At 47.8% G+C, this 57,500-nt stretch overlaps 3 protein-coding genes across 4 annotated transcripts in view; 2 read left to right on the forward strand and 1 right to left on the reverse strand.

The window, feature by feature from the left end:
* The first annotated feature begins 2,084 nt into the window (after positions 1–2,084).
* FAM20B (FAM20B glycosaminoglycan xylosylkinase) lies at positions 2,085–21,774 on the forward strand. Its single transcript, XM_075332392.1, has 7 exons — positions 2,085–2,100; positions 2,232–2,349; positions 2,475–2,584; positions 2,684–2,855; positions 4,399–4,590; positions 17,905–17,964; positions 18,228–21,774. The coding sequence occupies exons 1-7, from the start codon at positions 2,085–2,087 to the stop codon at positions 18,457–18,459; spliced, it is 900 nt and encodes a 299-aa protein (XP_075188507.1). The 3' UTR covers positions 18,460–21,774.
* Positions 21,775–31,175: 9,401 nt separating this feature from the next.
* On the forward strand, positions 31,176–41,597 carry TOR3A (torsin family 3 member A). The gene is made up of 6 exons (XM_075332395.1): positions 31,176–31,586; positions 31,913–32,011; positions 32,112–32,377; positions 32,709–32,872; positions 39,374–39,498; positions 40,534–41,597. The coding sequence occupies exons 1-6, from the start codon at positions 31,364–31,366 to the stop codon at positions 40,791–40,793; spliced, it is 1,137 nt and encodes a 378-aa protein (XP_075188510.1). The 5' UTR covers positions 31,176–31,363; the 3' UTR covers positions 40,794–41,597.
* Positions 41,598–48,732: 7,135 nt separating this feature from the next.
* ABL2 (ABL proto-oncogene 2, non-receptor tyrosine kinase) overlaps positions 48,733–57,500 on the reverse strand; it is a 13,606-nt gene continuing 4,838 nt past the window's right edge. For both annotated transcript variants that reach the window (XM_075332394.1, XM_075332393.1), the window contains exons 3-11: positions 57,453–57,500; positions 57,092–57,364; positions 55,889–55,973; positions 55,639–55,816; positions 55,357–55,541; positions 54,729–54,881; positions 53,736–53,825; positions 53,123–53,290; positions 48,733–53,030 (exon numbers count right to left, since the gene is read on the reverse strand). The exon at positions 57,453–57,500 is cut by the window's right edge and continues 248 nt beyond it. In XM_075332394.1, the coding sequence (XP_075188509.1) occupies positions 51,529–53,030; positions 53,123–53,290; positions 53,736–53,825; positions 54,729–54,881; positions 55,357–55,541; positions 55,639–55,816; positions 55,889–55,973; positions 57,092–57,364; positions 57,453–57,500 (2,682 nt within the window). In that variant the 3' untranslated portion in view covers positions 48,733–51,528. The remainder of the gene's footprint in view (positions 53,031–53,122; positions 53,291–53,735; positions 53,826–54,728; positions 54,882–55,356; positions 55,542–55,638; positions 55,817–55,888; positions 55,974–57,091; positions 57,365–57,452) is intronic.

The raw sequence follows: 57,500 nt of genomic DNA on the forward strand, positions 1-57,500 counted from the left end.
TTAAACCTTCTTTCCTCGAGACGTAGCGGATGCCCCCGTGTTCCAGTCGCAGGCCTAGGTGTAAAAAGATCTTTGGAAAGGTCTCTGTACTGTCCCCTCATATATTTATACATTGTGATTAGATCCCCCCTAAGCCTTCGTTTTTCCTGTCTTGGTGTTGCAGCCCCCCCATTCCTCTAATAATCTTGGTGGTCTTCTCTGCACCCTCTCCAGTTCAGCTATGTCCTTCTTATATATCGGTGACCAGAATTGTACACAGTATATAAGTGCGGTCGCACTAGTGACTTGTACAGAGGTAGAACTATATTTTTTTCATGAACACTTATACCTCTTTTAATACATCCCATTATTTTATTAGCCCTGGCAGCAGCTGCCTGACACTGTCCACTAAAGTGAAGTTTACCATCCACCCACACACCCAAGTCTTTTTCTGTGTCTGTTTTACCCAGTGTTCTACAATTAAGTACATAATCATAAATGTTATTTCCTCTACCCAAGTGCATGACCTTACATTTATCTACATTAAACTTCAATTGCCACTTCTCAGCCCAATCCTCCAATTTACATAAATCTCCCTGTAATATAAAATTATCCTCCTCTGTATTGATTACCCTGCAGAGTTTAGTATCATCTGCAAATATTGAAATTCTACTCCGCATGCCCCCAACAAGGTCATTTATAAATATGTTGAAAAGAAGCGGGCCCAATACTGACCCCTGTGGTACCCCACTATGAACTGGGTGGAGTGCGCCTCTCCTCCCTCCCAACCCCCCCCTGAACACAGCCGAGTGTAACGGAGGGAGGGACGGGGGGCGGGGATGTAAAAAAAAAAAAATTATATATTTTTTTTTTTTTGCTGCCAGAAAGTGCCGCCCCCCGCCACGTGCCGCCCTAGGCACGGGACCACGGGTGCCTGGTGGCAAATACGGCCCTGCATCTAGTAAAGAAGGGCCCAGTGAGGAGGAAAGAGCGTGATCCAATATGATAGGATTACCACTCCATAACTGCAGAAACTAATTCCTGCACCCAGTGAAGAGGAGGTAGATAACTCGCTAATGCAGGAAGACTACACGGCAGACAGTGATGATACGGGATCCGCTATAGAGGTCACTTGACACTTTAGTATTGACTGGAGACAATGGAAATTACATTTCTGTGGATCCATAGATACTTCCTACATGTGCAGCCAGCTAGATAGCATCCAAGGCTGAGCATAAAGCCTCTCACTTTAGAGAGCTGTCTGCCGACCTATGGCTCTGACCACTGTTCAGCCAGCAGTGATCTTTCCTGACTCCTTCATACACAGGAGCGGTCACTTTGCCGATCACTCCTGTGTTTTCTGCCAGAGAGCCGCTGGCAGACATCTCTAAAGGTGACTTTTCTCTAAAGAACAAAAGGATCGGCAGTCCGACATTGGACGCCCCAAATCTTTCTGTTTCCCAGCATCATCTTGCAGGGGCCCCCATACACTGTCCATATCATATGTATGCAGCTCCAAGCCCCACTCCTGTGTGTGTGTATGTATGTATGTATGTATGTATGTGTATGTATACGTGTATGTATATAAGATACAAAGATCTCCCTAAGGTCAACCATCCTTGCTTATATATATATATATATATATATATATATATATATATATATATATATATATATATATATATATATATATATATATATATATATATATATATATATATATATATATATATATATATATATATATATATATATATATATATATATATATATATATATATATATATATATATATATTAATTTAGTGTGTGTGATGGATATGGATCTTTTTTTTTTTTAATTTGTTGCTTAAGTGCTCGAGTGGTGCTTTAAATCTTAGGTGGCTTCCCCGATCTTGTACTCACCCTCCGGCATTTCCATCTTTTTTCACTGTCGCTCTGGTCCTGAGGCGCCATCTTGCGCCTGTAACATCTAACTCACATCTTACATCACAAGTGCTCAATGCAGGTCTATGAGAGCCACAACAAGGCTCTCATAGACGTTTGTTGAATTGTGACCTCTGTGCAGTGCCGTGTCGGCAGAGACTGGAGTCGCGGCGACAGAAGATGAAGCTGCCGGAAGGTGAGTATCAGACGGGGGACTTTGATTTAAAGCACCTCTCCAGCTGTAAAATAAAGACAAACGCCAGCGTGGTGCTTAGTGTCTGCCGTTATCTGGATAGTATGGCCTTTGTACTTTCATGGTGTGCACAGGCTCACACATGCTGCGGTGTTTGGGTTACAGATACAGCAGAGACTACGTGGTAGAGGGAGAGCCCTACGCTGGCTATGATCGGCACAACGCAGAAGTGGCCGCCTTCCACCTGGATCGGTAAGTGTGCGAGGATAGATCTGTTCCCTCTGGGATGAAGATGCACTAAGTGCAGATTTGTGACTTTACTCCACACTTTTTTTTTTTTTTTTTTGTCAATGACCGTCTGTGTTCACATTTTATAGGATTCTCGGCTTCAGACGGGCCCCGTTAGTCGTCGGCCGATACGTGAATCTTATCACGGAGATCAAACCTGTAGCTACTGAGCAGCTGCTGAGCACCTTTCTAAAGCAAGGTGAGTACGGACCACCACTCCCATCATTCCCACAAGTGTCTGCTGCTAGGGGCACTGAAGAATGTATCCCAATGGGTTTGTGATTTGTTTTTCCCACAGGGAACAACAGCTGCTTCTATGGAAAATGTTACTACTGCCGAGAAACCGAACCCGCCTGTGCCGAGAGGGAGGTGATGGAGGGTTCGGTTACTCTCTGGCTTCCTGATGTTTGGCCTCTCCAGAAGCACAGACACCCCTGGGGGAGAACGTATCGGGAAGGCAAATTGGCAAGGTAAGATATACCGTATTTTTCAGACTATAATACGCACTGGATCATAAGATGCACCTTTGTTTTAGAGGAGGAAAATAGGAAAATAAAATCTTAAGCAAAAAATGTGGTCATGACACGTGTGGAACCCCCCCCCCTTAATTTTGATAACCAGCCAAGATAAAGTCTCACAGCTGGGGGCTGGTATTCTCAGGCTGGCGAGACCCACATTATTGGGAGCCCCTCAAGCCTAAAAATATCAGCCAGCAGCCGCCCAGAATTGCCACATCCATTAGATGCAACAATCCTGGGACTTTTCCCGGCTCATCCTGATTGCCCTGATGTGGTGGCAATCGAGGTAATGAGTTAATGGCAGCAGCCCATAGCTGCCACTAAGGCCCGTTTCACACATCCGGCATTTTGCCAGATCCAGCACGCATGTAGTACAATACATTCATTTACAGTGGATGCGCGACACCATGCGGTTGTGTGCTTCATGCACAACCGCATTTGTCCGCATGGTGTCGCGCTTCCACTGTAAATGAATGTACAGTACTGTATGCGTGCCGGATCCGGCGAAATGCCGGATGTGTGAAACGGGCCCAAGTCCTTGCTTAGTTATGGCAGGCGTCTGAGACACCCCCTCATTACTAAGCTGTAAAAAAAAAAAGTAAATAAACACAATCTCCTAAAAAAAATCCTTTATTTGAAATAAAACACAAAAAAGCCTCCTTTTTCACTACTTTAACCCCTAAAACACCCCTCCAGGCTCTGCTACATCTGACAATCACAGAGAGCGGCTATAGAGCACGACCGCTCTCTGTGAGGGTCAGGCTACAAGTGAAATGAGCCGCGCGGGATCAGCGGTGACTCCTGCTGTCACCATCGCATTGGCTGCAGTCTGATATGCGGTCACAAGTGAAGGACTCCCGCTGTATACTCACTTTTCCTCACTCCATGCAGCATCGCTCGTCTTCCTGTCTGTGCCAGCAGCAGCGCCGCTGACCTGTGTGGAGCTGCGTGCACAGGCATGAAGTCATCGCTGTGTGCACCGCTCTCCACACACATCAGCGGGCCGGCAGAAAGGAGGACATCGCAATGCTGCAGGGATCGGTGGCCGGTGAGTATACTTATTCACTGCCCCCGTGCTAATGATGATACGCGGGGAGCAGTGAATATAGCCGCACTTGTTCACTACAGGCTGTAGGAGCCAGGGATGATCCCGTGGGCCGGCTGTTTACTATGCGCGCCCCCCGCCCATCATCCCGCCCACCTCTCAGCGCTGGCTTCAGGGATGTGGTGGATGTGAAAAAGAGATGATGAGCAGGTGCACGTGGTCACGGTAGGCGCTTTCTACAGCCTGCTTCTGATGATCCGCTCCACCACCGCCACACCCCTCTTCCCCGCAGCCATAGGACTAGAAGATGCACCCCCCCTCCCTTTCCCCAAAAATTTTGGGGGAAAAAAGTGCGTCTTATAGTCCGAAAAATACGGTAGATAAGATGGGAGTGATTCCTTTCCTTACATTTCTCCGGTCTTCTGTCACTGATGGATATATTTCTGGCAGGTGGGAATATGATGAAAGTTACTGCGATGCTGTGAAGAAGACTCCTCCCTATGACGCTGGGCCCAGACTCCTTGATATTATTGATACCGCCATTTTTGATTACTTGATTGGAAATGCAGATCGCCATCACTATGAGAGTTTCCAGGATGATGAGGGAGCCAGCATGCTTATATTGCTGGACAACGCCAAGAGGTGAGTGTGCACCAGCGTCCCCCGTCGTGTCAGGTACGCCCTTGTATCATCCTCATCGGAGCGAACTACGCCGGGCAGTTGTTCAGAGTATATAAATAGTGACACAAAAATCAGTGTGGTGCGGCTGCTTCTATATATGCAGTAGGGGACATCGTCCTACTCTTAGTTTTCCTAATTCCATACTGTAGAATCACATTACACTGGAGCCTTGGGTTACGAGCAGAATTGGTTCCGGGAGCTCTTAAACCAAGTTACTCTTATATCAAAGCAAATTTTCCCATAGGAAATAATTGAAACATAGACCATTCATTCCACAACCCAAAAAGATTTACTGTATTTATACAAACTTATTACAGTAATACAAAATAATGCACTGTATTCATATAAAAGTCACTGATACAAAATACCGTGCAGTAAAAACATAGAAAACTAATTCACCTGCACGTTGGCTTATAATAGAATTGTTGGTGTGCATGAGGTGCTATAGACAGAAAGCAATTATGTATAAATGACAATGTTTATTCTAGGACAATACAAAAAAAATACCCCCCAAATCTATTCTCCCCAAAATAAGGGCAGAACTAAGGCTGCTTTCACACTACGTCTTTTTAACATGCGTCCTGAACGTTTTTTTTTGCTGCAAAAGCGGATCCTGCTTTTACAGCAAAAAACGCATGCAAACGCATGTGTTACTTTGCAGGATCCTGTCACTGGATGTTTAGGGGCGGGCATTGGAGTCATGTGATCGGGAGTGAGGGGAACTAAACGTGCCAGACCGGGAGCCGGCATCTGACAGCTGCGAGGCTCGTAACCAAGGTAAACATCGGGTAACTAAGATAAGTGGTTACCCGATGTTTACCTTGTTACGATTGTCCGCAGCTCTCAGGTGGGGGGGGAGGGGGAGGGAGGGGGAGAGAGGGAGAGAGACAGAGGGAGGAGAGAGACTGATCACGGAGGCTGGCTTCTGGGCATGCTCAGTAGAGCAAGCAGGATCCTGCCTATCAGCACGCCAGCGTTCACCTGCGTTTGCGTGCTGTTTAGTCAGGATCCAGCGATTTGCAGTATTTGGACGCAGCTCAAAAACGCTACATGTAGCGTTTTTGAAAGATGTTAAACTGCAAGTCTCTGGATCCTCACTATAACGCACGCAAACGCAGGTGAACGCATGTTAACGCGAGTCCATTGCAAATGCATTGAAATGAAAACGCATTTGCACTGGATCCGTTTCTGCGTTAAAAAACCGTTCAGGACGCATGTTAAAAAGACGTAGTGTGAAAAGCCATATGTGGGTAGGAATACTGCGCAGGCAATTAGATTACAGTACAAGCAATGGGCTGTACTGGTTATCAGATGGAAAGTACAATACTGTATCCACAAATGCAAATTCATAGACATCCTATATAGTATATACTCTACTGTGCAATGGTATATAGTATACAGTACATATGTACAGAAAGTTACCTCCAGAGCGGGTCAGAGCGCAGTGAAAGGACAGAACCGGAACCATGCACGGCGAGTATTTGCTCTTATTGCAAAGCATTGCTCTTAAACCAAGTTACAATTTTTTAAAAAGCTTTGCTTGTTTTGCAAAACACTCTCAAACCAAGTTACTCTTAATCCAAGGTTCCACTGTACATCCTACACTGCCGACCCCATGCAGGATGCTGAGTCTCCTAATGGGTTCCTTCACATCTGGCATTTTTTTGTTTTTTTGCTTTCAAGAAAATGTCTTATTTTGCCTGCAAAGCAAATGAGCTTTCACAACTCCCATTCACACAATGCATATATATATTTATTTTTTTTTTTTAATTACAGCAGGTCATTTTTTCAGTGTTTTCCACCAAGTGAATGGGGTGGCGAACATTGCAAAAAAAAAAAAAGTGTACTATACTTAGCTGTCTTTCTGCCAATGCTCTGGTTATTGGTGCAGAAAATATCAGAAAAAACGCTGCGTGTGAACATCGGCAGAGTCTACATTTATAAATGTTTTTCCAGAATATCTGCAGACCTGATTGCAGTGTGACACAATGTAACAGCGTCAATGACCACAGTCTGAGGCCACTTATTCCTTCCCTTGGGAGAGAAATAGTGTCACAAGATCGGATTTATCTCATATTTTTAACCTTCTAATATTAATCTGTTACTATTGGACAGATTATCATCCGCTGAAGATGATGCGTCCCGTGCAGATTTCACTACATGTGGATGTGTAGGTATGAGAAGGGGAGGGATACAATCGCAAGGAATTCTGCACTTTCTTCTTCCATACAAAGGGACTATTGTCCATTATTGTCTCTTGGAGATACAGAAGTTTTGCTTGCTCAATAGCTGTGTCCTTATCTCCTATAGATAATAAGGCCTGAGCTCTGCTGCTCCTGGAAAGCTATAACATAGGGTTATTGTCAGGCATTGATCATGTGGCCGATGGCCGGGACCTCTCCATTGTCCTGCACATTCCCTTTGGAGTTGGAGAAGATAAACCGCCTCCAGATTCCTCTGCTATCACTGGGACGATGGCGAATTGGGGCAGACCAGAAACCAAAGGACATGAATTAGGGATGTGCCTAGACCACATTCTTAAACCTCAGGCTATGTGCGCACGTTGCGTAAATACATGCAGTTACGCTGCGCTTTGTAGCGCAGCGTAACTGCATGCGTCCTGCGTCCCCTGCACAGTCTATGGAGATTGTGCAGGGGCCGTGCGCACGTGGCGTTTTAGAGCGCAGCGCTTCGGCTACTGCCGAAGCGCTGCGCAAAAAGAAGTGACATGTCACTTCTTCCGTGCGCTTTGCCGGCAGCTCCTGCTCTGTCTATGGCAGGAGCTGCAGGCAGAGCGCATGGAATCGGCTTCACTACGGACATTTCTGCAGCGATTTAAAGCGCACATGTGCTCTTCAGATCGCTGCAGAAATTTCTGCAGTGACTGTACGCAACGTGCGCACATAGCCTCATAGTGATGCAGCTAATTCTTGTGTTTTTGTGGCTTTTTGTTTCTTCTTCCAAGACCCATACTATATATATTTATTTCTCGTATAAGTTTTATTTCTATAGCGCCAACATATTCCGCAGCGCTTTACAATTCAGAGGGGACATGTACAGAGAATGTGAGATGATACAAAATAACAAAATTAAGATACCAGGAGGAGTGAGGGCCGCGCTCATAAGCTACATATTTGTCCTTCCTCATTCTCGGGTCCTCTAGCAGAGGCCGGGGAGTTTGAGGGTTCTGCGCAGGAGCTTAGTTGCTCCCAGCACTGCGTATGTGTATATATATATATATATATATATATATATATATATATATATATATATATATATATATATATATATATATATATATATATATATATATATATATATATATATATATATATATATATATATATATATATATATATATATTACCTTCTCCCCCCCTGTGGGTGGTTATTTGTCCTTCCTCATTCTCGGGTCCTCTAGCAGAGGCCGGGGAGTTTGAGGGTCCTGCGCAGGATCTTCGTTGCTCCCAGCACTGCGTATGTATATATATATATATATATATTACCTTCTCCCCCCCCCCCCCCCCCCCTGTGGGTGGTTATTTGTCCTTCCTCATTCTCGGGTCCTCTAGCAGAGGCCGGGGAGTTTGAGGGTCCTGCGCAGGATCTTGGTTGCTCCCAGCACTGCGTATATGTGTATATATATATATATATATATATATATATATATATATATATATATTACCTTCTCCCCCCCTGTGGGTGGTTATTTGTCCTTCCTCATTCTCGGGTCCTCTAGCAGAGGCCGGGGAGTTTGAGGGTTCTGCGCAGGATCTTCGTTGTTCCTGCGCTTTTCTGGACAGAGCTCAATGTTGCTCCTGGAATCTGTTGCAGCCATTTTTCCAGTTTAGGGGTCACTGCTCCAAGGTCTCCTATCTCCACTGGAATCACTGTGGCCTTCACCTTCCACATCTTCTCCGGTTGTTCTTTAAGGCCCTGGTATTTTTCCTTCTTTCTGATGTTCCTGTCATTAGGCACGGCCACATCTATTATCATTGCCGTCTTCTGACCCTTGTCTACGATCACGATATCTGGTTGGTTAGCTACCACTTGCTTATCCGTCTGGATCTTGAAGTCCCACAGGATTTTAGCCCTTTCATTCATTCTCCACCACGTTTTCTGGGGTCTCCCACCTGGACGTAGGGGGACTTAGCCCATACTCTGTACAGATATTCCTGTGTACACTTCCCGCTACGTGGTTGTGGCGTTGGGTGTACGCTGTTCCTGCTTGCATTTTGCATCCTGCCACTATATGTTGGACTGTTTCCGTGGTTTCTTTACATAGTCTGCACCTTGGGTGTTGTGTGGTAGATCCCTGCTTCTATGGATCTGGTACTTCGCGCCTGCTCTTGTGCTGCTATGATTAGTGCCTCGATGTCCTGGAGTCCAGCTTTCTCCAGCCATTGCTAGGATTTCTTCATGTCAGCCACCTCCATTATCTGTCTATGGTGCATCCCATGCAGCGGCTTGTCTTGCCATGGCTCTTCATGTTCTTGTTCTTCCTTCTCGGACTGTTGTTGTTGCGGTCTTAGGCTCTCCTTCAGCGTCTCATCTTTTGGTGCCATTTTTCTGATGTATTCATACTTCTTGTTTCATCCATGATGGTGGCTTGGACACCTATCAAGCCTCGACCACCCTCCTTTCTGTTGGTGTGCAATCTTGGGGTGGAGACCACCATGCATTGTGAGGAGCTTCCGGGTCTTCTTGTGGCCAGCACACGATGCCAGCAGAGCGTATGTATGGATGGCGCGGATCTTATTCTTCCCATTCAGCTGCTCTTTAGGACCTGTCTTACCCTTTGATGGTATTTGGATGTTGCTGCTTTCCCACCTCCTCATCATGCACTTTTATATACAGTATATATAATATACTTTCAGATATGAGAACCTATATATAAAGATCTATATAAATGTTTTTATATATTTTTATATATAGGTTTTCATATGTAAAAGAACATTTTATTTATATAATATATTTATATATTATATAGGTTCATATACCGTATTTTTCGGACCATAAGACGCACTTTTTTTCCCCCAAATGTTGGGGGAAAGTTGGGGGTGCGTCTTATGGTCTGACTATAGGGCTGCGGCTGGGAATGAGGGTGCTGCGGGTCATCGGGGGCACGAGCAGGCAGCAGCAGCGCCTGCTCGTGACCACGTGGGCCCGCTCATTACATATGCACGCCCATCCTCCCGCCCATCTATCAGCGCTGAAGCCGGCACTGACAGGTGGGCGGGAGGACGAGCGGGGACGCGCGCATAGTAAAGAGCCGGCACGATCACCCCTGGCAATTACAGCCTGGAGTGATCATGTGCGGCTGTATTCACTGCCCCCCGCGCGTCATTACCAGCGCGGGGTGCAGTGAATCAGTGCACATTACTCACCCGTCCCCGTGTGTGGAGCTGTCCCACTGCAGCACGCGATGTCTTCCGGTCTGTGCCGGTCAGCTGATCGGCACAGACAGGAAGACATCGCGATGCAGCAGGGGGCCGGCTCCACACACACACACACACACACACACACACACACACACACACACACACACACACACACACACACACACACACACACACACACACACACGTCAGTGGCGCAGAGAGGAAGATGATCGGTGCTGCAGGGAGTGAGGAAAAGGTGAGTATAAACGTTTATTTTTTTCTCTGTGCTATAGGATACAGGCCATATACCAGGATGGTATATGAGCACGATGGGGGGGTATGTGAACAGGCTGGATGGGGGGGGTATGTGAACAGGCTGGATGGGGGGGCATGTGAACAGGCTGGATGGGGGGGCATGTGAACAGGCTGGATGGGGGGGCATGTGAACAGGCTGGATGGGGGGGGGCATGTGAACAGGCTGGATGGGGGGGCATGTGAACAGGCTGGATGGGGGGGGCATGTGAACAGGCTGGATGGGGGGGGCATGTGAACAGGCTGGATGGGGGGGGGGGTATGTGAACAGGCTGGATGGGGGTTTATAGCAGGATCATATACACGGCAGGAGGATCATTACCAGGATGGGGTACCTTAGTAGAGAATTTGGGGACATTACCCCCATAACAGTGTCAGCAGCAGATCCTCGCCCTATAACAGTGTGTCATGACCACATTTTTTGCTTAAAGTTTTTTTATTTTCCCATTTTCCTCCTCTAAAACCAGGGTGCGTCTTATAGTCCGGTGCGTCTTATAGTCCGAAAAATACGGTATATTGGCAGGATTTGGCACTATAAACTGAAGCCATGGCCATAATGATGCTGTGATGCGGCTATATATATATATATATATATATATATATATATATATATATATATATATATATATATATATATATATATATATATATATATATATATATATATATATATATATATATATATATATATTATATATATAATCTATCTCTGCAGTGAAGGCGTCTGATTTGTGGTTGTTGAATAATCTTCCTTCACACATATAATACATGTGGTGTCTGTTTTCACATGTACTGGAGACAAATTGAAATCATTGGGGATCTTCACACCTTCATGTTTTCACACAGCTATTTGGCAAAATTAATAAATAATGTAAGAAAAAAAATGACATGGGTTCCCCCCTAATTTTCATAACCATGACCGGTAAAGCATCGGCTGCAGGCTGCAACCCTCAGCTGTTTGGCTTTTTTTTTTAATCAAAAATAGAGGGGATCCAAGTTTTTTTATTTTTTAAATTATTTAGGCTATGTGCACACACTGCGTTTTTTTTTACGCTGCGGTTTTTAGCGCTAAAAAACGCACAAATGCCGCATCTTTAAAAATCACATGAAAAAACGCATGCGTTTTTACCGCATTTTGGTGCGTTTTTGGCTGCGTTTTGGTGCATCTTTGCTCACTGCGTTTTTCTGCGTTTTTTTTTATCAGTGAACATTGCCATTAAAGATTGTTTGAAAAAAAGAAAAAAAAGGTCTTAGGTCATTTCTTTCTTCCATATGTTCTTCATTCTCCCCTAGTGTATGCAGGAGAGCAGATAGCTGCAGAACTACAAGGCTCAGCATGCTCCATCCAGGACTGTATGCTGGAGGGAGAGTCAGAGGGAGCAGACCTACAAGGCTCCGCATATTCCATCCACTAGCAGGAGAGCAGACAGCAGCGGCAGAACTACAAGGCTCAGCATCCTCTATCCAATAGTGTATGCAGGAGAGTAGACAGCAGCTGTCGAACTACAAGGCTCAGCATCCTCCTTCCAGGACTGTATGCAGGATTTCTTTGCCCCCCCCAACAAAAAAAACAACGTGGGCTTCGCCATATTTTTGAATGCTAGCCGGGTACAGCAGGCAGGTATGGGCTGCCCGCAACCCCCCAGCTGCCTGTTTGTACCCGGCTGGGAACTAATAATATAGTGAAGCCCCCTTTTTTTTTTTTTTTTTTTTTTTTTTTTTCCATGAAATAATTAAAAAAAAATGATGTGGGCTTCACCTAATTTTTGTATCCAGCCAGGTACAACTAGGCAGCTGGGGATTGGAATCCGCAATGCAGGGTGCCCAAGCTTTCTGGGCACCCCCGCTGCAAATTGCAGTCCGCAGCCACCCCAGAAAATGGCGCTTTCATAGAAGCGCCATCTTCTGGTGCTGTATCCAACTCTTCCAGCTGCCCTGATGCCAGGTGGCTCGCTGGATAATAATGGGGTTAGGGCTAGCTGTATATTATCAGCTGGCCCTAAGCCCGAAATTCATGGTGTCACGCCAATATTAGACATGGCCACAATGAATTTCTAGTAAACATAAAAAAAAAACACATCACACAGAAAAATATATTTTAATTAGAAATAAAACACAACACAATTAGTGACTCCATCTTTATTGAAATAAAGAACCCCCCCCCCCCCCCCCCCCCTCCGCAGTAATCCTGGGTCAAGGGTCCCGCGCCGTCCAATCCGGATCCAATATCATCTGATCGGTTTGCTGGAAGGCAAAGCGATCAGATGATGTCAGGTTCAAGGCCTGAATCACATGACACAGCAGCTGATTGTATAAAAGCCGTTTATACAATCAGCTGGTGCATCAGTGCAAAAAAAAACCCCACAAACTACCCAGGTCTGTGCAGCGTCGGACCGGTAATGCCAGGCCTGGATTCAGGTACCTGCACTGCACTCCGGAGCTCTCACCTGAGCTCTGGCGTGCAGCCGAGACTGTACAGCGAGCGCCGAGTGACTGATTCCCTGCCACTTGCGGTTCAGTTCATGACAGCTGCAGACATCCCGGGCTAATCTCCGGTGCTCTCACCTGAACTCCGGAGATCACCCGGCCTGTCGGCAGCTGTCATTAACTGACTGCAAGCGCCGGGGAATCAGTCACTCGGCGGTAAAATCCGGCGTCGCCGCGAGACTTACGATCAGCTGATGCGTCAGATGACCGCCTCAGGTGATCACAGTCAGGTCCTCACGGCCAAGTCATGCAGCTATCGGACGTGCCTTGGAGCCGGCATACAGCCGGAGCGGGGGTGGCGGGACCGGGAGAGGAGCTGGGAGCGGACATGGCACCAGGAGTCTGCAGACAGGCGAGTATGAGATTTTTCTACTGTTCACTTTTGATTTAGCAGCCGCTTCCATCTCCCGCCCGTACATGGCGCCGCATGGGAGCTGACATGGCACCAGACGGGAAATGGAAGCAGCGGTGGCGGTACCGGGAGGATTCACGCTTCTGTGTTGACTGACAGAAGGAATCCTCTTCCTGTACATGTCGCTTTACTACCCACCCCTTGCGTTTATAGCTGCGTTTTTAGTAATAAAAACGCACTAAAACGCAGCTATATTTGCAATTTGCTGTTTTCATTGCGTTTTTGAACATCTCATTGAACTCAATGGGTGAAAAACGCAGTGAAAAACACAAAAATAATTGACATGCTGCGTTTTTGTGGACACCACAAAAACGCAGCTAAAAAAAAACCGCTGTGTGCAGATAGCAAAAATGAAAACTCATAGACTTTGCTGGGGAAGCAAAGTCATGCAGTTTTCTGAGCAAAAACGCACCCGAAAAATGCCGCGAAAAACGCACTGTGTGAACTTACCCTTAAGTAAATTTAAAAATTAAAAGGCGTGGGGTCGCTCCCATTTTTATTAACTAGCCAAGGTACAGTAGACAGCTGGTGACTGATATTATCAGGCTGGGAAGGCCTATGGTTATGTGACCCACTTCTGGGGCGGGCGCGAGCTGCTATGTTTAGGCTGGGAAGGGCCAAATAACCATGGACCTTCCCAGCCTGATAACACCAGCCCCAGCTGTAAGCTGTAAATTGGCTGGTCACCAAAAATGTGGGAGGGGAACCCACGTTTGTTTGTTTTAATTATTTAATAATATAATTTTTTTTAAAAAACTGCATGGGATGCCCTCTATTTTGACAACCAGCCAAGGTTTATCTGAGGTTTGCAACTTCTGCTTTACCTGTTCTGTTTATGAAAAATTGAAGGGGCCCCACATAATTTTTTTTACTTTAGATAGATACGGAGCTTCTACAGCTATTTAGCCAAATCAATCATTAATCTGTTTAATCTAGCTAGCATTTTGTAGCTTTGCACATATTTTACTATCGTGCATTTTTTTTCCCCTGGTACCAGTTACACGGATGTCACACACGGACGACACACAAAATAAACCGTACAACCTGTGCATTTTTTCCCATGGACATGTTAAGGGGGCACTCAAGCAGTGTTCCACCAACAGGGCATGTTTTTAGGACTTTCTTATAACACAGGTGATAATTTAATGTTTCCATCATCTTTGCTATTCTAAGAAAATCCTGAAAGCATGCGCTGTGGGTGGCTCTTGAGGGCGGACGTTGAGGAACATTGCTCTAAAGTTTCCATCCGATGACGTGTTTGATGCATCGAGGTGGGACTTGGAGGGGCAGAGAAGACCACTCCACCTGCTTCCTCTGTTTCTTCTACAGGTCACGGTGACCGGCCTCCTTGTTGAAATGCTGCGCCGCTGCCAGCCTCATTGCTGTGGTCAGCGCCATGTGATTCCGTGGCGTTCTGCAGGGCTTCAATGACATGCTGCCAGAGGCCGCTCGTGCACATTGAGATTTCAGCTGAACTGTGCATCCATCTTGTAACTATCCATTTCCTGGCAAGAAAGAAAGGTCTCTTTAAGAAAGATTTTGGTATGATGACTCCATATTTCCTCCTCCAGTCTCCGAAATAAACCTATTTTAGGATGTAATGCCGTTTTTCCAGAGCTTTTGTGCTATCAGTAATGTGGTAGCTCCGATATTTCCGTTAACGGATGTGTTTTTTTTTTTTTTTTTGTGGGTAGAGTTGAATGCTATTGTGGCTATTTAGACACGGAACATTTTGGATCAGTTCACATTTATCCTGTGCTTTATGCTGGGCACTTACATCAGGGTTTCCATCTACATCTCTGAAATACGTGATTCAGGTGACACCCGCGATAGATGCATTCACTGTGCGACAGCAGAGTTACTACAGATCCGGTGGGCGGCATGGTGGCTCAGTGGTTAGCACTGCAATCTTGTGGTGGCTCAGTGGTTAGCACTGCAGTCTTGCAGCGCTGGGGTCCTTGGTTCAAATCCCACCAAGGACAACATCTGCAAGGAGTTTGTATGTTCTCCCCGTGCTTGCGTGGGTTTCCTCCCACACTCCAAAGACATACAGATAGGGACCTTAGATTGTGAGCCCCAGTGGGGACAGTGTTCCTGATGTATGTAAAGCGCTGCGGAATATGTTAGCGCTATATAAAAATAAAGATTTATTTATTTATATTGGCCTCTGTTCAGCGGTATCTGTCTTTTCAAAGGTAAAAAAAAACTGTTGTTGGCCGCACTTTTGCATTGCCGTATTCTGAGAGCTGTAGCTTTTTTTTTTTTTTTTTTTTTTTTTTTTTTTTTGGGACAAGATGACATTTTTAGAGAAACCATTTTTATTTGTCACGTTTTATTTCACTTCTTTGTCAGTTGTATGATAAGATGTAGATTTTTGCTACGTTTCTTTCTTTTTCATGGTGTTCACTGAAGAAGTTAGTGTTTTTTTCCACTACTAATGTGACCTCTTTTCATTTGTCCTAACTCTTCCAAACTAAGGCAGGCTTTACACGCTGTGACATTGCTAGCAATTGCTACGGCAGCGTCACACGCACATACCTTGTAGGCGACGTCGCTGTGACCAGCAAACAATCCCTCCTTCAAGGGGGAGGTGCGTTCGGCGTCACAGCGATGTCACTATGTGGCCGGCCAATAGAAGCGGAGGGGCGGAGATGAGCGGGACGTAACATCCCGCCCACCTCCTTCCTTCCTCATTGCCGGTGGACACAGGTAAGGAGTTGTTCGTCGTTCCTGCGGTGTCATACACAGCGATGTGTGGTGCCGCAAGAACGACGAACAACATCGTACCTGCAGCAGCAGCGATATTATGAAAAGGAGCGACGTGTCAACAATCAACAATTTTTGTCGTTTTTGCAATCGGTGATCGTCGCTCCTTGGTGTCACACGCTGCGATGTCACTACCTGCGCCGGATGTGCGTCACTAACGACGTGACCCCGACGGCATATCGTTACCGATGTTGCAACATGTAAAGCCCGCCTAACCCTTTCCCAATACTTCGATCTACTCTGCTCCTGTAAGCTGATCTGTCTGCAGTGCTTATATTCCTATGTTGGTGTTTTAGCTTTGCTCCTTCTGTTCTGGAGACCGGAATCGGAGCAACTGAGGGTACATCACTGGTGGGGCTGCACGACACCGGCCGGCTTTACAGTGCGGTGCTTTCATGTGACGAGGGCTGCGATGTGCAGATCACAGGGTGCTACACTATCTAATGATGGCGTTCGGGATAGCAGGAGCTACACCACGTCACACAACTTTAATGCACCCTCGGGCCTGTTCACACCTGGGGGGTTTATTAATGCACCCTCAGGCCTGTTCACACCTGGGGGGTTTATTAATGCACCCTCGGGCCTGTTCACACCCGGGGTGTTTATTAATGCACCCTCGGGCCTGTTCACACCTGGGGGGTTTATTAATGCACCCTCAGGCCTGTTCACACCTGGGGGGTTTATTAATGCACCCTCGGGCCTGTTCACACCCGGGGTGTTTATTAATGCACCCTCGGGCCTGTTCACACCCGGGGTGTTTATTAATGCACCCTCGGGCCTGTTCACACCTGGGGGGTTTATTAATGCACCCTCGGGCCTGTTCACACCTGGGGGGGTTTATTAATGCACCCTCGGGCCTGTTCACACCTGGGGGGTTTATTAATGCACCCTCAGGCCTGTTCACACCTGGGGGGTTTATTAATGCACCCTCAGGCCTGTTCACACCTGGGGGGTTTATTAATGCACCCTCAGGCCTGTTCACACCTGGGGGGTTTATTAATGCACCCTCAGGCCTGTTCACACCTGGGGGGTTTATTAATGCACCCTCAGGCCTGTTCACACCTGGGGGGTTTATTAATGCACCCTCGGGCCTGTTCACACCTGGGGGGTTTATTAATGCACCCTCAGGCCTGTTCACACCTGGGGGGGTTTATTAATGCACCCTCAGGCCTGTTCACACCTGGGGGGTTTATTAATGCACCCTCAGGCCTGGTCACACCTGGGGGGGTTTATTAATGCACCCTCGGGCCTGTTCACACCTGGGGGGTTTATTAATGCACCCTCGGGCCTGTTCACACCTGGGGGGTTTATTAATGCACCCTCAGGCCTGTTCACACCTGGGGGGGTTTATTAATGCACCCTCAGGCCTGTTCACACCTGGGGGGTTTCTTGTAGTGGTTCATAGGCTGAATGATGCTAGTACCAGATCGTAGCCTTCAGGTGATCCGCAGGACCCAGTAGCCGCAGCTGTCGGCTTTCTCATTGTACCAGGCTGATCTGAGCCCAGCCTAAATGGACAATACAATTCCAGCTCGGGCAGATTTATGGGGTTTTTTCTTTCCGCTTTTGCAATAATCCTGACTTTCCCTGGAATCTTTTTACAACTTCGAGATAGTGTGAGGCCCTGACCGAGGCTCTGCGCCATTCACTTCCCATTATGTGTAGTTGTCAGGGACGTAGTCATCCGAGCGTCTGATCCTAGGTAATTGCCGTTCATGACCCAAGTCCATGGGGTGAGGTTCATGAAGGAACGTGTGAGTAAGGGTAACGAGGGTTCATGCAGCAGGATGATTAATCTGCTGCAGCGTGATGTCACCAGTCATACAATGGAGAGGTGATGGCTGGTCACTAATAGCAGTCACTGAGCGATGCTTCATGTCTATGTTGTGATTGAACCAGGTATTATTTTGTCTTTCAGTTTTGGCAACCCATCGATGGATGAGCGCAGCATCCTGGCCCCGCTGTATCAGTGCTGCATGTAAGGCAATCAGCTCTGCTTAGTCCCCTATGTGGATGGAGTGGTAGTGAGCTTGTGCGGACATTGCTCCATTGCCTGCGGTCGCACATGCTCATTATCGCTCCCATCTCACTGGTGATTTTTGGGCCGCCCAGTCTCCAGACAGGTGGGGTTCTCGGCAGGCACACCCGAAAGATCATACTTTTATAATCTATTGAAGTTGAGAATACAAACTTTGCAGAACCGCTATCTACGTTCCTTCTAACACTGTTTTCTGGTTGCAGCATTCGGGTTTCCACCTGGAATCGCCTCTCCCACCTGAAACATGGCACCCTGCGCTCCGCTCTGCACACGGCCACGAGTCACGACCCAATCTACCCCTTCCTGTCTGACGCTCATTTAGAAGCCTTGGAGCGCCGCCTGCAGGGCATAGTAGGGACCGTCCAGCAGTGTATAGATCAGTTTGGCACGGACGTAGTGATGGTGGAGGACCGGATGACTCTTTCTCATGTGTAGCGGTGGCACTACCACAGACTGTATTACTACAAACTCGTCCACATGGTGTGAATATTATTATTTTTACCATACACCTACAACGCTGGTGTAAAACAGCACAGACGGCCTCTCGCGTCAGCGGAGGGGCTCCGGCCTCTCGCGTCCATGGCTCCGGCCTCTCGCGTCAGCGGAGGGGCTCCGGCCTCTCGCGTCAGCGGAGGGGCTCCGGCCTCTCGCGTCAGCGGAGGGGCTCCGGCCTCTCGCGTCAGCGGAGGGGCTCCGGCCTCTCGCGTCAGCGGAGGGGCTCCGGCCTCTCGCGTCAGCGGAGGGGCTCCGGCCTCTCGCGTCAGCGGAGGGGCTCCGGCCTCTCGCGTCAGCGGAGGGGCTCCGGCCTCTCGCGTCAGCGGAGGGGCTCCGGCCTCTCGCGTCAGCGGAGGGGCTCCGGCCTCTCGCGTCAGCGGAGGGGCTCCGGCCTCTCGCGTCAGCGGAGGGGCTCCAGTTACTTGTGAATCTACGGATAATGACTTCCTAAAGCTCACGGAGCTGAATTTGCGTCGGAGGAAAATTTATTTTCTGACTCTAATTTATTCATTTGCAAATTTTGTCTTTATTCTCTTGGCGGTTATTTGCGTTTTTATAATCTGTTTTTGGAGGGTGGGCGTGGCTTCATGACTACAGGCTGCACAGTGTCCACATGGTGGCGCTGCTACATCGTACAGGAACCGAGTGGTGCAGATTCTCTACAGAAGGTCGCCCGTGTATTGCCGAACGCCTGCTAACTCCGCCATGATTACACGACTGGCGATATCCATCCTCCCCGGACATTGCTTTACCACCAGGCTCTTCTTTCCAAATGGCAGCTGCAGCAATGATTAACTCTCTCCTTACATTAGTGTATGCCAACATGTTGATTTACTGTATCCAAATTAACCTTCTCCTGTCTGGTCAGTTCACAGCAATTGCACAAATTCCTGTAAATGATCTTTTGCTTCTGTACTCTGCTCAGATTGTTCTTCCCTTTTCCATATAGGACACAGAGCAATATGTTCAGGGTAGTCTTCTACCTTGTCCCCCAGGTTTAGGTTTTTGGCCATTAGATGGGAGAAGAATGACACCCATGATACTAAAACCAAACCTCCGGTGCTGACCTGAGGCCAGAGATGCAGACGAGGCCATGTCTGTGCTGGCGGTTCCTGCAGAATCCCGGTGTTTTCTACAGACTAATCGGCCGGGTGCATGGTTCTCGCCCTTCTCATGCAAGATGGCACAGGGTGGTTATGAGTCCTATGTACTGTATAATTCCTGGGTTATACATGGAAACGGCATGAATTAGATAAAACCGGACTTTACTAGAAAAAGAAATCTGCAGAACATCGAATGATAATGGAGGAGGATCCCGGAGAAGAGGGAAGGCGAGGTGACCATTTACATGTGTGGAAAAGGAGACATCTTAGTAAATGGAGATTGAGACTTTATATTTAGTCTTTTTTATTAAGGTAAACGGCCTCCTGGTAATATGAGCTGTATATACCGCCTGATGTGGCTGCATAGACGCCTGCGTGCAGCACCCTCTGCATTGTCTTATTCCATCAGATATGGCCGGAGTGTGGCATCTTCTGCTACGTGAATGGAAGGCAGAAACCCACAGTTTACCGACAAAATAGCTCCAGTTTCCATACGGTATATAAAGGGTGGCTGCAGAACTGGCGCCTGTCCCGGGTGATAACCGGTCACACCGGTCCCTAGTGCAGAATACTTCTCGCGGGCGGAGCACGACAGCAATCCGGCTTTTGTTTTGCCATGTTTTCCTTTGCTGATGGTGTGTGCCTCTACCTTCCCAAAACCTGTCTAAATAAGGAGAATATTTCATCAAATCTGTCCCACATCCTTTGTTATAAATCCAGAAAAAAGTTGTTTTGTAGTGTTGATTTTTAAAGTCTCTTCACCCTTTATACTTAAAGAAGGGGTTCACCCATATTTATTATTTTCTACGTCACTATTATGCTGAGAAACTGCTTCTCTCAAATACCTTGTGTTGCTAATAGTGCCTGTGAGAGGCGCTAATTAGGTCCGCTCTTCCTCATCGCCTGACCCCCGGGCTCTGTGACCTTGGGGATCCGGTGATGTCAAGTTCCTGATCACGTGACCTCACCGCGGCCGGCCACAGCCTCCGTGCGTGACTGCGCTGTGGGTGGAGTTTGATCGCTAATCACAGCCCAGCGTGTTTCCTGCTTACAGCGCTCTGCTGTGAGGGAGGATGGAGCTGATTGGCTGTCACACTGGGCTGTGCTGAGCGGTGAAACACTGCCCACAGCCAATCACTCACAGAGACCGCGGCCGGCCGCGGTGATGTCAGGTCAGCAGGAAGTTGGCGTAACATCACTGGATCCCTGAGGTCACAGAGCCCGGCGGTCAGGCGATGGGAAACAGCGGTCTGCAATAGCTCACAGGCAGCTCACAGGCAGTATTGCCAGCATGAGGTATTGAGAGAAACATTTGCTAAATCAATATTATGTTGAGAACCAATAATAAATAAGGGTGAACCACCCCTCTAAGGTACTTAGTCTAGTTCATTACCTACTCATCTCAAAATGTGTGTGTTTTTTACACTAATATATATATATATATATATATTTATATTAGTACACGCGAGTGCACACACAATACATAAATGATACATATTTTTGCACTCCATTGTGATTAGTGCCTGGTAAGAAATCCATCTTGCATGTTCAATGACTGTATGGATCCAAAAAGAGGGGAAGTTGAGGAGAGACTGAAACTTCTGGGGTATTTTTTTTGTTTTATTTCTTGTATCCAACAGGTGGTTTCATTGCTTGTTTCATTGTTTCATTGTTTCATTGCATTTCATAGCACATGGCTACTTTACTATACCTAGACACCACTTCTATGCCTATAGCTGCCGCCAGTCTCAAGTTAATGGCAGTGGACAGGATATAGGTGGACACGCTGTATATTTGGCTCAACAGCTGTATCAAAAGGTAATTGTGTGATCACTTGTTTTTCTGGAACAGCTCCCCTGTTGCCCCCAGGCAGTATGTGGTATTGCAGCTCAGTCGTCCACATCCGGACTGACCTGTCCAGTTTTTATCGGGTGTATTCATTGCACTATTGCTCTCCAGCCTTGTGCCACTTCTGCCATATTGCTCTGTGTCCTCTCGTGTGCAGGCGTTTACATGTCACGACTCGGTAACGGTTCTATTATTGTGAAGAAAACAAAAAAAAGCTGCTACGTTCTTACAAAGTTGAATATAAGAGGATTTCTATGACTTGTTCTCTGGACGGACTTTAAAATAAAATGTTATCTACATGATCCTGTTATTTGCTGCACGTAATGTTTTATTTTATTCAGTAGTGAAGGAACAGACGTAAATTTATCCTAAAGGAGGGGGGGACAGGGGGACGGAGGGGGGGGGACCGGGGGGGGGTGTCAGAACGGCATTTTGTGAAGTTCTAGATACAATTGTGCAGCTCACATTGCTGCAGTCTATGCCCCCCCCCCCCGCCCCCTCTTCTCGCCTCTTTCTTGGCTTGGGCTGAGATGTGCAATGTAAATTCAGTTTCCCTTCCAATTATTGAGTTTTGGGTGCAGAATAGAAACTACTGACACGCACGCCCACACCACGCGCACACACACACACACACACCCACACCACGCGCACACACACACACACCACGCATGCGCACACGGCCGGAGCTTCCTCTGGGGAAATCCAAACGTCTGTGTCCTAAATAAAGCACATTGATTTTTCCATCATGGATGTATGTGTAATTCAGGGCTTGTTAGAATACGCCAGCCTGATAGACATACAGTCCTGTGCCCTCGAGTCCATCACATGAGCACAACAGGGTTTTAATTACTGGAAGATACAATTTAAAGGGGTTATTCTCAAGTTCTTTAATGGATAAAATTGCAAAGCGCTTAAAAAAAAAACCCAAACCTGCACCTTCTGCATTTTACCTTTACTTAAAAACCCTCTTCGTTCTCAAGAACGGAAGGACTTTGTGTTTACGGTTTGTCGCCTAGATTACCAGCAACCTCTGATCTGTCGATCAGCTTTGGGAAGGAGAGCAGCGCTTACAAGCTCTATTGGAAAAGATCTTGCAAGTGCTGCTCCTCAGTCGCATCCCTAGATCCAGACATCTTCAGTCCCCAGATCTTCTCCAACCCTGCAGAGGCAAAGCTATCTCCACAGGCAGCAAAAGACAAAAGAGAGTTGTCCATTCGTGCTCAATGTGCAACCATTCACTGGTCTGTACTGTCAATCAAAAGCATTCTGCAAATTAGGAAGCTGGGAGGCAGAGGAACGGTGTGCTCCTGAAGCCTGAACATGAGACTACTCCCTTAAGGGTCCCATTTAATAACTGCAAAAAGAGTCTTGAAAAACAAAGATGTTAGGAATTGATAAAGTGATATTTTACAAAATACTAACTTTAATACACACTACAGTTCAAAAGTTTGGGTCACTTAGATATTTCCTTTTTTTTTTTTCTTTCTTTCTTTCAATGAAGCTCACATTACATTACACAGAAATCCCCTCTATACATTGTTATGTGGTAAATGACTATTCTCGCTGCAGACGTCTGGTTTTAATCCAATATCTACATAGGTGTATAGAGGCCCATTTCCAACAACCATCACTCCAGTGTTCTAATGGTACATTGTGTTTGCTGTGTTAGAAGGCTAATTGATGTTTAGAAATCATTTGAAAACCCTTGTACAAGTATGTTATCACAGCTGAAAACAGTTTTGCTGATTAGAGAAGCTATAAAACTGACCTTCCTTTGAGCTAGTTGAGAATCTGGAGCTTTACATTTGTTGTTTCCATTAAACTCTCAAAATGGCCAGAAAAAGAGAACTTTCATGTGAAACTCGACAGTCTAGTCTTGTTCTTAGAAATTAAGGATATTCCATGCAAAAAATTGCCAAGAAACTGAAGATTTCCTACAATGGTGTGTACTACGCCCTTCAGAGGAGAGCACAAACAGGCTGTAACCAGAGTAGAGGGAAGTGGAGGCCGCGCTGCACAACTGAGCAACAAGACAAGCACATTACAGGCTCTAGTGTGAGAAATCCACGCCTCACAGGTCCTCAACTGGCAGCTTCATTACATAGTAGCCACAAAACACCAGTGTCACCGTCTACAGTGAAGAGGAGACTCCGGGATGCCGGCCTTCAGGGCAGAGGGGCAAAGAAAAAGCCATATCTGAGACTGGCTAATAAAAGGAAAAGATTAATATGGGCAAAAGAACACAGACATTGCACAGAGGAAGATTGGAAAAAAGTGTTATGGACAGACGAATCCAAGTGGGAGGTGTTTGGATCACACAGAAGAACATTTGTGAAGCGCAGAACTGATAAGATGCTGGAAGACTGCCTGACGCCTTTTGTCAAGCATGGTGGAGGTAATGTGATGGTCTGGGGTTGCTTTGGTGCAGGTGAAGTGGGAGATTTGTACAAGGTAAAAGGGATTTTGAATAAAGAAGGCCATCACTCCATTTTACAACCCCACGCCATACCTTGTGGACAGCGCTTGATTGGAGCCAATTTCATCCTACAACAGGATGTGCAGGGTGATCCGGTCCTGCAGCCGCCTGCCATTACTATGTGCAGGGTGATCCGGTCCTGCAGCCGCCTGCCATTACTGAGTGCAGGGTGATCCGGTCCTGCAGCCGCCTGCCATTACTGAGTGCAGGGTGATCCGGTCCTGCAGCCGCCTGCCATTACTATGTGCAGGGTGATCCGGTCCTGCAGCCGCCTGCCATTACTGAGTGCAGGGTGATCCGGTCCTGCAGCCGCCTGCCATTACTGAGTGCAGGGTGATCCGGTCCTGCAGCCGCCTGCCATTACTGAGTGCAGGGTGATCCGGTCCTGCAGCCGCCTGCCATTACTGAGTGCAGGGTGATCCGGTCCTGCAGCCGCCTGCCATTACTATGTGCAGGGTGATCCGGTCCTGCAGCCGCCTGCCATTACTGAGTGCAGGGTGATCCGGTCCTGCAGCCGCCTGCCATTACTGAGTGCAGGGTGATCCGGTCCTGCAGCCGCCTGCAGGACCGGATCACCCTGCACACAGTAATGGCGGGCGGCTGCAGGACCGGATCACCCTGCACACAGTAATGGCAGGCGGCTGCAGGACCGGATCACCCTGCACACATTAATGGCAGCCGCCTGCAGGACCGGATCACCCTTCACTCAGTAATGGCGGGCCGCTGCAGGACCGGATCACCCCGGGACTTAATAGCTCCTGAATAATGTTAGTCTGATATTAGAATACTTTCTTCAGCAATTCTGAGACTTCGGTGCCTCCGGGGTAACAGAATGCACGTGTCGCCCGGACTGAGACTTGTGCCCATTGCTGCAGCCCTGATCTAACACTTACTACATTTAATCTGGTAAAACGTAGAGGGAGAATGCGGAGCGTGCGGCTGCACAATCAGACCGCGGTGATGAGTAGAGGCCCGCTAAGGAGTTGTATACAGATTGCTAGGGAAGTTTTAAAATCTGTCACCAGGTTTTTGACACCTACCGTAATCTGAGAGCAGCATAATGTAGAGGCAAAAACCATGTTTCAAGCGATTTGTCACTTTCTGGACTGCTTAAGGCCCAGTCACACTAAACAACTTACCAGCGATCCCAACAACGATCCAACCCGATAGGGATCGCTGGTAAGTTGCTAGGAGGTCGCTGGTGAGATGTCACACTGCGACGCTCCAGCGATCCCACCAGCAACCAGTGACCAGCCCCCAGCCAGCAGTCCCGCCTGGAACCGATGCTGTGCTTGGTAACTAAGGTAAATATCGGGTAACCAACCCGATATTTACCTTGGTTACCAGCGCACACTGCTTAGCGCTGGCTCCCTGCTCTCCTGGCTACAGTACACATGGGGTTAATTACCCGATGTGTGCTGCAGCTACATGTGCACAGAGCAGGAGCCGGCGCTGACAGTGAGAGCGGCGGAGGCTGGTAACAAAGGTAAATATCGGGTAACCAAGGACAGGGCTTCTTGGTTACCCGATGTTTACATTGGTTACCAGCCTCCGCAGAAGCCGGCTCCTGCTGCCTGCACATTTAGTTGTTGCTCTGTCGCTGTCACACACAGCGATCTGTGCTTCACAGCGGGACAGCAACAACTAAAAAATGGTCCAGGACATTCAGCAACGACCGGCGACCTCACAGCAGGGGCCAGGACATTCAGCAACGACCGGCGACCTCACAGCAGGGGCCAGGACATTCAGCAACGACCGGCGACCTCACAGCAGGGGCCAGGACATTCAGCAACGACCGGCGACCTCACAGCAGGGGCCAGGACATTCAGCAACGACCGGCGACCTCACAGCAGGGGCCAGGACATTCAGCAACGACCGGCGACCTCACAGCAGGGGCCAGGACATTCAGCAACGACCGGCGACCTCACAGCAGGGGCCAGGACATTCAGCAACGACCGGCGACCTCACAGCAGGGGCCAGGACATTCAGCAACGACCGGCGACCTCACAGCAGGGGCCAGGACATTCAGCAACGACCGGCGACCTCACAGCAGGGGCCAGGACATTCAGCAACGACCGGCGACCTCACAGCAGGGGCCAGGTTGTTGCTGGATGTCACACACAGACATCGCTAGCAAGATCGCTGCTACGTCACAAAAGTTGTTCCTTAGCAGCGATGTTGCTAGCGATGTTGTTTAGTGTGACTGGGCCTTTAGTGTAGTTTTGATATCAGTTTAATCAGCAGGAGATTGTCATTACAGGACTACTTGGCATGCTGCAGGTAGTCCAGCATATTCATGAGCTCTGTATAACTGCTAGATCTGCAGCAGAGAAAATAGTGATTTTATCAAAATGACAGCAAACAGCTCAGTAAGTGACACATCGCTGGAATCAGGGTCTCTGCCTCCACATTATGCTGCTCTCAGATGGGGGAGCAAACACCTGGTTCCAGATTGCCTTTAAGCCTAATTCCTAGTGATGTGTGGGCACTACCATGCTCAGAACTTGTTAAGAGCAGTTAATGCTCGGATGGGCACAACTCTAGTACCGAGCATAATGGAAGTCTATGGAGAACTCGAGTATTTTCCTGAAAAGCTGGAAAAATGCTCCCCATTGACTTGCATTATACTCTGTACGCGACTCGTGGCTATACGAGCATCCAGTTACTTGTTACCAGTACAGGGCACCCGAGCATGGTAGTGCCCGCTCATCACTAGTTACCAGTACAGAGCACCCGAGCATGGTAGTGCTCGCTCATCACTAGTTACCAGTACAGAGCACCCGAGCATGGTAGTGCTCGCTCATCACTAGTTACCAGTACTGAGCACCCGAGCATGGTAGTGCTCGCTCATCACTAGATACCAGTACAGAGCACCCGAGCATGGTAGTGCCCGCTCATCACTAGTTACCAGTACAGAGCACCCGAGCATGGTAGTGCCCGCTCATCACTAGTTACCAGTACAGAGCACCCGAGCATGGTAGTGTCCGCTCATCACTAGTTACCAGTACAGAGCACCCGAGCATGGTAGTGCTCGCTCATCACTAGTTACCAGTACAGAGCACCCGAGCATGGTAGTGCTCGCTCATCACTAGTTACCAGTACTGAGCACCCGAGCATGGTAGTGCTCGCTCATCACTAGATACCAGTACAGAGCACCCGAGCATGGTAGTGCCCACTCATCACTAGATACCAGTACAGAGCACCCGAGCATGGTAGTGTCTGATCATCACTAGTTACCAGTACTGAGCACCTGAGCATGGTAGTGCCCGCTCATCACTAGTTACCAGTACTGAGCACCCGAGCATGGTAGTGCCCGCTCATCACTAGATACCAGTACTGAGCACCCGAGCATGGTAGTGCCCGCTCATCACTAGTTACCAGTACTGAGCACCCGAGCATGGTAGTGTCTGATCATCACTAGTTACCAGTACTGAGCACCCGAGCATGGTAGTGTCTGATCATCACTAGTTACCAGTACTGAGCACCTGAGCATGGTAGTGCCCGCTCATCACTAGTTACCAGTACTGAGCACCCGAGCATGGTAGTGCCCGCTCATCACTAGTTACCAGTACTGAGCACCCGAGCATGGTAGTGACCGCTCATCACTAGTTACCAGTACTGAGTACCCGAGCATGGTAGTGCCCGCTCGTCACTAGTTACCAGTACTGAGCACCCAAGCATGGTAGTGCCCGCTCATCACTAGTTACCAGTACTGAGTACCCGAGCATGGTAGTGTCTGATCATCACTAGTTACCAGTACTGAGCACCTGAGCATGGTAGTGCCCGCTCATCACTAGTTACCAGTACTGAGCACCCGAGCATGGTAGTGCCCGCTCATCACTAGTTACCAGTACTGAGCACCTGAGCATGGTAGTGCCCGCTCATCACTAGTTACCAGTACTGAGCACCCGAGCATGGTAGTGCCCGCTCATCACTAGTTACCAGTACTGAGCACCTGAGCATGGTAGTGACCGCTCATCACTAGTTACCAGTACCGAGCACCCGAGCATGGTAGTGCCCGCTCATCACTAGTTACCAGTACTGAGCACCTGAGCATGGTAGTGACCGCTCATCACTAGTTACCAGTACTGAGTACCCGAGCATGGTAGTGCCCGCTCATCACTAGTTACCAGTACTGATCACCCGAGCATGGTAGTGCCCACTCATCACTAGTTACTAGTACTGAGCACCCGAGCATGGTAGTGCTCACTCATCACTAGTTACCAGTACAGTGCACCTGAGCATGGTAGTGCCCGCTCATCCCTAGTTACCAGTACAGAGCATCCAAGCATGGTAGTGCCCGCTCATCACTAGTTACCAGTACAGAGCACCTGAGCATGGTAGTGCTCACTCATCACTAGTTACCAGTACTGAGCACCTGAGCATGGTAGTGCCCACTCATCACTAGTTACCAGTACTGAGCACCCGAGCATGGTAGTGCCCACTCATCACTAGTTACCAGTACTAAGCACCTGAGCATGGTAGTGCCCGCTCATCAATAGTTACCAGTACTGAGCACCCGAGCATGGTAGTGCCCGCTCATCACTAGTTACCAGTACAGAGCACCTGAGCATGGTAGTGCTCACTCATCACTAGTTACCAGTACAGTGCACCCGAGCATGGTAGTGCCCGCTCATCACTAGTTACCAGTACAGAGCACCCGAGCATGGTAGTGCTCGCTCATCACTAGTTACCAGTACCAATCACCTGAGCATGGTAGTGCTCGCTCATCACTACATATTATTTATTTTTTTCCGTTCAGATCCATTGGGAAAAAAAACGTTGACAAGGTCTACATATATGTAGAGATGAGCAGACCCAAACTTTTAAGTTCGGATGCTTTATGTATGCAAGCCATCACGGTGCTCGGGTACACTCGGTGCTCAGCCCAGTGCGAGCCGCTTGCAGTGTTTCAAACGACTCATACTGGGGGTTACAACAGCGTGATCGGATGTAGTGTGCAACCAAACTCCCGCCTACCCTCCCCCAGAAGGGATCGGTTTATGGCTGGCTGCATGTGGGCAGAGACCTGAACTGCCCAATTAGTGACTTCCATTGGGGTTCAGGTGAAGTCCGGGTCCCAAACCGAACTTTAGATAAAGTCCGGCTGTACCCGCTGAACCGAACTTCCACGGGTCCCCTCATCTCTACATTTGTGCACAACATGGACCTGTTAGGGGCCAATACTGCACTTCCATGTATCGCTGATTTCCATGGGGTTTTTTTTCCACCTTCTATAGCTTCTCATTGAGGGACCATATAGAGGGCTCAGTTGTGTAAAATGGTCCCTCAGCCATTGACACCACAGTCCAAGTGTAATCGCTTGTGCTCTTCATTACAGTGCATGAGCACTGCTATGTATAGCAAAAATCATAGTCTATGAATGACAGCTACAGGCTGGCTTTCACAGGAGACTAGTCATAAGTATGGGGGTCTCCAACAGCCCCCCAGCTGTCATGGCAACCCATCCGGAGTCAAGTCATGGGCCTGCCGACAGGTGCATAGAATGGTGTGCCACCCCTGCCAATGCCGCTGTCAGAGATTGACTTTTACCATGTTAACAGCTGTGGGCAGAGCTACACCCACGGCTGTTAGAGGCAGATGATGGCTGAATAATTCAGCCATCATCTGCCGGGAAAGATGTGGGCTTGTAACAAATGACGTTACTATATCATAGTCATGATCAGTACATGTAAAAATAATCAACTTTGTATAATAAATATACAAATATATTATATTTGTATATATTATTGATAAAAATAAACAATATATCTCAGTAAAGAGATCAGCTTCTTTCTCCTCCTGGATTGATCTTTCATTCCAAATTATTTAATAAAAATATGTAGTCAGTGAAGGCAGCTTTTCACAGTACTGCAATAAGAGATGCCAGTTGGTGCTCATGACGCTCTATGGAGAAGTGGAGGAGCAAAAGACCCAAACATTCTTCAACAACTTCCCCTGAAGCGTCAGTAAGGCTGAGACCGCACTTTGCATTCTCCTACTTGCAGTTCTAAACGCACATTTTGGGCTTAATTGATTTGACTAAAGTTGCCTTTTTCAGAACTTTAGCGCTGAAAAGCATGCGTATTTACCGCGTTTTAGATGCGTTTACAGCGCTTTTTACATGCTTTTTCACCTGCGTTTTGACAGATGCGTTTTGAACATCAAGACACTGCTAAATAAAGTTTAAACAGTCAAACAGAATGAAAAAAATAGAAAAAAAGGATGAAATCTATATTAATGGGAAAAATATATTTCATAAAATTCTAGTGGTAATATACATTTTATCTCTAAAATAGCAATAAATGCATATTTTTCTAAAATTTAATTGTGGGATTATGTGTGTGTGTAAAGGGACATATCAAATCATTATTTTGATGTCCAAAACGCATGTTTTCTGCATATAAAAAGCAGGTAAAACACAGGAATTTGAAGGAATCTTGGTTTTTGCCATTTCTCATTGATTTCAATGTTAGCAAAACGCACCCAAAATGGCAAAAACAATTGACATGCTGCTTCTTTGAACGCATGGTTTTTGCCACAAAATATGCAAATTAAACGCAGCGTTTAGAAACGTAAAGTGCGGTCTGGAAATCACCATTTTCCATTGACTTTGCTGGAAAATCAAAACGCATGCCTTTTGGCATGAAAACGCTGCAGTTCAAAACGGACCTAAAAAGCAGCTAAAACGCAGGTGGAAACTGAAAGTGCGGACACAGCCTTACAGTTCTCCATAGCACTTTATAAGCACCAACTGCCATCTCCTGTCTTAGTAATGGGAAAGTATCGACTGGACAGATTTTACCCATGACTTGAGAATTTTGAGAGTGATCACTTCTTGAGGAGAAAGTCAGATTTCTCTCATGAGATATATTACAAAGTTTCTTATTTTCACGTGTACTATTCATTTATGGGGAAAACCCCACTCTGGTTACTCGTTTACGTAAAGTCATTGATTAAGGGCATAGATGTATGTGGATTGTGGGAAATATCCCGTGACTATAAAGATAATGTTATGATGGAAATGTAACTTTACGAAGTCCGTTTTCCTTGATTTAGCTTTTACGCAATTCCTAAGCCTTTTCCTATGACGGCCGAGCTGTGATGATGAGTCCTTTCCACAGCAGCACTGGCACAAGCCGGCTCAGCCCCAGCCAGAAAAGGCAGGGAAAGGAGTGACAGCACGAAGGGGAGGAGAGCAACGCAAAGTGACGGGGGAATGTGACACACATAATAAGGGAGGAGTCCTGGGACCAGGACACTATATAACAGAGCCGGATCCCAGCCAGGATGCAGGACTATAGAAAGAGAGGTCCACAAAGACAGGCCATGGAATAGAAGTGCAGCACCGAGTAACCGTCCACAAATTCCCCCCAAATTCCAGTGGATCTTGCTAGTTCCAGATCAGACACTCGGGATGATCAGGGCTGCTCCATTCCTCCTACTTCTGCTGATGCACCCTACTGTAGTGCACGGTGCTGAGGAGGCGAGACCCGCAGGCGGAGGAGAGAAGAAAGATGGCCTTTGGCTCTCCGGTGCCCAAGAGATGCAAGACCTGGCACAACTTTCCTGGGAGTACATGCAGGACCTGCAGTGCTGGTTGTGGCCTGACAAGTGTGAAGATAAGCGGAGCCAGATGGGTGAGTGTGCCATGCGCCAGATCAGGTCTCAGGCGTTACATGTGTGGTGATGGGATCAATGCCAAGGGTTTTAGTTTTTAATACATGTGCCAGAATTTAAAAGACCATCAAAGCCATGGCTGGTAGAAGGTAAGGGTGCATAACTAGTTTGTGGACTATATTGTCAGAATGCAATCCTCCACACGTGGCGGGCCACGGGGTGAGCACAACCCTTAGCTGCCATGTTATTATGGTCCATAAGATGTGGAGTCAGGATAGTATTATTTTGCCGTGGACGAGCAGTTATTAGTCTTCGGCTGATGCCTTTCATACATTCTGTATTGCAGAATGGAGCTGGGACCCCCTACACCTCCTGACGGACTGGTATGCCAAAGTACTGGATGGCACAGATTTTGCACAGAAGTCAATTACTAACAATCTCACAGGTGAGAGCAAAAACCACAAGAGCATCTCATTGCCGAATTTAGCCGCAGGTGAAATCGGACATTTCTCCTATATTCAGCTTTTCCTCCTAACTTCCTCTAGGTCTCCAGTGGGACTTGGATCGGAGAGTCCATGGACAGCACCTGGCTACCAAGCAGATACTAAGCTCACTGGAAAGGTTTCTGCGGGAAGATGGCACCAAGAAGACATTGGCTCTGTCATTCCACGGTTGGACTGGTACCGGTAAGAATCTGGCTGCCCGGATAATTGCAGAGAATCTGTACCAGGACGGGCAGCGCAGCCGGTGTACCAGAGTGTTCATCCCACAGCTGCACTTCCCTCATCCGTCACACGTGGAAGCCTACAAGGTAACGTTATCCCACACTGCGTTGTTGCACACTTTCCGACTCTATTTATATGGAGCGGCCATTGCACCAGACGTAAAGCTCAAAGCCCTTGGGTTGAATCTGGATACATTGCCCATTTCCAACACCATCACTTTCCACCTACATTGACCACCACTTTGTGCATTTGCCATAATATATCAATGGTTACTGAAAGGACCTTTGCTGTATCTGGTTGTAAGAAGGCCCTAGCTATGATGGCCCCCCTTATTATACCGCACATGACTGCAGACAGCATAGATACAGAACATGGGAAGGTTTCCACTAAATGCTCATAGATTGGACTTCTTTCCAGGCCCAGGTGACAAAGCAGCTCCAGGCGGTGTCCTCGCACTGTGCGCAGCCCTTGCTTGTGTTTGATGAGATGGAGAAGCTGCCGGCAGATCTGCTCCAGTCCCTCTTCCCTCTCTTAAACCTGGAGGAGACGCAGACCACAAAGAGCATCTTTATATTTCTCAGGTAGGAAACTGTCGGTTATTCCATAGCGATGTCGTAAAGATACCTTGGTAAAAATCAGATAAAGCAGCCCTGCTGCAAACCTGGGATGGGTCACAGCAGCGGAGGCGCCATGTTCTCGGTGCGATCTCTGATGCTGTGTGGTTGGGTCACTGAAATGAGTTTTTGTAATTGATGTGATGCTGCAATATACGGTGGGTACGGAAAGTATTCAGACCGCTTTACATTTTTCACTCTGTTTCATTGCAGTCATTTGATAAATTCAAAAAAGTATTTTTTTTTCTCATTAATGTACACTCTTCCCCCCATCCCCCATCTTGACAGAAAAAAACACAAATGTAGAAATTTTTGCACATTTATTAAACAAGAAAACCTGAAATATCCCATAAGTATTCAGCCCCTTTGCTCAGTATTGCGTAGAAGCCCCCTTTTGAGCTAGTCTTCTTGGGAATGATGCAACAAGCTTTTCACACCTGGATTTGGGGATCCTCGGCCATTCTTCCTTGAAGATCCTCTCCAGTTCCATCAGGTTGGATGGTGAACGTTGGTGGACGCCATTTTCAGGTCTCTCCGGAGATGCTCAGTTGGGTTTAGGTCAGGGCTCTGGCTGGGCCAGTCAACAATGGTCTCAGAGTTGTTCCGAAGCCGTTCCTTTGTTATTTTAGCTGTGTGCTTAGGGTCATTATCTTGTTGGAAGGTAAACCTTCGGCCAAGTCTGAGGACCAGAGCATCTGGAAGAGGTTTTCGTCCAGGATATCTCTGACCTTGGCCGCATTCATATTTCCTTCAATTGCAACGTCGTCCTGTTCCTGCAGCTGAAAAACATCCCCATAGCATGATGCTGCCACCACCATGTCTCACTGTTGGGATTGTATTGTGCAGGTGATGAGCAGTGCCTGGTTTTCTCCACACATACCGCTTAGAATTATCACCAAAAAGTTCTATCTTCGTCTCACCAGACCAGAGAATCTTATTTCTCACAGTCTGAAGTCCTTCATGTGGTTTTTTTTGTAAACTCTATGTGGCTTTCATATGTCTTGCAGTGAGGAGAGGCTTCCGTCCGGCCACTCTGCCATACAGGCCCGACTGGTGGAGGCTGCAGTGATAGGTGACTTTGTGCAGCTTTCTCCCATCCCCCTCCTGCATCTCTGGATCTCAGCCGCAGTGATCTTGGGATTCTTCTTTACCTCTCACCAAGGCTCTTCTCCCACAATTGCTCAGTTTGGCTGGACGGCCGGGTCTAGGAAGAGTTCTGCTGGTCCCACACTTCTGCCATTTAAGGATTATGGAGGCCACTGTGCTCTTAGGAACCTTGAGTACAGTGGAACCTCGCTTAACGAGTAACCCAATTAACGAGAATTCGCTTAAGCAAAGCTTTCTGTAAATTTGTAACTCGGTTTACGAGAAAGCTTTTCTGTACGAGCAAACACTCACTGCACACACTTCCGGTTTTGTACATCCACTGTGCACTGACCCGCTCTTGCAGTCCACACAAACACACAAGTACGCACAAAACACACACAAACACACACGCACGCACACACATACAGTATTATGCTCACCTTACCTTCCGTTCCATCGCCGGTCTCATGGTTCTTGTAGTTCGCCGGCTCATCGCGACGAGGGAAAAATCCTCACGGCGAACTACAAGACCCAGGAGGCCGGCGATGGAACGGAAGGTAAGGCGAGCATAATATGTGTACCTTCAGTTCCATCACCGGCCTCCTGGGTCATGTAGTTCGCCGCTCTAGGATGTGTATTGGCATTCAGCAAGCATGGCGACGAGGCAGGAACTTCGGCTGTCAGACACTACTCAAAGGCAGCTCGCTGGCCAATCAGAGGCAAGCGGCTCCTGCCTTTGACGTCAGCGGAAGTTCCGCCCTCGTCGTGATGGTAACCCGATACACAGCCCGTACTGATGAACAGCAAGTCCCAGGAGACCGGCGATGGAATGGAGGGTAAGGAGAGCATGTAATATGTGTGTGTGCATGTGTTTGTGCATGTGTGGAATGATAGAATAGGGAACCAGGATAGGACATTTAACAAGTTGTGGAACAAATTGTCAGCATTGCAATGATTTCCTATGGGAAATCTTGCTTTGCTGAACAAGTAACTTGGTTAACAAGCACAGTCCCAGAACGGATTGTTTTCGTTAACCAAGGTTCCACTGTACTGCAGAAATTCTTTTGTAACCTTGGCCAGATCTGTGCCTTGCTAAAATTCTGTTTTTGAGCTTCTTGGGCAGTTCCTTTGACCTCATGATTCTCATTTGGTGTGACATGCAGTGTGAGCTGTGAGGTCTTATATAGACAGGACGTGATTTGGAAAGGCGCACACCCGTCAGTGTAATTACACACAGCTGGACTCCAATGAAGGAGCAGAACCATCTCAAGGAGGAGCACAAGGAAATGGACAGCATGTGACTTACATATGAGTGTCTGAGCAAAGGGGCTGAATACTTATGACTGTGTGTTATACTGAGTAAAGGGGCTGAATACTTATGACTGTGTGTTATACTGAGTAAAGGGGCTGAATACTTATGACCATGTGTTATACTGAGTAAAGGGTCTGAATACTTATGACTGTGTTATACTGAGTAAAGGGGCTGAATACTTATGACTGTGTTATACTGAGTAAAGGGTCTGAATACTTATGACTGTGTTATACTGAGTAAAGGGGCTGAATACTTATGACCGTGTGTTATACTGAGTAAAGGGGCTGAATACTTATGACCGTGTGTTATACTGAGTAAAGGGGCTGAATACTTATGACCGTGTGTTATACTGAGTAAATGGTCTGAATACTTATGACTGTGTTATACTGAGTAAAGGGGCTGAATACTTATGACTGTGTTATACTGAGTAAAGGGGCTGAATACTTATGACCGTGTGTTATACTGAGTATAGGGTCTGAATACTTATGACTGTGTTATACTGAGTAAAGGGGCTGAATACTTATGACCGTGTGTTATACTGAGTAAAGGGGCTGAATACTTATGACCGTGTGTTATACTGAGTAAAGGGGCTGAATACTTATGACCGTGTGTTATACTGAGTAAAGGGGGTGAATACTTATGACTGTGTGATATTTCAGTTTTTCTTGTTTAATAAATTTGAAAAAAATTTCTACATATTTTTTTTTCTGTCAAGATGGGGAATGGGGCACAGAGTGTACATTAATGAGAATTTACCAAATGGGTGCAATGAAACAAAGTGAAAAATTTAAAGGGGTCTGAATACTTATATACCCTATGGGAACAAACATGCTAGAAATAGGAGGAAACCCCTATGGCTAAATAGAGCTGTAAGGGAAGCAATAAAAGAAAAACAGAAAGCCTTAAAAGAATTAAAGAGGGTAGGTAGTGATGAGGCATTATATAATTATAGAAAATTAAATAAAATATGTAAAAAGCAAATTAAGTTAGCTAAGTTTGAGACAGAGAGACTCATTGCGAGAGAAAGTAAAAATAATCCTAAAATATTCTTTAACTACATAAACAGTAAAAAACTGAAAAGCGATAGTGTTGGCCCCCTTAAAAATAGTCTTGGTGAAATGGTGGAAGGGGATGAGGGTAAAGCCAACCTGCTGAATGACTTTTTTTCTACGGTTTTTATACAAGAAAATGCCATGGCAGATGACATGACCAGTGATACCATAAATTCACCCTTGAATATTACCTGCTTAACCCAGCAGGAAGTACGCCGCCGCCTCGAAATCACTAAGGTTGACAAATCTCCGGGCCCGGATGGCTACACCCCAGAGTACTACAGGAATTGAGTTCTGTGATAGATAGACCATTATTTTTAATCTTCTCAGATTCCTTAATAACAGGGTCGGTACCGCAGGACTGGCGCATAGCAAATGTGGTGCCAATATTCAAAAAGGGGACAAAAACTGAGCCGGGAAATTATAGGCCGGTAAGTTTAACCTCTACGGTTGGTAAAATCCTTGAGGGTTTCTTGAGAGATGCTATACTGGAGTATCTCAAGAAAAATAACCTTATGACAGAGTATCAACATGGGTTTATGAGGGATCGATCCTGTCAAACTGATCAGCTTCTATGAAGAGGTAAGTTCAAGCCTGGAGCAGGGAAATGCAGTGGATGTTGTGTATATGGACTTTTCAAAAGCTTTTGATACGGTGCCACACAAAAGGTTGGTACATAAAATGAGGATAATGGGGATAGGGGAAAATATGTGTAACTGGGTTAAAAACTGGCTCAGTGATAGGAAACAAAGGGTGGTTATTAATGGTACGTACTCGGACTGGGTCTCAGTTCATAGTGGGGTACCACAGGGGTCAGTATTGGGCCCGCTTCTTTTCAACATATTTATAAATGACCTTGTTGGGGGCATGCGGAGTGGAATTTCAATATTTGCAGATGATACTAAACTCTGCAGGGTAATCAATACAGAGGAGGATAATTTTATATTACAGGGAGATTTATGTAAATTGGAAGATTGGGCTGAGAAGTGGCAATTGAAGTTTAATGTAGATAAATGTAAGGTCATGCACTTGGGTAGAGGAAATAACATTTATGATTATGTACTTAATTGTAGAACACTGGGTAAAACAGACACAGAAAAGACTTGGGTGTATGGGTGGATGGTAAACTTCACTTTAGTGGCCAGTGTCAGGCAGCTGCTGCCAGGGCTAAGAAAATAATGGGATGTATTAAAAGAGGTAGAAGTGTTCATGAAAAAAATATAGTTCTACCTCTGTACAAGTCACTAGTGCGACCGCACTTATATACTGTGTACAATTCTGGCCACCGATATATAAGAAGGACATAGCTGAACTGGAGAGGGTGCAGAGAAGAGCCACCAAGATTATTAGAGGAATGGGGGGGCTGCAATACCAAGACTGGAAAAACGAAGGCTTAGGGGGGATCTAATCACAATGTATAAATATATGAGGGGACAGTACAGAGACCTTTCCAAAGATCTCTTTACACCTAGGCCTGCGACTGGAACACGGGGGCATCCGCTACGTCTCGAGGAAAGAAGGTTTAATCATAATCACAGACGAGGATTCTTTACTGTACGAGCAGTGAGACTATGGAACTCTCTGCCGCATGATGTTGTAATGAGTGATTCACTACTAACATTAAGCAGAGCCTGGATGCCTTTCCTGAAAAATGTAATATTACCAGTTATGTATATTAGATTTTATGACAGGGTATTGATCCAGGGAACTAGTCTGATTGCTGGATGTGGACGAAGGAAGGACATTTTTTCCCCATTGGAACTTGTTTGCCACATTGGGGTTTTTTTGCCTTCCTCTGGATCAACATGTTAGGCTACGGGTTGAACTAGATGGACTTAGAGTCTCCCTTCAACCTTAAAACTATGATACTATGATGATGATACTTTCCGTACACACCGTATATAACACATACCTATAGTCTGTGGAGGTATTTATGTTTGAGGGTCCGAATCATCGTGATTGTGCCAGATTTTTATCATAACCGCTTTAAAAAAAAAAAAAGACAATTTTTTTATAACTCCTTGTTGCACAAAAATGTTACAACTTTTTGCTTCTTCACAACCGTTTTGCCAAAATGGGCAAAATTGGGGCAGAATGGGGGAGTAAGGAGTAAGCGTTTTGGCGAGGCTCCACTTTTCAGATGCACCCGATTCACCTGCTCCTCTTCATGAATCAGGACCCTTTGGCTCAAACACTCCCCTCATCATGAACAGCGTGAAGAACGCCAGTCTTCTTGAATTGGAGGCCTAAGGCTATGTGTCCACGGTAGAATGTTGCTGCGGATTTTTCTGCATGAAAATCCGCGACTTTCGCGGCAAATCCGCACCTTTTTTTTGCTGTGGATTTACCGCGAATTTGCCGCGGATTTTGATGCGGATTTTTTTTTTTTCCCCATTCTATACCCAAAATCCGCAACAATAATTGACATGCTGCAGATTTTTCCGGATCAAAATCCACGGCAAATCCGCCGCGGAAAAATCTGCAGCATGGACACAGCATTTCCAAAATGCCATTGAAATGGCTTGGAAGTGCCGCTGCTGCAGATTTTCAGGAAATCCGCGGTAAATCCGCGATAAATCCGCGGCAAAATCCGCGAGAAATCCGCAGCGTGGGCACATAACCTAAATGTCTGTCAACCCCCCTTTCAAACAAGCATGAAAAAAAAACCCATACATTTTTGATCCAAGTTATGGTCAAACACCAATCCAGTTCCTCGGGCAGCACACTTTTGGCCTGATTGTTGGATTCTACTGATGTTCGTGTTTTGGGATGTTTTTTTTTTTCACTTTTTGCCAAGACAAATTCCAGAAGCCTCAGGTTTTTCTTGCCTACTAGGAAAACACTGATGATAAATTCAGATCTACTCATGAAGATCCGATCCCAAACACTGGTGAAGATCCGATCCCAAACACTGGTGAAGATCCGATCCCAAACACTGGTGAAGACCCGTCCTTTATTTGCATGTTTGAGAAATAAAATGTCCATGTGAATGAATGTCTCCTTTTTACCTTTTGTCAGTGGAGTTGGTGCCGGCACGATCAATGAAGTAGCACTCAACTTCTGGAGAGCCGGGCGTCATCGCGAGGAGATCACCATAGATGATTTAAATCGTCCATTGAGAGCGGCAATCCAGCAGAGCAAAGGTACAGATAAGGATCTGAATTATGGCTGATTGCAGGCAGGAGGTTACAGCCGGGCAGACACCGTTGTGACACGTTATGGTCACGTGTGCCGCAATCTCAGATGGCGTGATCTCCTGATCTGCTCAATGATCAGAAGTAGTTCATAGTTTTGGAAGATTCCACTGATGTATGGAGATTTCTGTAAAGTCAATTCTCAATGGGAATTAAGTATGCAAAGCAGCTCTCCTCCGGAAGGAAAGCTATCTAGTGGGTAGCGACCCTATAATTCAGCATCTGACCTGCTACACCAGACTCCCATGTGTAGAAACCAGGTTCAGGTGCTGGCCTCCTACCCGTAGGGAAAAGGGTACAGCTGGTTTTCTACCGGCAGATGGCATGCCCCTATGCAGTTTTGTTTATAGCTGGTTTGCATGCTGCTGATGTATAGAGCCTTCCAGACAATGCTTTATCTAGAAAGGTATGCAAAGTATTTCTCCTCTAGAAAGACGTGGCAGTAGTTTTCTGGAGGAGAGCTACTTAGATCGTCCCCCATAGTATGTATACAGTGGGACATGGTAGATGGGGCTCGGTTACAGAATTCTCTTTGGGGCCCATTGTTACATCTTTGGGTTCTCCATTGTGCCTTTTCAGTTTTTGAAAGCTACGCGATGAGGATCTCAACATTGGAGCTGCGATTCATTGTTACGATGCCTTTAGTGGACCAATGAGCGGCTCACGGCATAACTACTTGGGTGTCGGCACTGTTGATGCTTCTCTGTGCAGTTTGGGAGACTTTGAGGGCATGAAATACAAACGCAAATGCCAAATTACAACACATTGAGGAGCCTACATTTTTTTTTAAACTCCCGTGGCCCCAGTCTGGGTAACACAACCATACGGTCATGTTTCACACATACATAGGAAGCTTTCCCGGCATACATGCCAATGTGCATCATGTGAACAAGGTAGAACATATGGATCTCGTCACCTTACATTTCACCCGCAAATCTTCCTCTCTTATGTATATACATATCTCTTCACGTTTGCTCCTCACAGATCAGCTGTGGACACAAGATGTCATTGATGAGTTTGTGGCATTTCTGCCCTTGGAGCGGCGTCACGTGAAGCTGTGTGCTCGAGATGTCATCGAGGCCCGAGGCCTGGCCTACAACGAGAGCGACGTGGAATCTGTTATCCAAGAACTTCTGTTTGTGCCGAACGACGAGAAGATTTTCTCAGCGCAAGGATGCAAACAAGTGGTCCAAAGAATTGGGTTTAATTCAATGGCCAAAGACTCCAAAGCCGGCCACACATAACAGATGGCTGCCGTTCACCGATCTTGTCCACACCTTTACACATAGGAGCACACGTTTGGCCAAGTGCTCCTGTGTTTGCTATGAGAAAGCCAAAGATGCAGCAGCTTATCTCAAGGGGACAATACGAGCAGCAGTCCATCAGACATGTGCAATCAACATCTCCCCCGACCAGGAGTTGGCCGTCATCTCCATACTACCAGACAGATGACTGAACCCATCAATATTGGCGAGTACACCCAGTCATCTAATGTGTGTGGGGGCTTTAAAGGGAATCTGTCTCCAGGTTTTTGCTCCCCCAGCTGAGAGCAGTATAATGTAGAGCCAGAGACCCTGACTCCAGTGATGTCACTTACTGAGCTGTTTGCTTTAGTTTTGATAAAATCAATGTTTTCTCCGCTGCAGATCTAGCAGTTATACAGGGCTCATGAATATGCTGGACTACCTGCAGCACGCCAAGTAGTCCTGTAATGATAAACCAGCAGGAGATTATCAGCCATTTCAAAACTACACTAAACAGCCCAGTAAGTGACACATTGCTGGAATCAGGATCTCAGATTAGGTCATAAAAACCTGGTGACAGATTCCCTTTAAGGAGCATACCTAAACTAGATCAGATGGGAAGATCCCCAGGCGTAGAACTTCTGATGAAGGGTACTACAACGCTAAATAGTGTTAGACTGGTTTACAGGGTATACAACATATATGCCGGAACATGTTACATCTGTTTTTATAATAATTTGCTATTTATTATTACATTTGTGAAAACCTTTTTACTTGTAATATATAATTTATCTGATTCTCGTAGTCCTGAAATTCCTGGTGTCGTGTCTGCACATAAGTTCATTCAGTCCTTTGAGCCGTCACCGGGTTCACGTTCCAGTCATTTTCACAGACAAGGTCGTCCTGTAATTGGAGATATCTCTTTCATTATGTTCACAAGTGCTGATGATGCAAGAAGAGCCGAGGGTCTGGATTTAGTGCAAACACCTCAGTATTTGCGGTCTGTGCCCGGGCTGGCGGTCCAGGTCGTGTATGCATGAATGTATATACTCCGCAGAGCAGAGGTCGGTCATATTGACCCTGATTATACAAGAATTACAACATCAATTGCATTTTTTCTGTTCCAAATTCTACACCAGTGATTGGAGACCCCTCATCGCTGGCCCCGTACGTGCAGACGGAGGTACCCTCTGGAATAGTGGAGGGTCACCTGTAAATCTGGGTAGATGTCATAGTCCCGACTCCAGCTTTTGTAATCAGATATGTCCCAAACCCAACTCCAGAGATTATCTAAAAAAAACGTATTTAAAAGTTTGTGTAAAGAGCTAAAATAATCCACACATTAACCCTTTCCATCTAACACTATACAACATGCCTGGAGCTGAGCACAATGGGGCAGATGTATTAAACATGGTACCAAATTTAAAATTACACACACAGTATATATAATTTTATCTATGGATACGACAAGTCTCCAGAACTCAGGGACAGAAAGAAAAAAAAAAAAGAAAAAAAGAAAAAAAGAGGGCTCTACCACACAGTCATAAAAAAAAAAAAAAGAAGATGCGTTTGCCCACCTTATCCCCTGTATTTATCTCCCCATGCAAAAGACATTTCTGCAATGTCAATTGCTGTTTATGGGCTATTAATCACCCCTAGTACTAGCAATAGTCACAATAACCCCCCTCCAAAAGATAAATACACTCACATTAATGAATTACACCATAGACACACACAAAAAAAAGAACAGTGACCCCCGCCAGCCACCCTTTGAACGCTGTCCTTCCAGTAATGGGGGAATGACCGAGTGAAGATCTAGTTGGCTGCCGCCCCACTACCGTGTGTATTTAACATTCAGCAAAAATATATTTATAGACCACTTTATACAGCGGATTGCACAAGAGAAGTAGACGGCGGAAAAACGGGGAGAAAGGTCATTTACAGTACAACATAGAGCGCTGAAAAGTGTAACATTGGTTCACGCTCAAGCAGGGGGTTGTGAACCAGAGGCTTTTTTTTTTTTGCACCTTTCTTTAAAGAAACATAACCACTTTTCTCAATGAGCTGTTTGACAGGAGCACCCAGCCACTCAGCCCAGGCCAGCTCAGCTTAGGACAGCCACTCAGCCCAGCCACTCAGCCCAGGCCAGCCCAGGCCAGCCCAGCCCAGCCCCTCAGCCCAGGCCAGCTCAGCTTAGGACAGCCACTCAGCCCAGCCACCCAGTTTAGGCCAGCCACTCAGCCCAGGCCAGCTCAGCTTAGGACAGCCACTCAGCCCAGCCCAGCCCAGCCCAGCCCCTCAGCCCAGGCCAGCTCAGCTCAGCCCAGCTCAGCCCCTCAGCCCAGGCCAGCTCAGCCACTCAGCCCAGCCCAGGCCAGCTCAGCCCAGCCCAGCTCAGCTCAGCCCAGGCCAGCTCAGCCCAGCCCAGCCACTCAGCCCAGGCCAGCTCAGCCCAGGCCAGCTCAGCCACTCAGCCCAGCTCAGCCACTCAGCCCAGGCCAGCTCAGCCCAGGCCAGCTCAGCCACTCAGCCCAGGCCAGCTCAGCCCAGGCCAGCTCAGCCCAGGCCAGCTCAGCCACTCAGCCCAGGCCAGCTCAGCCCAGGCCAGCTCAGCCCAGCCCAGCCACTCAGCCCAGGCCAGCTCAGCCCAGCCCAGCCACTCAGCCCAGGCCAGCTCAGCCCAGCCCAGCCACTCAGCCCAGGCCAGCTCAGCCCAGCCCAGCCACTCAGCCCAGGCCAGCTCAGCTCAGCCCAGGCCAGCTCAGCTCAGCCCAGCCCAGCCCCTCAGCCCAGGCCAGCTCAGCCACTCAGCCCAGCTCAGCCACTCAGCCCAGGCCAGCTCAGCCCAGCCCCTCAGCCCAGGCCAGCTCAGCCACTCAGCCCAGCTCAGCCACTCAGCCCAGGCCAGCTCAGCCCAGCCCAGCCACTCAGCCCAGGCCAGCCACTCAGCCCAGGCCAGCCTCTCAGCCCAGGCCAGGCCAGCCACTCAGCCCAGCTCAGCCACTCAGCCCAGGCCAGCTCAGCCCAGCCCAGCCACTCAGCCCAGGCCAGCTCAGCTCAGCCCAGCCACTCAGCCCAGCTCAGCCACTCAGCCCAGCTCAGCCACTCAGCCCAGGCCAGCTCAGCCCAACCGCTCAGCCCAGCCACTCAGCCCAGGCCAGCTCAGCTCAGCCCAGCCACTCAGCCCAGCCCAGCCACTCAGCCCAGCCCAGCCACTCAGCCCAGGCCAGCTCAGCCCAGCCCAGCCCAGCCACTCAGCCCAGGCCAGCTCAGCCCAGCCCAGCCACTCAGCCCAGGCCAGCCACTCAGCCCAGGCCAGGCCAGCCACTCAGCCCAGCTCAGCCACTCAGCCCAGGCCAGCTCAGCCCAGCCCAGCCACTCAGCCCAGGCCAGCTCAGCTCAGCCCAGCCACTCAGCCCAGCTCAGCCACTCAGCCCAGCTCAGCCACTCAGCCCAGGCCAGCTCAGCCCAACCACTCAGCCCAGGCCAGCTCAGCCCAGCCACTCAGCCCAGCCACTCAGCCCAGGCCAGCTCAGCCCAGCCCAGCCACTCAGCCCAGCCCAGCCACTCAGCCCAGCCCAGCCACTCAGCCCAGCCCAGCCACTCAGCCCAGCCCAGCCACTCAGCCCAGCCCAGCCACTCAGCCCAGGCCAGCTCAGCTCAGCCCAGCCACTCAGCCCAGCCCAGCCACTCAGCCCAGCCCAGCCACTCAGCCCAGCCCAGCCACTCAGCCCAGGCCAGCTCAGCTCAGCCCAGCCACTCAGCCCAGCCCAGCCACTCAGCCCAGCCCAGCCACTCAGCCCAGCCCAGCCACTCAGCCCAGGCCAGCTCAGCTCAGCCCAGCCACTCAGCCCAGCCCAGCCACTCAGCCCAGCCCAGCCACTCAGCCCAGCCCAGCCACTCAGCCCAGGCCAGCTCAGCCCAGCCCAGCCACTCAGCCCAGCCCAGCCACTCAGCCCAGCCCAGCCACTCAGCCCAGGCCAGCTCAGCTCAGCCCAGCCACTCAGCCCAGCCCAGCCACTCAGCCCAGCCCAGCCACTCAGCCCAGCCCAGCCACTCAGCCCAGGCCAGCTCAGCTCAGCCCAGCCACTCAGCCCAGCCCAGCCACTCAGCCCAGCCCAGCCACTCAGCCCAGCCCAACCACTCAGCCCAGGCCAGCTCAGCCCAGCCACTCAGCCCAGGCCAGCTCAGCCCAGCCCAGCCACTCAGCCCAGCTCAGCTCAGCCCAGCCCAGCCACTCAGCCCAGGCCAGCTCAGCTCAGCCCAGACCAGCCCAGCTCAGCTCAGCCCAGCCCAGCCCAGCTCAGCTCAGCCCAGCCCAGCCCAGCTCAGCTCAGCCCAGGCCAGCCACTCAGGCAGGCCACCCAGCTTAGGACAGCCACCCAGGCCAGCTCAGCCCAACCACTCAGCCCAGGCCAGCTCAGCTCAGCCCAGTCACTCAGCTCAGCCCAGGCCAGCCACTCAGCCCAGCCACCCAGCTTAGGACAGCCACCCAGCCCAGGCCAGCTCAGCTCAGCCCAGCCACTCAGCCCAGCTCAGCTCAGCTCAGCCCAGCCACTCAGCCCAGGCCAACTCAGCCCAGCCACGCCACTCAGCCCAGCTCAGCTCAGCCCAGCCCAGCCACTCAGCCCAGGCCAGCTCAGCCCAGCCACCCAGCTTAGGACAGCCACTCAGCCCAGGCCAGCTCAGCCCAGCCCAGCCACTCAGCCCAGGCCAGCTCAGCTCAGCCACCCAGCTTAGGACAGCCACTCAGCCCAGGCCAGCTCAGCCGCTCAGGCTGCTGCTATGCAGTAATCAGTCAGCAAGTGACTACAGCTAGTTTGAGATCATCCAAAAAAAAAAAAGTACTTCTGTAAAAGGGTAATGCCCCCTTCCTACCAGGATATTTCCTGTTTGTGTACCAACTCCCCACCTTGTAATAGCACCTAAAGGAGTAGGATCCTATAATCTGCATTTTCTTCCCTTTACAAAGAAAGAATTCTCAAAATAAATGATCAATAACTTTAAAGATGCCATGAACTGTATTTTTTTTTTATTTATTATTATTATTATTTTTTTCAACTAAGTGTCTCCTCCAATTGATTGTGTAAGAATTTTTTTTTCTTCTGTGCTCCTCCATCCATAGCTATTGCTCTGCTTTAATGTTCCCTTCCACCAAGTGGGCGAGTACCATACAACATCTATACGGGCATTAGTATTGGGTATACAAAAAAAAAGAGAAACATTTCCAGAATCAGGGGAGCAACACAAATTGGAGGAGGAGGTGCTCAGTAGAAACACTCAGTGAAAGACAAACTTTAAAGGGGTTGCCTGGAATTAGAAAAACATGTCTGCTTTCTTCTAAACATCGCCATACCTAGCAATAGGTTGTGTCTGGTGTTGCAACTCCAGCCGATTTACTCTGTTATTGGGTTAAGTTGTAATACCCAACACAACCTATGGTCAGGAGTGGCGCTATATCTAGATACTAGAGGATCATGCACCAGGTTTTTCATGTTGCACTGGGCACACAATGTAATAATGTAATAGTGGCTGCTCAGCACAATATTTTTATTTTATTTTCTAATTCAGCTACTTTATAGCAAAACAAATAGTTGGACTGAGGTAAAGTTAACTCTTTTCTTGGCACGTGGCTGTTACCGTGTTTCCCCGAAAATAAGACTGGGATTTGTATTATGTTTTTGCTCCAAAAGATGCGCTAGGGCTTATTTTCAGGGGACGTCTTATATTTCCCATGAACAACAATCAACATTTATTCTTGAACAAAGACAAAAAATCAACATTTATTTAATCTAATCCGGTCATCACATCCTGGAACATCGGCATTTTGTGTTACTGCCATTACTGGCTCAGATGCGCATTTTCTTATCCGCTATTCTCATGGTGCAGATCCCGTCCTTCAGGGGTAGCCCTCGCAGTAGAGCAATGCGAGAAAATCTCGCATTGGAATCGGACACGTTAGTGAGTGATTCAGCTCTCATCTGCGATTTTTTTCTCAGTCCAAATCGGACCGAGCATGCTGCTTTTTTGCGATTTTCTCGCACCATTTGTCCCAATGATTTCCTATGGAAGGGGATTAAAAGTAGCATCACACACGCGCACCACCGTTCACATTTGCGAGTGTGGCAGTAACTTTGCTCATTAAATAATCAACAGATGAATGTGACAGCACATTCCCAAAGGTTAATTAAATGACAAATGTGTAATAGCTTTTAGATAATTAAGATGTTGCATGAAACTAGCATCGCAATGGCAACGCACACGCGAGCAAAAAGCATCGCACTTGCGTTGCACTCGCACCTAACGTGAACTAAAATCAGCCGAGTATTTTTCAGCCCAGTCGGACCGATTTTACTCGCATAGATGTGTTTCCAGCCTTAGTGTTGGGTAGAGACCATATTTACAAAGGTTTAAATTACCTGCTTATATTTATTATTCTCTATGTACTGCTAAGTTTTTAGTCCCAAAAGAAAGCAGACACCTCCTAAAAGAATCGCACTTACCAGGCCCCAAGCAATTACAGTTGGCAAGTGAATGGGCTCTCACATACAAATCTGTCGCTGTCAGGTCCCCCTGTATTCTACAGCAGTTGGCTCCCCCTAGTGACTGGAAGCAGTACTACTTGCGCAAATTGATACTGGTACCCGATCTGTTTGTGAGAGCTGCAGGGCAATGCAGCTGGAACGGTGAATGACCAGACAGCAACGCAAATCTCGGTGTGAGAGCCCATACACCATCAGCATTTGCCAACTGTATTTGTTTGGGGTCTGAGGAGTTTGCTTTGTTGTCTTCTTTGGGGGTGGGGGGGGTCTGTTTTCTTTGAGTCGTCCAGCTGTATTCTTTGACTTTTTTGGCTGCTTGGACACTTCCTTATGGCATCACAACTAGGGCTTATTTGTGTGTGGAGTAGGGCTTATATTTAAAGCATACACCAAAAAGCCCCAAAAATCATACTAGGGTTTATTTTTGGGGAAACATGGTATTACATATTTTTCACTAGGGGCATGTACCGCTGCCTCCTTTCTGATTCTCTTTTTAGGAGACCACCATAACCACATTAAGTGGCCCTTTTAGTCAATATCCAACTTTTTGACAAGTTTAAAGATATGACAAGGGAAATACCAAGGCCAGATATCCACCCACAGACGGCCGTTTCGGGGTGTTGCCCCTCATCAGTGTGGAGTAGGATTCTGGCCAGGTGGGAGCAATGCCTAGTAGACCAGCAAGACAAAACAATCATCCCGGAGGGATATCTGGCTGGTTTCTGTGTTGAGACACCTAACAGAGGCTCCACGAACTTTTTTGATTTGCATATTTCCCAGGGGGCAATGCACCTAGGATTTCACTGTGTTGAGCGCCTTCGCTGGCTGCCGGCAGTGTTTTCTCTGGCTGGTCTCCCCGAGATCAGTGCTTGTTTTGTCTTGTTGGTCTACTAGGCATTGCTCCCACCTGGCCAGAATCCTACTCCACACTGATGAGGGGCAATGCCCCGAAACAGATGTCTGTGGATGGATTCCTGGCCTTGGTATATACGGGAAGGCAGGAAGTCTCACACAGCGGTATCTCCAGCGCAGAGGCGGGAAGTCTCACACAGTGGTAAAGATATGGAGACTGGAGATCCCAACTGCAGACATTCTCCCGGCATCTTGTAGAATACCAAAAAAAAGCTCTTTAGAGATACTTTTTTTCTATAGATCTCTTTATCTATGCTGGTGTATACAGGGACAGTTAGGCCGGGATTAGCGATTACTCCCAGCACCGCTCGTGGTTCTCGCTGCATATTGCACCTGACAGGGCCACAGATTTGGTTATTAAGTTAAGAAAGGTTTTTTTCAGAAAGCTGGATGGCCCTTAACCTCCTGAACTAAATGATCTCTGCAGAATACGACAAACTAAAGAAAAAAAAAAGTTCTAAAAGAATTTCAAGACACAAAAGAGCAGAGGCTTCAAGTTTATTTGCTTTAAAATATTGCAACATCCTTTTTTCTTTTTTTGTTGTTTTTTTTCTTAAAAACAAAAAAAAAATGATATATAACATAGCATCCATTCAAAAGTCACATTCACGTCACATTTAACACTGTTAGCTGTTCACAGTCAGAAAATAAACCAGTGAGAATTAAATTAAAAAAACACCAACAAAATATATTACAGGAACTATATATATATATTTATATGTATATAAAAAAAGAAAAAACGAAAAACACTGGTGGATTGTAGGGAGCAAGACGGAGGAGTGCAGCGCCGGCTATCCCAGGGGACGCTTTATGGGCCGGTAGTGATCCACGTACGTAGTGCAGGAAGCATCACCGCTACCAGGCAAATATTACACCAGGAATGACATTGTAAGGTCTTAGTGTTGTTTAAAGCGCCCAAATACAGAATTATTGGGGTCCAGGAAGCAAAGAAATTAGAAGTTGTGCTCCCGTGAAAGGCAAGATCTCTCTGTGACTTAAAGCTCTAGGATCCTGTCAATCAATTCCCCCAGATCTCAGCTTCCTAAACCCCAAGAAAGTGCAGAATCACATTTTGGCCATAATTCAGACTCTTCGTGACATTACGGTAGATGTATGAAATAAGAAACCGCGCCACTTTTACCATGTGCTGTGGTCTAGCATTGCAGGTCAGCATACCTTGAGCTGCAATACCAGGCACAGCCTCTGAACAGGAGGGGCGCTATACACACACTTTTTTGTAGTCTCATACAACCCCTTATGCTTTAGTGTCTTGCACGGCCCCTCCATGTGAATCGTTGTAACAGGCGTTAGTGCAGCGAATACTGGCCCGAGTGGCTGCTTTTGCAGGGAAATGTGGCAGCAGACATTGATGAAATGCGCATAATCTGCTATGTGCAAAAATGACCGCACTGGTGTACACCAAGAGATGGGGTGGAGGCTGCCTCTGAGACAGCGAGGGGTGCGGGTACAGAACAGCAGGCCACTATAGTTACATGCAGCAGAGTTCAACACCCCCTAAAAAAAAAATAACAAATCAAGAATACTACATTCAGGCGGCTGAAATGTTCCGTGCGGTGTTCCCTGGGGTGAAGGTGCCGAGGCCCCGACCCGCTGTGATAAGGGTGCTGTGCTAATCCTGCAGGCTCCTGGTGGGAGAGAGGGGATGTGATTCAAGTCTACACTCACCCTCCACTTATACCACAATCTTCGCAGCTGATATTTAGAAACGTTGCCGTTTTGCAGTCTGATAACCATCCACTATTAGGATCGCATGCTCTGAAATGTCCACAAGCCATTCACATCCCCACATCAGCGCTGCGCTCACATCCTGCTCAAATGTCTGAAGCCGGTTACACCAACGCCTGGTGTGTCATAATAATGTCACGTGGGCTCCAGGAATGCAACTTCAGACATCGCTGGAACCGCGGCTGCACCGAGGGGAGGGGGGGGGGCGAACAAATGGAATGAGTAGGCGTTATCCAAGTAGAGGACATCCCCATTGAATTTGCTTTGGGTCGTAAAATAAAAAACTCCTTATTTTATAGAGCTCATCACTATACAATGGGAGGAAAACTTGGGGTACAGAGTGAGTAACCCCATTGTTTCTGGAGACATCATGGTTACAGCGGATATCAGGCTTGCACGAGTAAATGCACCCCCTACACCTCTAACATATGACTCCAGTTATGACCGTTTTCCAGTACTGCCCAGAAACAGCGTTTCAGACCGTTGCATTCATTAGCTATGTGTATACAGACAGCGTTAACCGTGATCACAAAACCCTCCCCTATACATATGCTTTACAGAAAGGCGCACCGCGTGTGAGATTACAATAGATCATTCTCTGTACAAAATCTGGATTCAAAAAAAGCATCATCGATGATTAAGTGGCATCCATCAGGTTCACGTAAAATGTGTGCCGAGTGTGCACGGACACGAATGCGGACGTGGCCACAGCAGTCACATTGCACGGTGCTTCAGATAGTAGAAAAACATGCTACGATGGTGCGGAAAATGGCAACTCAATATCCAACAAAAATTAGGAAAAAATATTTCTCCAACGTCAGATTTTATGACGTTACACTTTACAGCTGAAAGATTTATGGGAATGGACCCTACTGGGGATAAAGGGTCCCGAGTTCCCAGTGAAATCATAAGATGGGGATTACGGATGGTGCACGGACCATGCGGACACTTGTCCCGTCACAGATCCGCTCTCCTTACACGTCGCCACCTACAGTCTAAAAATCGTGAAGACTGCAACAGCCTCCTCCAATAGCAAACGTCAAATGAGGTAGGAGGCATTTTAGGGGGTGGGGGGCTCTGCCAAATCCATTGCATGACTTATGACCTCTCCTATCCTTTCTATGGGGGGCTCCCGGCACCACTAATATACACTTTACCTGGAGGCGCCAAACCATGCTGTGCTCCATTCTGAGACGACTGACAGACCTCACTTCCACAACTGTGGTTTTTTTGGACCCAAGGAGAAAATAAGGCTCCAAATCGGAGAGAAAAATGTATTAAACCTGAGATGTTTAAAAAAAAAAAAGGACAAAAAAGCAAAGCAAAGAGGATTAAAAAAATGGATGTAAAATGTTTTAGTGTTAAAATGAGTTCTGCTGGATTTGCACGTGTCGGTGGTAACCAGCAGGTTTCTTCTGATAGTAAAACAGAGGCTGAACCCCATCCACGGCGTCCTCCACAAATGAGGCTGCATCTGTTCCACACTTGCCAGTGCATGGGATTGGCGGCAGTCGGGATTCGCACCACCTCTGTAGCTACCTCTGCACCACATCGCTAATCTCCTGTACACAGGACAGTAAGTTATTAAGTACGGGGTTTGACCCCTGGGAAGCAGACGACGCGGTTCCTGCTCCACCACCTGCAGAAGACACCTGCAGCTCCTGCAAACTGACCTCTAATCGACTCACGGCCTCGCGAAAGGCAAACTTGTTTCGCGTTTGGGGTATGGAGTTCACGTAACCAGTGCAATAGTCCAGAAGCTGGTGTCCGGTGTCCACCAGCTGGCTGTTGGGTTGGGGAACGGTCAGTGCACTGGACAGCATTCCCGCACACTGCAAGAGAGCCTCTTTGCTTATTTTGTCTGCAGGAACCTTCTCTGCAGGCTGCTTGGACTTCCTTAACGCTCCCCTACCACCCACCGCTGCCCCATTGGAAAGCTTTCCTACTTGGGTAACAGGAGGTGGTGGTGGCAGCATGGGCCGGGAAGGCTTGGCTGACCTTTCAGTGACGGGCTGTGTCGGTGCGGCCGTCTCATCGGCAGGTTGCTGTTGCAGGAACCTTACGTTTGGAGGAGGAGGGGGAGCACATTTCGGCTTCAGCCGGCGATGAGAAGGGCGGTCTTTCTCAGAACCAGCTGTGCCATGTTCCTGAAGCAATTTGAAGGTGTGACCTAAGGAATCCATGCCGACCAGCTGAATATCTGTAGACGCATTCCTTGGGGACGGCGAAATGAGAACCGGCACTTTGTGGTTGTGAGTGGCAGAATGGAAAGCGGAAGAGGCGCCTCCTGCATGCTTGGGCGATGACCTCTCCTCCGCACCCGTGCGCAGACCACCATTCCGCTCGCCACCTCCTGTCCGTGGAAGCAATTTGGGCTTTCCCCTATCTCTATGTGGCTGTGGGGGTGCGATATCTAATGCAGTTGTCGGAGGGTCCTGCTGGTTCTCTTCCGGCTGTGAAGCCGCACGGTCCAGCTGCACCTTAGTCCGATGGCAGTTTCTGGGGAGCGTCATGGACATCCTGTCTTGCTCTGTAACGACAGGAGACATGGAAGATGTGGAATTTGACCGAGGGAAAGGTTTGGACTGATCCTCTGTGTTTACTGGTTTTCCTGTCCGCAATCCAAATGTCTTTTTTATGAGACGGGGTGTGAAGAAGCCAGATATTCCTGTCCACCCACCACTAACTGCTCCTATGGATTCTTCTGCAAAACCACGCTGAGATGTGCCCCCATAGCACTTATGGGAGGCTGGAGAAGCGGGCGTGTCTAGACCGTCAAGTGCCTGGAAAGCCGCCAGTTCCCCAGTGAGTTCTGGCCTTTTGTGAGGCTGGTTCTCCATTTCCCGGAAGGAGCTGCTGCGTTTCGGGGGCTGTGGCGCACTCTTTTTCTTCATGAAAGAGCTGAAGAATCCTCCCTTTCGGTCGCGTGTAAATGTCGTTTCTTTGGAGTCTCCTAGTAAGCTGCTCGGAGATTTGTCCCTCTGTTTTCGTGGAAGAGCCGGGGAGCCACTCGCTACAGGAGATCCACGGAGAGCTCCTAATAAGAAAAAGATCAAACAAATCTCAAGATGTAATCGCTGTAACCTGAAAACTCCATTCTATCCTCACAGACACCTGCGTCCCCATTACCTGGCGTGGTGCTGGAGGTGGAGTTGTCTGAGGAATCGCCGGTGCCTTCAATGTTCTCCTTATTCTCCGCTTTCTTCTTCAGGGTACGGGATTTAGAGGGCAGCATGGGAAGACGACTCTGATAAGATGATGTGGAGGACGCCGTGCGCCCCAGCTCTTCTGCGACCTCTGCAAGTGGAGAAACGACAGGTCACGTCTTAAATACACGTATACTCATTATTCTGTGCCCAGATGACGACACTAAGGCGCCTCATCCACATTATTTCTGATTTAGATTGGCGTCCGCTGGCCTGTATATGTCTGTATACAGCATCAGAACCAAGCTTTTTAATACAGAGAATTTCAGTAAACAACCTGAGCCCACGGCTGACGTATGCCACTGTGTTCATGCAGAGGAATCCATCAGTAAATACCGCGGACATCTCCAATGAACACATCGTGAATCCACCCCTGGACCAATCTGGTGGGGACAAGGAAAATCCACGGTGAAACCACAGCGCTCATCCAGCAAAACGAGGAGCGATGATAAAGCCATTTGCCATCACTTCCCATGATGTGGAAACACAGGTCACACGCACTACGCAAATTGCAACTTCCGTTAATATTAACTTACCCTCATTGATATTGGAGTCATGGAACATTGTTTCGAAGGCTTGGTGCGTCTCAGCAAAGGAAGGTCGGTCGGCGGGATTCCACTGCCAACCTAAGGAAGCAAACCGCGAATAGTGAGAAAATGGTTTATGAAAATTAAATCTCATCTCATACGATGCCCCTTAATTGTTATGTATTCTTAAAGGGAACCTGTCAGGTGCACTATGCACCCAGAACCACGAGCAAAAAAAAGTATTTCTAAGGATCTCTTTATGATATGCTAATGAGCGCAGGGGTGTTAGTTCCTGCACCCTCTTAGCACACCCCTGTAGGCATGCTAACATGATATTCAATGCCCATTGCCCGGCGTCATCAGCAGTGACGTGCGTACCTGTGTCCGCTGATCAGAATACCCGGCACTTCCGGTCATGCGCACTATGAAGCCGGGTGAACAGGTCCCGGCTTCAGAAAGGTCTAGTGCGCATGACCGGAAGTGCAGGGAGTACTGATCATGTGCACTGACCCGAATTCCGGCGATAAGAAGCAGTGGCAGCAGACACCGGTATGTGCATCACCACTGATGACGTGAGGCAATGGGCATTGAATGGCATGTTAGCAGGTTTGCACACCCACAGGGACGTACTAAGAGGACAGACTAGTCGGGGATATAACGCTCTTGGGACTAGTCCCTGTGCTCATTAGCATATCATAAAGGATCTTTAGAAATCCTTTTTCTATAGATCTCTTTATCTATGACGGTGTATACAGGGACAGTTAGCAATATACACCCAGACATGATTATAGTTCTGGGTGCAGATTCCCTTTAAATGTACAAAGAGCTATAGGGCATTTATTCTACTTTTTAAAGCAGAGGGAATGGACAGGTGTGCAGACGGAGCGCACCTGTACTTGGACTGGCCAATAACACTTTATATTATACTGATCTGTGGCTTCAGAAAGCCTCTTTAATAAGGAGTGTCAATACTGCATGGAATATCAGGGTGAAGGGACTCACATGCTCTCATCAGCTCGTACACCTTCGGGGGGCATCCTTCTGGCTGCTCCATGCGATAACCTTTCTCCAGCAAGTCATACACCTGGGACAGGTCGATGCCAGGGTAGGGGGACATGCCATAGGTAGCGATCTCCCATAGTAGCACGCCAAAAGCTAGAGGAGAATGGTACAGCAATCGATTAGAAAGCAGAGCTCTGGTGAGACCACTCATAAAGCATAACCGTGATTGCCAGAGAAGGAATCTGCAGGGGTCAATCATTTCCAGCAATGGAATCCAATGCAGGGCAAAATGGGGTATAACATGGTGGTGATTCTAGCAAACACCCAACACGTCGGGTCACTTGTGTGGCTCGTGAATTTCTCATGTCCTCCCTGAGGATTGAGAACACAGCCCGGAGAGCATCGTTTCCAGACACGGCTCAGCCAATGCGGTCAGCACCAGTGCGGGGGCAGGGACATGCAGGATGGAGACAGCGACTGTAGGCTGTGATTTTTGTAGGGGCCATATCCCCTATGCTGCGTGCTTAGTTTGTAACGTCATTTTGGGCTGTCACACTCCCTTTATTCATCCTCAGCAGATACTTTATATGCAATATGCAGCTGTAAGGGACACATCACAGGTTCTCACCCCAGACATCTGATTTTATGGAAAAAGTGTTATAAGCCAGGCTTTCAGGAGCGGTCCATTTTATAGGAAATTTGGCCCCAGCGTGGGCGGTGTACGTGTCTCCAGTCATAAGACGAGACAGACCAAAGTCAGCCACTTTCACCACATGATTTTCACCAACCAAGCAATTCCTTGCAGCCAGATCCCTACGAAGAAGGAAGAGTATATATTAGTGAGGAAGAAAATAAAAAAATACCATATGATCAATGCAAGAGTCCTACAACGAGTGCCCGCGGCGCTCACCGATGGATGAAGTTCTTCCTCTCCAGATACTCCATGGCGGAAGAGATCTGAGTGGCCATGTAAAGCAGAACCACGGCCGTCACCTCCTCCCGGTTACACTCCCGGAGGTAATCTAGCAGATTCCCAAAGTGCATGTATTCTGTTACTATATAAAAGGGGGGCTCCAGTGTGCAGACGCCTGGCGGGAGAAGACACGTAAGAGGGCGCTCATACACAACACATCACTGGTCCACGCGCTGACGGCACTGACCTAAGAGTTGCACCAGGTTGGGATGTTTGATCTCTTTCATGACAGCCGCCTCCTTCAGAAACTCTTCTACCTCCATAGTGTCTTCCTGGAAGGAACATCGCAGGTATGAGAAAATGGGACCAGTCCGCAGAAGGTGCATCCAAGAGCGGGCTAGCAAGTAGCATCTAATACATGTAGAAACCCATCCTGCACAAAGGATCGCAACGTGATGAGCTCTGCCCAATAGAGAGCTTCTTATCCCACGTATCTTCACCTTGTTATTGTACCTAATATGTGCACCTCGCACAGGATCCCGACGCTCCTCTAGGAGGACGACAGCGGCTTCCTAGTGCCACATATTGGATGGAGCTACCCACCAGTCAATGCCGGGGATGCATACCACCTTTTGATCGCTTGTTACAGCATTTTTCGTGGTATTGCATTTTTGCTGTTGAATTTTTGTTTACAGTCTTTACTGATTGTTAAATTATTTTCATAGATCAGACTTTTCTGAACGCGGCCATACCACAAATAGAATTTTTTCAACTTTGTTTGTGGTTTTGCTTTTTACAGTTACTAGTCCCCTTAGGGATTCCAATCATCTGACCGCTTGTACTATATACAGCAATGCCACAGTGTTGCTACAAATAGTGAAAATCACAGTCTCCTTTGATGCCCAGCTACAGGCAGGTTTCAAAGGAGCGCTACTATGATCAGCAAGGAGGTTTTCCACAGACCACCTGCTGTCATAGCAATCCATCGGCAACTCACGGTTATGTTCTGGAAGCACCGATGGGTGCATAAACTGGTGCACTACTATGTTGGCACGTGTTAAAGCCCGCTGTCAGAGTTTGACACGTGGATTTAACAGGTTAACAATTGCACCCCTCCATTCGTGATCATTAAGAGGCGGTAAGAGTCCTATTACCTGCCAAGTATGGGGCGGGCTCCCCACTCATGCCATGAGCCCCTGTTCCATACACCCTGCTTTTGACATATACCATACATGTATGGCAAATCTCGTGAAGGGGTTAATGGATCTTGGCACACTTATAGGATGGCACTTTTATGCGAGCCCTGTGTGCAGATGTTGATGGATGACAAATTGGCTAAATATCAGATGAAAATACTTTTGGTCAAATACAGCAATTGGTAAAATGCGCAAAATTTTCAAAACCGCCCCTAACCAGTGAAAATGAACACAAATATTGCCGCTATTCTTACCTTGAGCGTTTTTACCGCTACTGTGAGGCTATATTTTTTCCAGACCCCAACATAAACCTCTCCATATTGCCCCCCTCCCAACTTGTGCTTCATGGTGATGTCTGTGCGTTCCATCTCCCACTTATCGTGAATAGGGGACACTCCATAGACGGTGGGCTTGTTGCACTTGGGTGCAGGGTAGTGTAGAATAGTGACCAGGCCATCAGCCACGGTGGAGTGATGGTGGACCAGCTCAGCCAGTGTGTTGAAACGGCTCTCTGCAGTGACGTAGACCTGGAAGACAAAGAATCCATCACACGAGCGCTATGTATATGATAACTGTGCCTAAATAATATACATGAACCCCCCCAGGTCATCCCACCTTGCCATCAGAGGCCGTGTTTATGCGGTAGTGGTAGACCCGGCCCTC

Source organism: Anomaloglossus baeobatrachus, unplaced genomic scaffold, assembly GCF_048569485.1.
Source record: "Anomaloglossus baeobatrachus isolate aAnoBae1 unplaced genomic scaffold, aAnoBae1.hap1 Scaffold_3172, whole genome shotgun sequence".
Taxonomy (NCBI): Eukaryota; Metazoa; Chordata; class Amphibia; order Anura; family Aromobatidae; genus Anomaloglossus; species Anomaloglossus baeobatrachus.

What these genes read in the sequence shown, in the direction of transcription:
- FAM20B (XM_075332392.1), top strand. An exon ending in GAGCACCTTTCTAAAGCAAG is followed by an intron (nt 2,585 to 2,683) that starts GTGAGTACGGAC and finishes TTTTTCCCACAG; the next exon opens with GGAACAACAGCTGCTTCTAT. An exon ending in CGGGAAGGCAAATTGGCAAG is followed by an intron (nt 2,856 to 4,398) that starts GTAAGATATACC and finishes TATTTCTGGCAG; the next exon opens with GTGGGAATATGATGAAAGTT.
- TOR3A (XM_075332395.1), top strand. Translation starts at nt 31,364, where the DNA reads ATGATCAGGGCTGCTCCATTCCTCCTACTTCTGCTGATGCACCCTACT. An exon ending in AGATAAGCGGAGCCAGATGG is followed by an intron (nt 31,587 to 31,912) that starts GTGAGTGTGCCA and finishes TCTGTATTGCAG; the next exon opens with AATGGAGCTGGGACCCCCTA. An exon ending in GGCAATCCAGCAGAGCAAAG is followed by an intron (nt 39,499 to 40,533) that starts GTACAGATAAGG and finishes TGCTCCTCACAG; the next exon opens with ATCAGCTGTGGACACAAGAT.